Genomic DNA, 72,089 nt, shown 5'->3' on the forward strand with positions numbered 1-72,089 from the left:
TAAGAGCGACCATGGTCTTAAGCGACAGACAGCCTGCAGGCATATGATCCGAATACGAAATATCCTTGTGTTCGGCATTTAATAGCCCTAATTGGTTACTTCTTACCCAGGAAAAGTTACCGGCTGGTGGTGGTACTAGAGTTGGTTTAATTTAAACAGACGGCTTGACCTCACGCGCGACAATAAGCATGATTTGCACGCGTGGCGTATTCCAATGTTCAGGCAGCTACCACGTGACACAATTCAGCCAACCAGAGTACAGGAATCCGCAAAGTTAAAGTTGCAAACTTTTGATCGGCCCGAAAGGGGACTTATCTGGAGATTTTGAGATAACTCAACAATTACGTTGTTTTGAATTTTCCTCCTGGAGAGGTAACGTTATTTTTAAAAGAGGAACATGTTACAAAAAACCGGAAGTCTCCAACTCTTTTACTTTCAAAGTTAAGCCCCATCCGGTCAGGGTTCCTGGGTGCAGCTGGCTGCCGCCGAGTAGGGTGTTTTGGCCGTTCTAACTTAAGACTTTCAAGAATTAAAGCAGCCGTATTGATCTTCCAAACCTACAACTTTCAAGGGCTAGAATTCGCTGTATTTTGCCGTTAAAAACACAACTTGTACTGTTTAACTTCATGATTGGGCCAAAATTCAAAAGCAAATTGGCAAGAAGTGGTGCTCACGGTCTCACTTAACGTCACTTATCGCTCAGTTAAGAGCGACCATGGTCTTAAGCGACAGACAGCCTGCAGGCATATGATCCGAATACGAAATATCCTTGTGTTCGGCATTTAATAGCCCTAATTGGTTACTTCTTACCCAGGAAAAGTTACCGGCTGGTGGTGGTACTAGAGTTGGTTTAATTTAAACAGACGGCTTGACCTCACGCGCGACAATAAGCATGATTTGCACGCGTGGCGTATTCCAATGTTCAGGCAGCTACCACGTGACACAATTCAGCCAACCAGAGTACAGGAATCCGCAAAGTTAAAGTTGCAAACTTTTGATCGGCCCGAAAGGGGACTTATCTGGAGATTTTGAGATAACTCAACAATTACGTTGTTTTGAATTTTCCTCCTGGAGAGGTAACGTTATTTTTAAAAGAGGAACATGTTACAAAAAACCGGAAGTCTCCAACTCTTTTACTTTCAAAGTTAAGCCCCATCCGGTCAGGGTTCCTGGGTGCAGCTGGCTGCCGCCGAGTAGGGTGTTTTGGCCGTTCTAACTTAAGACTTTCAAGAATTAAAGCAGCCGTATTGATCTTCCAAACCTACAACTTTCAAGGGCTAGAATTCGCTGTATTTTGCCGTTAAAACACAACTTGTACTGTTTAACTTCATGATTGGGCCAAAATTCAAAAGCAAATTGGCAAGAAGTGGTGCTCACGGTCTCACTTAACGTCACTTATCGCTCAGTTAAGAGCGACCATGGTCTTAAGCGACAGACAGCCTGCAGGCATATGATCCGAATACGAAATATCCTTGTGTTCGGCATTTAATAGCCCTAATTGGTTACTTCTTACCCAGGAAAAGTTACCGGCTGGTGGTGGTACTAGAGTTGGTTTAATTTAAACAGACGGCTTGACCTCGCGCGCGACAATAAGCATGATTTGCACGCGTGGCGTATTCCAATGTTCAGGCAGCTACCACGTGACACAATTCAGCCAACCAGAGTACAGGAATCCGCAAAGTTAAAGTTGCAAACTTTTGATCGGCCCGAAAGGGGACTTATCTGGAGATTTTGAGATAACTCAACAATTACGTTGTTTTGAATTTTCCTCCTGGCTGGAGAGGTAACGTTATTTTTAAAAGAGGAACATGTTACAAAAAACCGGAAGTCTCCAACTCTTTTACTTTCAAAGTTAAGCCCCATCCGGTCAGGGTTCCTGGGTGCAGCTGGCTGCCGCCGAGTAGGGTGTTTTGGCCGTTCTAACTTAAGACTTTCAAGAATTAAAGCAGCCGTATTGATCTTCCAAACCTACAACTTTCAAGGGCTAGAATTCGCTGTATTTTGCCGTTTAAAACACAACTTGTACTGTTTAACTTCATGATTGGGCCAAAATTCAAAAGCAAATTGGCAAGAAGTGGTGCTCACGGTCTCACTTAACGTCACTTATCGCTCAGTTAAGAGCGACCATGGTCTTAAGCGACAGACAGCCTGCAGGCATATGATCCGAATACGAAATATCCTTGTGTTCGGCATTTAATAGCCCTAATTGGTTACTTCTTACCCAGGAAAAGTTACCGGCTGGTGGTGGGTACTAGAGTTGGTTTAATTTAAACAGACGGCTTGACCTCGCGCGCGACAATAAGCATGATTTGCACGCGTGGCGTATTCCAATGTTCAGGCAGCTACCACGTGACACAATTCAGCCAACCAGAGTACAGGAATCCGCAAAGTTAAAGTTGCAAACTTTTGATCGGCCCGAAAGGGGACTTATCTGGAGATTTTGAGATAACTCAACAATTACGTTGTTTTGAATTTTCCTCCTGGCTGGAGAGGTAACGTTATTTTTAAAAGAGGAACATGTTACAAAAAACCGGAAGTCTCCAACTCTTTTACTTTCAAAGTTAAGCCCCATCCGGTCAGGGTTCCTGGGAGCTGCCTAGCTTGTAGCCGCTAACATCAAAGCCGCCGCGCGCGCCTAGTGCTGGGGTGCATTCTCATTGAAAATTAAACTTGGTCAAAGATATTTATATACAATTCCTAAATTAAATCAATAATCATGTTAATATGAGTATTCAACACTACTCGACAACAAATATTTGTCGGCCCATCGACAATTCAGTCGCCGAAAAAAATCAAATGTTTGCTTTTTCGTTTCGGGAACTGTTTGAACTTAGTACTATATCCGACTAATCATACTTTGTAATGGTTAAAAAACAAAGTAAAAAGATTTTCCTCGATGGGCCGGCATTCGCAACCGCGAAACGTTTTGAGTATGACAAACGATGACACCACCACCAGCTCTTAATTGATAAGTCCATGGGTGACGGGATAAAGTTAAAGTAAGATATGTTATTTCATATTCAGATTTGGAGACTATACACGCATATGTGGGGTTCAAATTTGGTATTAGTAATTTTAGGGTTCGACCGAAAATGTTGGTCGGTTGGTTAATAGGGAGCAGTCACTGTCATTAGAATTATCAGATTAGGAGCAACAATTAGAATCAAATTGGACATACTGTGTATTGTGGCCCAGAATCAGTGAAACCTAGACGATGGCGGTAAAATGCTAGCGCCTTGTTATGCGCGCTAACATACTAGCTGCTGAAAATAAAGAAGTGTATCCATGATAATGTCGTTTGGCGGCAGCGCCTGCCGATACATGGATTATATTGTGTTTAACTTAGAATTCAGTGAAATTTTTGTCATTCCATTCAGCACCATACCTGTTTTGGGCATTCATCAATGACTTTTGTAATTTATTCTTAACAGAAGAACAAGAGGAATTAAAATTAAATGAGCCAATTTTACAAAACTCGTTAAACAAGGAACTGAAACCGAGGGGTTCCGTTCAGGCCCTTTACACTTTGTTTCTGTCTAGTTCTAATGTACTGTCACAATAGTGACTTTAAATATATGCAAATTATCTGGACACAGTACACGCGCCCAGTGGCGTAACGTTGCCTGTTGGCGCCCCCCTGCCGAAAAATGCGCCCCCCTGTTGGCGCCCCCTCCCCTTTTGGTGCCCCTCCCTAAAATTGAACAAATTAGGTGATTTTAAAGAATACGCCGGTAAAATCTCTAAAAAAGTGTGTATCTAGAGCAAAACGCGCAGTTTTGCTAGTACTTTTGTTAAGTTTTCGAAATTGTCCCACATTCAAACGACGATTTGGCGCCCCCCTAAGACGGCGCCCCCCTGCACAGCGGGGTCAGCAGGGCCTTTCGTTACGCCACTGCACGCGCCATTAGGTTTTTATCGTTATGTGTTTATATGTCATATAATAATTTGTTTAACTGTTGACGGATGTTACTTGGCTAAATTTCTTCGAAGTATAAGCGCGCTAATGCTACTTCTCGAAATGTTAGCCCGAGGTAATTGTGCTGTACGCAACGAAGCTCTGAATCGGCGAGAAACTAGTCACTTGTCATTTAATTTTTTTACAACAAAGTTTTAACTGTGCACAAACACAACAACTCTCTCTCTCTCTCTCTGTTCTGGTCAACGGTTTCTGGCATCTTACTAAAAGATGGAGGCCTTCTCACCGTGCCCACAGAATGCAACTCCTGCTAGCTGCACGCCAGGACTCCCAAAGTATATACGAAATCATAAAATAATAAATATCAATGCAACAGACCCCTGGAGTCTTGAAGCTGTCACTACCTGTCTCAGAGCAAACCCACTTCCGTTGTAGTACTTCTGCGGGCAGACAAAGGACTTCCGAGCAAGGTCAAAGCCTGGGAGATATGTCTCTATGCGGAGATGGGCCTAGGTTGAGTTCCTAGTATGGGATTTTAGTACAGTCAAATCCGTCTTTTTGTCGGACAAAATTCGCAACAAAGCGATTTTAACGGGATATGGTCGGGACAGGTCCCAGGAATCATTCCAGAAAAGTCCCAAAAAATCTGACTTGAGCAAAATCCACAATTACCACTTTTTTACCACCTTTTTACCACTTTGGTTTTCCGCAAATAAGTCACGTTCTGAATATCCTAGAAGATTCTAGTTTAAAGCAGTGTGTTTAGGAAACAAAGGAGAACAACTTTTTCTTTAACAACTTTTTCAAAAATAAATTATTTAATTAATTAATTAAATAATTAATAAATTTTCAAATATTTAAAAAATATATTTTCATAAAAAATGTTCTCAATTACATTACACGTACAATGAACTAATTTTCATAAAACTTTTGAAAATTTTCACTTTTTTTCAAATTTTCGAAATTTGTAAAGTGAAACAAATTTAAAATTTTATCCTTTATTTTACAATCATAATATAATAATATTTATAAGCCTCCGTTTTGAAAGTTTTAAATTTTAATACATTCACATTTCTATTTAAAATTCAATTTTATGTACAAGTCAATAACTGGCCGCCAAAGCCGCGCATTCTTGAAAACAGGATTAACTTGATTATAGTTAAAGAATAACCACTTTTTACCACATTGGATCTCCGCTAATAAAACGACTTCTGAATGTCGTAGAAGGTTGTAGATTGAACCGATGTGTCAATAACATAAGAGAGAACAACTTCTATTCGCCAACCTTTGGATTAGATAATTAATTAATCAGTTAATCAATTATTTAACAAATATTCGAAAATTATAAAAATTATTTTCGATCAAAATATTTTAAAATTGCATAACACGAATAATTAACAATTTTTCATTAAATTGATTGGGAAATCGAAGCAGCACTTTATATAACCAATATATACTAGATACTTATGAGTCCTCAGCTGGCACATTGGTGCAATTGTCCTGACATTTGAGGCAGGTTGATCCACAATGTATTCCTGCTTTTCTGCATGAACAAGCATTGCCACAACCTGACTTTAAACAGTTGCAACTGATGTTTTGAATGAACGTGGTCGTTAAATACCATTTAGAAATCAAAATATCCTCCAAGTTTAGGGGGGAGTGGGGGTGCCGTGAGTTAATACACATGAGTCTTGTAATCAACATAATCGTGTTTGCGAACATGCTGTTAACTGCACATTGCAATAGGCCATTACATTCGGAATATGATCTGAATTCTGAAAAGATATTGGCGCGAAACAGACTGAAAATGACGAAGTCATCAAGCAATTCGTTTATCTCGTTAGCGAAATTGATTGGGTAATCAATGATTACCTAATCGCTAATCATGCGACAGGGTGCTACGATACCGTAATTGGGCTTTGTGCACGATCCCTATAGTGGGAATCTAGTGCACTAAGCTACGGAGAAACAATACCCTAGCGTATGCACTCCTACTTAAGGCCCTTTATTATTACTTACTTACTTGGGTTGGGTTCCGAGCTAGAGTGCTACCAGGCCAAGAATGTCTTGCATATCCACCGCCAAGTAGTAGCGCGTCAGAGGCACGTGCCACCGGCCCACTCCAGCATTGAGTTCTTGTTCTGTCCAGTGTACCCAGGTGTTGAATGGTGGAGTGTCAGGGAATTCATTGAGGAAAGCATCAAGAGCAGGTTTGAAAGCTACGGAGAAACAATACCCTAGCGTATGCACTCCTACTAAAGGCCCTTTATTATTACTTACTTACTTGGGTTGGGTTCCGAGCTAGAGTGCTACCAGGCCAAGAATGTCTTGCATATCCACCGCCAAGTAGTAGCGCGTCAGAGGCACGTGCCACCGGCCCACTCCAGCATTGAGTTCTTGTTCTGTCCAGTGTACCCAGGTGTTGAATGGTGGAGTGTCAGGGAATTCATTGAGGAAAGCATCAAGAGCAGGTTTGAAAGCGGTCAAGGTTAGGAGGGACTTGATGCTAGGAGGGACCACGTTGTACAGTGCAGACTGCAGAGGCTCTAGAGGCAAAGGAGTTGACCTCAGGTTATTGACACTAGTGTACTTGGAGGACCCTAGTGGTCGTATACACGTAGTTCCGTATCGTGAGGTCTCGCGGAAGTTGATGTTCATACTGTTTGGAGTAAGATTGTTATAGATCTTCCAAACTAGGATGATAGTGTATCTCTCACGACGCCTTTGAAGGGAGTACATAGACAGGCGACGGAGGCGTTCCCAGTAGTTAAGATTTCCAAGACCCTGGATTTTAGCAGTGAAGGATCGTTGAACTGCTTCGAGTTTAATAATTTCGCACTGCATGTGAGGAGACCACAGAGGACAGCAGTATTCCAGATGAGATCGTACGTAGGACTTGTACAGGAGCATCATGGTCGCTACATCTTACGAATAAGTTCTCTTCTGGGCTTGGGAATGGAGGATTGTGATGACACTTGGATGTTTCTGCTGTGCGAGGGAGCGTGCTTAGAGCATATGAACGCTACCTTGTCTTCAAACAATGTCCAAGCTGTATCCTGATCGTTGCTTGGGTCAGTGATAGAAGCCCAGTCTACTTCTACCAGTTCTGCATTAATGGCATCCCAGTCTGCTGAGTTGAAGTTAATGTCATCAAGGAGGCAGGAGGGGGTGAAGACTGGCCGTTCCGGAGTCTGCGAGGGGAGGAGGAGTTCAGGATTGAGGAGAGTGCAGCTCACAATGTCATGATCTGATAACTCTGTCTTGATGAACTGTTGGAGGGTAGAGAGGCATTCATCAAACTTGTCAAAAGGAGCTGAAGGGGGCCGGTAAATGCCCGCTATCACGATGTTAGCTTCTTTACTGTAGATGGCGACAAGTTCACAGTAGGAGTTTGAGAAGGACTTTGTTTCTTCTGCTGTGATGGAGTTGTGGAGATAGGTAGCGGCTCCGCCACAAGCTCGACTGGTACGCTCCGCTCGGTAGCCGGTATAACCTGGGATGTGAACCTCCGCATCTAAGTGATACGACTTGAGGTGGGTTTCCGTCAAGGTGAAGAAAGGAGTGTGGATCGGGTTGGAGCTGATAGACTCTTGGAGGGCTTTCACTTTCCATCGCTGGTTGGTGATGCCAGGATTCATTCCTTAAATTAAATATTGAAGCTTACGCTTCCAAACGAACCAGTTTAACAATCTAGTTTAAAAGCACAACACTAAGTCGAGAGATGATGTGTAAATAGTTATTATCTATAATATAATATTAATAGTATCGTACAAATTTGGATATTTTACCGTTTATTCCATTTATCTGCATCTCTTTTTATCTGTTATCTAATCTATGTGACGGTGTTTGTTCTATTATTCAAGTAAATTCATTTTACGTTTTACGTCACGGCAAAGATTTTTGGTAAAAATTATATTTTTGAAATTTTTAAAAATTTACTTATCATCTAATTAATTAATCGATTAATTATCTAATCCAAAGGTTGGCGAATAAAAGTTGTTCTCTTTTATATTTTGAACACATCGGTTCAATCTAGAACCTTCTACGACATTCAGAAGTCGTTTTATTAGCGGAGATCCAATGTGGTAAAAAGTGGTAAATAGTGGTTTAGTTATTCTTTACAAATTTTACAAGTCCAAAATATTGAAAGTGAAAATTTTCAAATTTTTTATAAGAATTAGTTCAATATACGTGGAATTTAATTGTGAACATTTTTTATGAAAATATATTTTTTAAATATTTGAAAATTTATTAATTATTTAATTAATTAATTAAATAATTTATTTTTGAAAAAGTTGTTGAAGAAAAAGTTGTTCTCCTTTGTTTCCTAAACACACTGCTTTAAACTAGAATCTTCTAAGATATTCAGAACGTGACTTATTTGCGGAAAACCAAAGTGGTAAAAAGGTGGTAAAAAAGTGGTAATTGTGGATTTTGCTCAAGTCAGATTTTTTGGGACTTTTCTGGAATGATTCCTGGGACCTGTCCCGACCATATCCCGTTAAAATCGCTTTGTTGCGAATTTTGTCCGACAAAGGCTCAAATAAGGACGGATTTGACTGTACTATTTAGCGAAAGTTCCTAGTGAAGAATCCTAGGAGGTTACCCAAAAGGGTTTTTCCCTATCCAGTCTTGTCGACTGTTCCACAAATTTGAAGATATGATTGTAGTTTACTGTTTTTAAGGTAGAGTTTACCAATTATCCTCATTCTGAACGTCATGATCTGGATGCACTTGCAGAGGAGGTGCTGGGATGTTTCTGCTTCTCCTGAAAAGTGTTCACAATCTTGCGTCTCGAAGTTGACGTTGTTTGCCACGTTCTGAAAATAAACTAGTGGGCTGTGACCTATCCTGAAAGGGCCATGTAAGCCATCTGATGTGAGTTCCAGAAAAATTTTAGTTCCTGTATTTATATTTGTGGAGGAACATCTCAAGTGGAATGTTCCTTTGTCACTGAGTGTGGCCTAATTGGGAGGAAGGGTTCAGGTCCTATGGGGATGTTGTTGGATTGATCGTCCCTTGCGAATTCGTCCGCTAGAGCTTTACCGTATACTCCTTAATGTCCTGGAACGAAGTTCTACTCGATGAGAATACCTAGTGAGTTGAGTTGGTCTGAGATGTTCAAAACGAACCTGGAGTAAAAACTGGTGCTGTTAAGCGCTTTAAAAGCAGCCTGGGAATCTGAGATCCTAAGTTATCATTAGTCCAGATACTTGCCATTGTATAACGCAAATAGCGGGTACGATTTCCTCAATGAACCTGAAGAAGGAATATCTGTCCTGAAATGATACCATGTATCGTCGAGCTAAAAAATGAATCAAAAATTAGAGTAAATCGTTAAACGTTGTATGTCCTATTTGCATCCCCTAAGCATTGCATTGATGTTTATTCCTGGTCCGGTTAGCTTTGCGTCTCAGAACTAAAGAGGTCCACTATGCTTTAGTGAGCTATGCTGTCCACCAGGGTACTGTAGATCTAAGGGTTCCCCGTGTAATGGGGCAGGCTGTGAAAAAGCATCTCTGCAGGATGTCCGAGATGAACTGTTTTCGAGTGTTGAGAACTTCCGCTGTAGAACTGAATAGAACCAGTTGCAGTAGGGGTGTCAGTCAAACACTGCTGGCTACTAGATGATTGTAGAGCGTCCAGTCACACTTCAATGAATAGTGTGGCAAAGCTAACCCGGTCCCCTGAAAAGTGGTTACTGGAGGAAGAAGTGCCAGGAATTCTCGCTATCAGTGTGTCCTCGTAGTCAGAGTTGACATCCCTAACACTGTCTTATCACGAGCCTGTGTCTAGCGTGTGTCAGCCCTAACGCATTAGCTGTCTTAACTGGAAAGACCTGAAAAGTGGTTACTGGAGGGAGAAGTGCCAAGACTACTCATTATCAGTGTGTCCTTGTAGTCAGGATGAGCGTATTGGAATCCCTATCTCTGTGGTGGGTGACTTCGATGGGACCTGAAAGCTGAAAGAGAATTTCCTGGTGATTTAATAGCTCTTAGAGCTATGTATCTGTGTCTAACGTATCGTCGTTTGTGTGTGTACTATCTTGTAACCTGATATCTGAAAGAGAAATTTCCTGGTGCTTGGTAGCTGTTAGTGTTGACTTCCTGGTTCCTATGGGAACTTTGAGTTGGCAAGTCCCAACCTTTGTACTCAACAAGAGAGCACACCACCCGTTAGTGCCAACCAGGCCACACCACGTGGAGGTTCGGAGAGGATTTCGTGACCCAACACAACAACTCAAATTAAATAGGCCACAAAATAACTTAATAATACGATAGCGAAACAATTAGTTTTACAATGCAATGTATATCTTACTTATAATTCAGAGAATTCCCTTAGTACAATCTTTGTACGTACGACCACCCACGTGCAAATTAGCTAAAAAGCAAAAGGTTGCAAAATAACCATGGTAACGAGGGTTATTACACGCACGTGCAAAGATTGGCGAACGGCATTTTTATCAGTTTTGTTGATATTATGTATGAACCGCCCCCCCCCCCCCCCTATATTACGTAATCAAGGTTTGACCCCCCCCCCCCCGTAATCAAGACCCAACCCCCCTCCTATATTACGTAATCAAGATTAGACACCCAAAAAAAAGATTAGACACCCCCCCCCCCCCCCCCCCCATTTTTGAGTTAAATTTTGATGTAGAGATACACTTACTAAACGAAAATTGGTTTAAAAAACGAAAATTTTGATTACATAATTATTATTAACGAAAATTTCCAATTGGTATTTCGAAAATCGGTAAAAATTAAAATTTTTATCAACGACCAAACCCCCCCCCCCCCCCCCCCCCCCCCGAAATCAACCGTAAGCATTTGAACCCCCCCCCCCCTCGGCTGATTACGTAATATGTGAACGACCCCTTATATGTGTTAAACAATCCATGGCCTGTCTAAAATTCGATAATGAACTTCATATTAGTTACTCATATCTCTTGTACAGACTGTTTTACAAGGATATTGACAGATGATACTCACATTAGGCATTCATTATTGCATCTAAATTATTTCACTTGCATTAGGTTTAGAAATTTATTCTCTGGTTAACAGATTTCAAATGTTTAATTAATTGGTAGTAAGACAGTAAGGTATATAAGAAGTTATTTAATTTTGCTTGGGCTATTATATTGACTATTAAGGTTTATATTAATGATGATATGGAATTTGAATTTTATATAAATTTACACCATGAGGTTGGGGCATTTTGCATAGTAAATATGGTTACTACTCCTATATATCATATTATTTGATTGGTATTCGATTTCTGATTATTTCCCTAGGAATATGATTATTATATCTCAATTTGGCTTTAGGTAGGGTGCCCCGCTAAAAGAACTGGATTCTTCCAGGAAGCATCCCGTGCACAGAGCTTGGTCTACATATATATTAAATTATTAACCATTCATTCTGTATGCGCACGAAAATTTATTTCAATCAATCATATTATTAGTGGTGCTGCGTGCTGATAAATATTTTGGGAATCAATCCACCCAATCATGGCGATAACATATGTTTGTGCTCGGCCGGTTTTAGGTTTGAGTTTTTGCTCCAAAAGTGGTAAATCGGGTGCTAGTAAAGCTCCGACATGTCTTGGGTTGTACTGGACCTAACAAGTTTATTATCGGATGTCTACTTATATTTATTAGGGGTCGTTCACATATTACGTAATCAATATTTTACAATTTTTACCCCCCTCCCCCCCTTCCGTAATCAACCGTAATCAAGACCCAACCCCCCCCCCCCCCTCCTGACAGCAATATTACGTAATCATGGCCTGACCCCCCCCCCCCCCCCCCCCCCCTTGACTTTTTTCCTAGAAAACACTTTTCTCTACGTTTCATGCTACCCTGATCATGCTATCATGATGTTGGTAATGGTAGCTTCAATCTTGCCTCCACGTTCATGTCGCAGTCTGATTGCAAGGATACTCCCAGTGATGAGGACGTAAGTTTGATCAAACTCTCAACCAGCACCATTAACAAGATCTACAGACTAACCCTCAACTTCAAAGACAGTCTGAAAGCAGATAATTAGTTTCCTTTCTCAGTTTTCTATTTTTGTATTCTTTCTTCTTTTTTCCTCTCCCCCCTTTTTTCCTCCCAGCTTTGAATCTGTGATGGATGTGATGGAAGGCTTGCGTTTACTTTTATCCCTACATGGGCTCCCGGCTGTGCGTCCATGTAGGAGCTGTGGGGCCTTCCGAGTGATAGGGTTACAGTGACTGCTAGTAGAGAAAATATGAAGGTTCCACCAGTAGACATAAGTATCGAAAGCAGGGCATTGGCTCGACCTCCGAGGCGGGGTATCCGTGAGGACCCTGGTCGTAATCAGCTCTGCACTGTTTCAGTGTATCCTGATGCCTGAAATCTCGGACACTGCCTACGTACGGGGTAGACAGCCACGGATGATTTTGTCTGTGAGCTTTTCATCACTTCCTGACATGAGCCAGACCTCAGCTGGATCCTTCCTTTTCCTTTTTCTTTACTTCCCGTTCAGTCTACCTCTTCATCATCAGTTTGAGTTGCTTCGCATTGCATTCGAACTTTTCCTCCTCAGTTCACCACGGCACCTCTTTTGGATGCCTCCTACCGGGCAACACTAGCTTTCAGACACTGGCTAACTTACCGCGCACGGTTTAGTTTGTGTGTCTTTTCTGTGGCCGTGTATTCCGTTTTATGCCACCCTCTCTGCCGTTTTCGCGCTTGCGCTCACCCACTCCTCAGTGGGCTGTTCATTTGACAGAGTTACTGGCTGGCACTCCCATCATCTTCTCACTCACCATCACTGCCCAATCAAATTTATGCAATCAAAATCACTATACACCCATAATCATATGATCAAAACACAAAGCTTTGAAATATACTTTTTTCTGTTTGAGATTTGAATAACGTTACTGTAATGTTCCAAATTATATTTTAAATGTTCAAAAAAAAAAATGATGAGCCGAAATCATTGTTATGATATCCGGCCAAGCACCTTCTAAACTACTTACTATTATAGCCGGATATTCGATCAACTTCTAAATTTTATCATTATCAGAGTGAAATTGAGTGGAATTTGAATTAAAATATCGTCAAATTGTTATTATTCTAGAGGGAAAAAAATAAAATTTTGATTACGTAATCAACGACCGAACCCCCCCCCCCCCCCCCCCGTAATCAACCGTAAGCATTTGTAAACCCCCCCTTCCCCCCTCGGCTGCTTACGTGATATGTGAACGAGCCCTTATGATATCATTATTCATTGTAATGGCAATAAAATTTAAATTTTGTTTTACTTACGTTGTGTGTAGTGCGAGCAACATTTTAATCAGCTGTATCTTCGGTGGGGATGAATACTTTTTGACACGATTAAAACTGACTGCCAAAGAATACTATTAGGTTCCTCGCTGTGACCACGGGTTTTCTAGTCATATATAATATGGGCATATATATGTTTTTTTAAACAAAATTGTATTGTTATAGCACCATATTTAGTGCAAAAGATAAAGTAATATAAAGTAATATGAAGTAATTTTGTAACGATCTTCATTGATGGGACGATACCCTTTCAATAGTTTATTCAACGATGTAATGAAAGCTGGGAGCAACTCATTGGGCCACATCCAGAAATTTTTAAATTTCCTCGCAGATCAATGTTTCCCCCTAAAACTTTTCTTATGCCGTAGAAAAAAAAGGTCCTCTCAGATTATCTGCCTATCTGCCTATCTGCCATAATTCTGAATGTGTGCTCATTGGTAGGTTATAACTATACAAGAATTTACTGAAAGGTTAACAAATGAAGCATTCAGAAAGTTTGTGATGCGGGAAGAGTTGCCAGGATTGTATTTAATTTACATGTTTACTCATTCAAAGCAACAATGAACAAAAAGAACAATCTAGCGTTCAATCATGGTTTACCATGGTGGAACATGCCGTATACCTTAGTCCAAAAACTCCTGTACCCAGTCAACCTTAACAGAATCATTGTGGAGTGATATTCATTAACCAGGCCAACTCATCGATTTATCCACATTTGTTACATTATTCCTGAGGAGATTCGTTTGTAAAATTGGCACACATTTAAAATTTCTTGTCTTCTTGTTTTGCTTGTTATGATAGATGCAGTCTTTTGTTGTTTCTAGTCCATCTTGGCTGTGCATCCAAAGAACAACTGTCAGGACTTTCAAATTCAATTTACTTGAGCCTGCCAATGATACTCTTAGTTTCCTTATAGGGCAAATGTTCATGGGTCAGGTGAACAGACCTCATCAGTGGATTGTAATTTACAGTTAAGAAAGAGTGAAGATAATGATCAACACACAAGTCCTTCTTGTCATTGCTACATGGATTTGCACAGGTAATACTGCACATAGTAACTGAATATATTAGCATTCATTCATTTAAAATAAAGGGAGAATGATGCTATTTATTCATATTGGGAAATATGAAACAAATATTTTCCTTATTATATTTATCATCTTCATTCGCATTTTTGAATTGTGAACTGTTTCGTCATATTGTAATAATAAAACATTTCAGTTTTGTCAGAGGTTTCTGTTTTCTTACCTTACGGTAATCATGTTGGAATTGGACTATCCTTCCCTATGGTTATAACTGTGAAGCCTGATAATTGTGTCAGCTGTCCTTTGATAATTGAAGTGGTTCCACCCTACTTTACCAACTCACAGATAAACCAACCTATGCTCAACCTCGAGAATTGCATAGTTAGGTAAGATTCTGTTCTTACAAGTTTTATTATCGTGATTAAAGTTATAGATATTGAGCAACAGGATTTTTATTGAAGAATACACACAATCTTAACAGAAATTATATTGATTTTCAGGTATATTGGATCAAATGTAGTTAGTAAGTCTATCACTGCTGGTGACACAGTTGAATCAAATAACTTCATCAATATCATTGATGGTGTTCTGTCCATCAACTTTGGAAATGTCGATGTGCCAGCAGGTTTGATTTATATAAATTTACATAATCCTCAGATTTGTCCAAGAGACTGATTTACCATATTAATATAACAGAATAGTCGACCGATTGATTGTGGCAGATTGTGGAATGGATCTGTATATAATATGTATTGATATGAAAAGAATTGAATCTTTCAACTGTTATTTCAGGAAGCACTGACTCCGAGATAATAGTTTCGTTAGATCTCAGAGTGAGGAATATGTACACCATACAAAACTTCAATGTTCTCACTCTGCAAATCAAGGAGCAGCTTGGTGAGAGATTTTAACTTACCGTTTAGTTTTTGTATTTTTAATGGAATACGTCAGACCTATTTTTTTACTAAATACTTTTCAAATTTTACAGAGTACAGCAATCAGCAATAAATGAATATAAAATAGAATTGTTCAAAATATTAAATAGTCAACTTCAACCATGATAGTCAACTTCAACCAATGATATAACTTCCTTGTTTCAGCTTGTTTAATGTCGTCTTATTTCAGATAATCAGTTCAATTTCGTGAAGGAATCTCTGCAAGTTGTGAAACCCGAACTTCCTCGTATCCAGGTAATAAGAATTACTCTCCTATAGACTTGCATTTAATTTACTTTGATTAGTACTTATGATAAGCTCCTGCTAGTACTATTGCCTTATGTCTTATGAGTTATGAGTGGTCCCCTTTTCAGTTTATACATTGCTTTTATTTAAAACCTGTCTCCAGACATTTGAACCTGAAGATTCGAGAATGTTGTACCAGAGCAAAGACGAGCCAGCTATAATCTTCAGCGTCAAACTACCAGTGACATCAGCCACACCAGTCTACAACATCTCTATAACCTGCAGTGTTAGGGATGCTTCTCCTAACTTCCGAACTGCAACTACCAACCCCAACAGTGTCAGCATCGTTGTGGTAACTATTACATGATTTAAATTGAACTTCAAACCAACAATTTTATAGCTTTCGCTTTTCACCATTTAGAAAATCATTTTTTCACATTACAACCTTGATTTCGAGATTTGCCTTGCCCAATTTTACTGTAAACAATTTTTCGTATCACGATAATAAGTATCATTTCCAGCTCGTCCAGCTAACCGAACCCCTCCCAGGTGGAACAAGACGGAGTGGAACTGATACACTTCCAGCTAACCCAACCCCTCCCAGGTGGAACAAGACGGAGTGGAACTGATACACTTCCAGGCAGACGAGTTAAAACCAGGTCACGTGATAGTGGGCAGGTTTGGGGTGTATCTCCACAACACCCTTCCTCCAGATAAACTCAACATGGACATGAGTGTGGTGTCCTACAGTGCTCCCATTCAGAATAACGGCAGACAGCTGGATACTGTTCAGAGTAAATCATCATATTTAAATGGAGTTTGTCTGAGTTAAAAAAAGATATCAAAAACTATGTACATTGGCTTAATGTATAACGGATTAATGTATAATTACCCGGAATAATACTTTCTTTAGTTTCAACAACAAATTATGAAATAACTTTAAATGAATAAGTTTGTGTAAGACATGTGTCTACTCCCAAAACCTTCAGGTAATCTGATCGTACCAGTGAAGCTAAAGTACCCAGTGCTAACACTGGTAGATTACCCTGAAGCTAGTTTGGTTGGGGTCCCCTTCAATGTCACCCTGTCAGTGGAGCTTCCACCTCTTCTGGTTAACTATAAGGTAAGCAGTTTATCAATTATCAGGGGTAACACTAACATGATGCTTTTGCAGGTTGAATGCCTTGCTCCTCTTCTTTCTTAAATGTTATTTTTGTTCGGTAAACTAAAATCACGTTTCATACAGTTGAACTGTGCTTGAAACCCAAACCTAGATAGATATTGCATGCTAGTTGCTATGTCGAGTTAAATCACCATTCACCAACTGCAATAAAATTCTAGGTCGAGTTTTCTGCTGTTTTCGGAGTGAGTTCCTCGTTGACGTTTATCAGTGTGACAGAAGACAACAAAGCTATCGAAGGGAGTAAAACAATCACGGATAATATGGTTATCATAGAGGGGTAAGAAAAGCAAGAATATACTTTTTGTCCTTCAATAACAAAATTTAACTGCATTTAACGATTTGCCATTAATTTACTATAACATGATCAACTAGGCCCCCGATCTTACTTGCTCATCATCGATGAGATCATTCATGAGAAAGTTGTTAAGAAATTTTTTTAATAAAATGGATCACGTACGTAAATGTAAAATTACTCTGCAGTGAAGGGGTATTAGAAGAAGAAACAAGAGTTTTGTACACTATCACTGCACGTGTTAAACCTTCGTTACAAACTCGGAATAGCATCTTGATGATTGCCGGTAATAACCACTGTTCATTTCCTGTTCATTTCCTGTTCATTTCCTGTTCATTTCCTGTTCATGTCCTGTTCATTTCATGTTCATTTACTGTTCATTTACTGTTCATTTCATGTTTATTTCCCTTTCATTTCCTGTTCATTTCCTGTTCATTTCCCTTTCATTTCCTGTTCATTTCCCTTTCATTTCCTGTCCATTTCATGTTCATTTCCTGTTCATTTTATGTTCACTTCATGTTCATTTCCTGTTTTTTGTAAACAAATTTAGTATATTTTTCATGCCACTAAGGTATCTTGATTTGCCCTCAAAGTTCAAATGCATCAACAGCAGACGTTATTACCTACAATTGCTCGAAACTATAAATCCAAGATAGATTATACAGGGTGGCCCACAAGTGACTACCCACACGCAACCTCTTAATAACTCACGTAATTCGTCTCCAAATTGCACAAAAATTTCAGAGATTATAGATATGGGTCAAACTTAGATTTCCTGAAAGTTTCGTAAGCCACGCCCAATTACAGTGGGCGTGGCGTGACACTCCCTCTTTTTCACTATTGTCTTCATAAAATGAGAACGCTTTAAGCTAAGAACTCCAAATTTTTTGCACACATTTGGCTTGATAATTTAAAACCTTTCCCAAAGTTTCAAGTTCTTTGTTCAAAATTTGGCTGAGTTATGACCATTTCAAAATTCATCGGAAATGTGATCCGAGCACTCAGTCAGTGATCTCTGCACTCAATCAGTGATCTCCTCACCCAATCTGATCAAGAGTAAGGCGTTAGCTGTATTAATGAGGTTCATTAGGCTTTACCAAACATACTGAGGAGATGACGACCTGATCATGATTGATTGGATACCGATAATGACTTTGCTAGACAGGAAAACACCAAATTCTTCGTAAAAGTAAGGTCCTAGGATTCCACGAGAACTGATAGCGCACCAGATCGTGACCTTTTCAGAAAAATCAGGAATCACGGTCTAAAAGTTGGTGTTTCTTTGTGATCCGATAGGCCCGGTTAGAAAGATCTTGCTTTAGGATTCGTTGAAGGGATGTTCTGCTGAGGTCTAAGGCAGGAGCTCGTTTTCGGGTGCCAATTTTAGGTGTATCCATCACGTCACAAACAACCATGGTGATGTTTTCTTCAGTCCTCGCAGTTCGTCTTCTGCCGACTCTTCGCCGATCGTTCGCAGAAAAAGTGAACTTGATCTTGTGATGCATATCAAAGCAGCTTTTCCGGCAAGGGGATGGTCGGTTGAATTTCATTTGAAATTGTCGTTTAAGCTGAGGACAGAACTCCCCATTCTCTTTGTTCAGGTAGACAAACAATCGTTGTTCCGCAGTATAGGGAGGATAGTGAACCATTTTCGATAATTCAATGGATAGTTCATTCCTTTTTATCGATTGTAAGGAACGAACCTGTGACTAGCAGGGCTAACAAGCCCTGCAACCAATCAAGCGGTGCATGTGAGCCAAACAGGCCATTAACCAAGTGCAGAGATCACTGACTGAGTGCTCGGATCACGTTTCCGATGAATTTTGAAATGGTCATAACTCAGCCAAATTTTGAACATTGAACTTGAAACTTTGGGAAGGGTTTTAAATTATCAAGCAAAATGTGTGCAAAAAAATTGGAGTTCTTAGCTTAAAGCGTTCTCATTTTATGAAGACAATAGTGAAAAAGAGGGAGTGTCACGCCACGCCCACTGTAATTGGGCGTGGCTTACGAAACTTTCAGGAAATCTAAGTTTGACCCATATCTATAATCTCTGAAATTTTGGTGCAATTTGAAGACGAATTACGTGAGTTATTAAAAGGTTGCGTGTGGGTAGTCACTTTTGGGCCACCCTGTATTCAACACAGCCACAACTAACAGATAACCTCATCTTCCAGGTCTAACGTACAAAACAGACAGCAAGACGAAATCACTAGAAAAACTAGAAAAACAGATGGTAGTACAGCACCCGGCACTACAAGTGGAGATAACCTCAAGTGAAGCAGAGTACGTGACCCTGGGTGAGGCTGTGTCCTACCTCCTTACTGTCACACACCTGCCTGGCTCAGTAGCTGACGCCCATCAGATACTGCTCAATGTGGAGTTGTCTGTTCCGGGGATTTTGAACTGTGAGGAGCAGAGTTTGTCTGTTTCTCAGCTTTCTGGAAGGAAGGTTCAGGTGAGTTATTGGTGGGCCCTCGTGTGAGTACACGTGTGAGTACACGTGTGAGCCCTCGTGTGATTACACGTGTGAGTACACGTGTGAGCCCACGTGTGAGCCCACGTGTGAGTACACGTGTGAGCCCACGTGTGAGCCCACGTGTGAGTACACGTGTGAGTACACGTGTGAGCCCACGTGTGAGGCCACGTGTGAGGCCACGTGTGAGCACACATGTGAGTACACGTGTGAATACACGTGTGAGCCCACGTATGAGCCCACGTGTGAGCCCACGTGTGAGTACACGTGTGAGTACACGTGTGAGTACACGTGTGAGCACACATGTGAGTACACGTGTGAGTACACGTGTGAGCCCTCGTGTGAGTACACTTGTGAGCCCACGTGTGAGTACACGTGTGAGTACACGTGTGAGTACACGTGTGAGTACATATTGTGTGAGCCCTAGTGTGAGACTACTAAAGGTAGTTGCAATTATTCAGAAATATCTATACCCTCACAAAATGCTATCCAACAAGCTCATAAGATTAAATTCATTCTGGATCAACTTATCAGAAACAGATTTTATTTGTATTTCCCTCACAGATATCAGAAGATCACCTGGGAGTTGGAGAGGTTCTAAAAATACAGATATCAGCTACACCCACCTCAGATGACATGCTTCAAAACAAGATGAAACTTCTTGTCACTTACTCCTATCAAAGTTGTCCAGCCTCTTTCTGTCAAACGTAATTTCATATTCGAATCTTTCTTTTACCTAGCTTATAATAGTATTTTCAAGGAGATTTTCTGTACGGAATTGCTGGCAAATAATGTTTAAACGCCATTTCATAACCGTTCAATATTGCCAGGTATGGTTTGGTATCATCGAAGGAAAGCATTGGCTTGAAGATCCACTCAAGTGACATTGGTACCGAGTTCCTGCCGTCCTGTGCCGCTGTAAAACACCCCTTCTCCCTGAAGATAATCCCCGTAAGGGATGCTGACATCTGTGAATACAACGCCACAATTACCCTCCCCAGCACTGAGATAATATTTCAGTCTGTTGTGACATCTTCCCAATTGCCAATATCTGTTAAAACAGAAGGTCAGAAGGTCAGAATTCACTTCGATTCACCCAACCAAAAAGTCGAAAATTTGGAAGTTGTCTTTGATTCTGAGGTTGAAAACCCAGGGAGGATTCATACATTTGTACTGAGATCGTCTTTCAAGATGTGTGATTCTGACTTGATCATGGAAGAAACCACCAACCCTTCTATCGAGATAGCAGATGCAGATGTTGATATCACTATCACAGCTTCTACACCGACTGTTCAATGCAAAACAGAGTTCACCTACAAAATATCTCTTCAATTTGACAAGCCCATCCCTGTATACGGCCTGTCAGTCAGGGTTTTCAATGATTTCGTGAAATTTACCACCAGTGACAGTAGAATCACCCAAAATAACGACGGATTCACTCTTCTTGTGCCTCAACTGGACTCAGACACAACGTTCAATGTTTCTGGAACGGCTGAAGGGGTAACACTATCCACCGATACAACTGCCTCTTGGAGTTATCAATACTTTTCTGCTCGTGAAAATGGAAAGGTCTACTCAGGCTCATTCTCTCTACCCGAAACTAAGATAGACCAGCCTACGTTCACCTCATTCATTGAGAACAAAGTTGCCGGGAAGATCACTATTGGCGAAGAGTTCGTTTTTGGGATAGAGGTGATCACATCGGAGATGCTAACAGACTTTGTCATCAGATTACAACTGCCCGAGTGTAACGGTGATAAGTTATTTGAGGTTGTTGAAGTGCCGAGTCCGGTGGTAGGGGACGATGTTTTCCTAACAACCATTCCCAATCATCAAACCAGTAACCGGCTGTTGGAGATCTGGCTGCAGACTGACAACAGGGCTAATTCCTTCACGGATAAAGGAGATCTGTTGACTCAGAGAGTTACGTTTAGGTCGCTTTTCTCAATGTTACAATGTCAGAATACTAAATTTCCTCTGACTTACACTGTAGACTTTGGACTGGCTCCTAATTTTGAACGTTTCGATGATACTAAATATCTTAATCTCTCTGGTGAGTAATCATTGATGTTGTAAATTTATATTATTCATAGCAAATGTCGCAATTCTTTTCTCGAGATATAATGAAATTAGAATTATAAATAATCACAAATAAATAAGCAGATTTGCTATAACAATCTGCCTTCAGGACCTGATCTGAAGACAGAATTCAGCATCATTCCATCGTTGGAGAGGTCACGTGACGCAAAGGATCTAACACTGTTCGACCTCAAACTTTGGCACACTGCCCAATCATCTGCCCCTGCTTATAACATTACTGTGGAACTTGTAAGTTTCTCAGATATTTTGTATAAACATTGTGGTATTACCTTTGACTCGTATGTGACTTTGAAATTTTTGCTAAAAGTTAAATTAAGACAATCGACTATAATGTCTGAACGAATCGTTATAATCACACTGGACATTTTCTGTTCTCAAACTGTTACTTAAACAGGTGTGTGAAGAGTTGAACGTGCTGAGTTTCAATATAATGACGCCTCCTCCTCTTGGTTTGAAGCAGGGCGCTGTCTCTGTTAGGTTCGCAAGGCTCTCTGTTGGAGAGACCTTCACTGCCATCGTTAGGTTAGTTTGTTAATAATTTACTGGTTTTACAGCGTTAGGTTAGTTTGTTTATAATTTACTGGTTTTACATCATTAGGTTAGTTTGTTTATAATTTACTGGTTTTACATCGTTAGGTTAGTTTGTTTATAATTTACTGGTTTTTGTGTTGATTTAGGTTGTACATATTGTATTATCTGAGTTAGAATAGTGAGAAAACTGAACAAATTTAGTTGGGCATCTAATATTTATATTATTGCCATCTTTCAAATCAGACGACCTGAATACACCGCATGATACTTTGTGATAGAATAAAAATTCCCTCTAAAACGACCCGGGAATGTTAACCCAATGTTAATAAATTTGCCTCTTCAGGGCGGAATTGAAGCAAGATGTACTGGTGTCACGTGCTGTGACATGTGGAGGCAAGGTGGAGTACATGTCCAGTGATAATGAGCCCAGCCTCAACTACATTTACACAACCACATTCGAGTCTGATGAGATTCAGTTGGCTAAACCTGCTGTGTCTCTGTGGGATGTGGGCAGTCAGGGAAATATTTACGATTACAGGTAAGATAAGATATAAGGTGGATGCCACTTATATTATCAACCTCTTTTTAAACAATTTCTCCCATTTTTGCAAGTAACGTTAAGTGATCTTATGGAGCCATTGATAAATTTTTATCAAGGTGAGTACTGACTTACTGAGTAGTTTGTTGGTCACCTATCTCTTGTAAATGTACCTCTCTTAAAATGAACCGTTTACTCATTAATATGCTGATTATATATGGCATTAATAACTATCATAACTGTTGAATATGCAATATATTGGTATGTAATGTGGCATTATTATTAATGTTGAATAAGCTACAAATTGTTATATTGTGGCATTATCATAAATGTGGCATTTTCATTAATGTGGTATATTTCATATTATATAAATATCTCCGGGATTTCGACGCGGGATCATATTATCACTCAACCCGGCCCGCTGTTAGATAAACATCTCAAGGTGATATCATCCCGCCCCGCAAATTCGTATAAACCCGGCCCGCTTTTTAGTCGTAACTGATGTTTATCATTCAATTCTCCGACTTACAATAATCAATGATACTGCTGATTAGAACTCGATAATAGTAGAACAGTTAGACGCGCGATCACGTGGGCGCGTCACGTGCGTACCACGTGCCACCAATAGCATACGCCGAGTCTATACCACGTGACACGAAAGCGCACCACGTGATATGAAACATCGTAACCGTCCACTTCTTTTAAACGCAAATTCCTGGGAACGTTGCCAAAGCAGCTAATTCTTGGAATTTCTCCAACGCGTGGCGTGAGAAGTTGGCGACTAGCCAGCTACCCTTGTCCGTGCCCTAAAAATAGTATTGTTTTGCTTGCTCTCCTTCCAGCTCTTGTTCCTGCTAACGTTCAAGCTATTGCTCCACTATGACAGATCGGTTTGACATTCAGATTGATGAACTGCTTTCCAATCGTGTTCCGGACAGTACAGTTAGAGTCAACAACTGGGCTCTAAACAAATTTAATTCTTGGCTTCAGTCATCCAGATTTGCTCGTGACTTCAATGACTTTGACCAAATTCCTGTTGAACGACTCAACTACATTTTAGAGTGCTTTCTTGTTTCTGTTGGATTTGACTTGAAGATGAAGACTATGTATTCTGTCTTTACCGCTTTAAACCGAAGATTGAGGGATTGGGACGAAGATTTGGACCTTTTCACAACGAAACGGTTTGCTCATTTCCGTAATGTTCTCGATGGATACTGTAAAACAAAACAATCTGAGGAGGATACTACAGTGAAAAAAGCAGACATCATCACAGAATCGGATGAGAAGCTACTATGGAGAAAAGCTTTCGGTGTAGAGACAGGAAACAAACTGCTCTTCACTCTCATTTATCTAATGACCAAAACTTTCGCTATAAGAGGTGGAGATGAACTTTATCAGATGAGTAGCGACTCCATCACGATACAAACAACCAGTAACTCCCACAAGATTACCTACACAGAAAGGAGGAGTAAAAACAAGCAACCAGGACTCCAAAACATCAACAAGCAGAAAAAAATAGTCACACATTACGACCCTTTAGGAAAAACCAACACCCTGGCTTACTGTCTTCTGCTTTATCTCCGCTACTCTCACCCAGATGTCACATCAAAGAACTCAACCCTCCCGCTCTTCAATCACCCTCACAAATCTCCTATTATCCTTGGTGGACATCCAATCTGGTAAGTTACTGTGCTGTTAAGTCATGAATTTCAATGTTGAATAATAAATTTTTCCCAAGTATTAATATTAAATTTCTTAAAACTTATCGTGCTCCTAATTTTGAACGTTTCGATGATACTAAATATCTTAATCTCTCTGGTGAGTAATCATTGATGTTGTAAATTTATATTATTCATAGCAAATGTCGCAATTCTTTTCTCGAGATATAATGAAATTAGAATTATAAATAATCACAAATAAATAAGCAGATTTGCTATAACAATCTGCCTTCAGGACCTGATCTGAAGACAGAATTCAGCATCATTCCATCGTTGGAGAGGTCACGTGACGCAAAGGATCTAACACTGTTCGACCTCAAACTTTGGCACACTGCCCAATCATCTGCCCCTGCTTATAACATTACTGTGGAACTTGTAAGTTTCTCAGATATTTTGTATAAACATTGTGGTATTACCTTTGACTCGTATGTGACTTTGACATTTTTGCTAAAAGTTAAATTAAGACAATCGACTATAATGTCTGAACGAATCGTTATAATCACACTGGACATTTTCTGTTCTCAAACTGTTACTTAAACAGGTGTGTGAAGAGTTGAACGTGCTGAGTTTCAATATAATGACGCCTCCTCCTCTTGGTTTGAAGCAGGGCGCTGTCTCTGTTAGGTTCGCAAGGCTCTCTGTTGGAGAGACCTTCGCTGCCATCGTTAGGTTAGTTTGTTAATAATTTACTGGTTTTACATCATTAGGTTAGTTTGTTTATAATTTACTGGTTTTACATCGTTAGGTTAGTTTGTTTATAATTTACTGGTTTTTGTGTTGATTTAGGTTGTACATATTGTATTATCTGAGTTAGAATAGTGAGAAAACTGAACAAATTTAGTTGGGCATCTAATATTTATATATTGCCATCTTTCAAATCAGACGACCTGAATACACCGCATGATACTTTGTGATAGAATAAATATTCCCTCTAAAACGACCCGGGAATGTTAACCCAATGTTAATAAATTTGCCTCTTCAGGGCGGAATTGAAGCAAGATGTACTGGTGTCACGTGCTGTGACATGTGGAGGCAAGGTGGAGTACATGTCCAGTGATAATGAGCCCAGCCTCAACTACATTTACACAACCACATTCGAGTCTGATGAGATTCAGTTGGCTAAACCTGCTGTGTCTCTGTGGGATGTGGGCAGTCAGGGAAATATTTACGAGTACAGGTAAGATAAGATATAAGGTGGATGCCACTTATATTATCAACCTCTTTTTAAACAATTTCTCCCATTTTTGCAAGTAACGTTAAGTGATCTTATGGAGCCATTGATAAATTTTTATCAAGGTGAGTACTGACTTACTGAGTAGTTTGTTGGTCACCTATCTCTTGTAAATGTACCTCTCTTAAAATGAACCGTTTATTCATTAATATGCTGATTATATATGGCATTAATAACTATCATAACTGTTGAATATGCAATATATTGGTATGTAATGTGGCATTATTATTAATGTTGAATAAGCTACAAATTGTTATATTGTGGCATTATCATAAATGTGGCATTTTCATTAATGTGGTATATTTCATGTTATATAATTGGTATTTGGTATTTTCATTAATGTGGTAATACCACATTGGTATATTCTGCATAGTGATATTTATGTGGTATTTTCAAAGGAGTGGTACATGCAACATATTGGTTTGTGGTAGTTTTGTAAATTGTAAATTGAAATTCTTGTTGTTTCCAAATCGCACAATTTACTTGAGATGACAAGGCACAATCTGCTATAGGTAATGACTTAAGAATTTGACAGTTTTATAATGCTTCAATAGGAAATTTAGACAGGAAAAACAATAGAATTAATGATTAGAAGCAAATAAGTAAATCCAAACATACGAATCATGTTGTAAAATAATTCAATTTTTAATTTAAAATGTTCAATAATGGAAGAGCTTAGCATCACATAATCAATAATTTCAGTACAGGTCCTTCCAGTCACAGTCGTTTAGTCATCCTCTAGGAGATGCAAAACCAGACAGCAAGATGGTTTTCTGACCAAAGACATGTACATGACCATATCAATCAGGTTCTGATCCTCATTTCGATATCTCAGCATGTCGCTCCAAAGATCTCCAACTGAAGCATCAAGGGTATCACTGCACATAAGTTGCTCAATATTGTCGATAGTGCTGGCCATGTCAAACTGCCTTTTCGAGATTCTATCCAAATACCTTGTGGTGTGTCTTTTTCTTGTAGCTAGATGCATTGGACATCTGTCATCACAAATGTTTGATCTTTCGATGATATCAAAAACTTGTATTTTAATATCACGTCTGATGATGTATTCGAGAATCATGCACTCAAAATTTTCATTACCGCGTTGATATCGATGAGAGCAGAACAACGAAAAGATGGTATCCAGAATTTTTTTGGAAACATCTTCGCAACATACCATTAACCGCATGGAATGAAGGAGATTGGTGGAAATACATTTACGAATTTCATTCTTATCGTTCTCTTTCTTCCTTTGAAACCAGTCTTCATACGCTTTGACGTTCATGATATCTAATATTTTGGTATGGTCGTTTCTTTTGCTGCACATTTTCTCTGTCACGATCCTGAAAAGCTGATACAAAATTTAGGAAAATTATAAAAATCGCTTTTGGTTCCCCAGTTCATTCAATTTTGGAACATCCACGGTAGCATTTCTGCTGGAAAGTAACAGTGTAAATTATCAGCAGTTTGCACTGTACCTGGTTGATGACAAAGTAGTCTTCTTCTTCGCTGTGAATGGTGATTCCCCAGTCCTGATTTCCCGAGCAAAGATACATCTTGACCATTTTTGATGCAAATGAAAGGTCCACAGTCTTGTCTTTTCTATCAGCATATCTGTAATGGGACTTTGTATATGTCTACAGATTGTCGCCGATTATGGTTTTCCTGCTGAGCCAATTTATTGCTTTTCTTATTTTCAAGCAAATCACTGAACTGTAGAATAGTATTGATTGATAAATAGTACGATTTTAAATCACTTACTTGATTGATGTTATTACTGTGAACCCAGAGAAAAACAAAATCACAAATACTAATTTAAAGTTAGACATCAAATGTTTTGTTGATCAGAAAGTTAGGTATGTAAGGACTATGTAGGGACAATGCAGCTGAAAGCAGGGAGGCGAATAAAACAAAGTTAGGCTAATGGTATGTGGTGCACTGGTCCATTGGTACCCAGATAATACAAATATCATTAAACTGAAGAGCTAACGGGTAATTATCCAGCACACCTGGTATTCAGGTTAGTTGCTGGAAAGAATCAGCTGTTGAAAGTTTAAAATAGATTTCAAGGCTGAAACAATGTAAGAATCGAAAGGATGGTCTAATAAATAATAGTCTAAGTCTATATTAAGAGGTATTAAAACTCGGGCAGTGTCTAGATAGCCCGACCCCTGTTCGCGAACAGTTGTTCGCCGAACAGGTGTTCGTGTTACCAGATCATATGACTGCTTAATTTTTAAAAAACCCCTAATTCGCTTTCTGATTCCTGACAATGTATTTTGTCGAGAGTATCCTAAATCTACAGTTGAAAGAGGTAAGCTGACACATTGTTTTTTCAGAGTGGAAGTGGAAGTACCAGAAGGAAAGCTCTCATCACTGATAATAACCCTGAATGTGGGAATGGGTATCTTAATAAAGGAGTGTCAGATTGATCATCTCTCCCTGACTTCCACTCATCAAAACGCTGTAATTATAAGTAACGCCGCTGCTGAAGTTAACTTGGGGGAAGTCTATAATAGACCTGATAATTTGTGAGTTTCTTGTTCCTATGATTTCTAACTTCTAAAAGATTACTTGATTTTCGTTGAAACTTAATTGGACATTTCTTTTGTAAACAAAATAGTATTTCTCATGCATCGTAGAATGTCACCGCATTATTTTTACGCCCTCAGAAAAACCGAGAAGGATAAAGTTTCCCTAAAGATAAAGTTAGAAAAAAGCCCATTTCCATTCGCTGACCTCAGCCTTGTATACACCACCCTGGACGGTGAAAGAACTAAAACTTTTGCTGTTTCCTGGAAGGATGAGTGCAATTTGCTGGTTAGTGCTAACCATCCGTCAATTCCCGGCAGCCTTTGATCCACTTTCTCAAGTGAAAAACACAACTCTATTTTAAACTCCTTTTGTAAAAAGATTACAATTCTCTGTAAATATCGTCTCTGATTATTTGATCACATTTAGTCGGCTCGTTCAGTTCCATATCAGTGATGATCTAGCCCCGTTCCACCCTCAGTCCCATCAAACAGCACTGCAATTTCTATATCTCTTCCTTTTATCACAGCACTGTACTTGTTACTGTGCTTTAAAACCTGTTGCACAATAAGATATAGAAATGCAGCTGACCGAAAAAAGAGAATATCAGCAAGCAAATTCACAAGCAAGTAGAGTGTAACAGGTTTAAAATAAGCGCCGGCTGTGTAGTTAAATGGTGTTTTTACTGATCGTACATCACTCATAATGTAGCATGTGTCATTGTACATCTTTTTATCGGAAGTTTAACAAGGGAAATTGTGCATGATTTTGATCCGTGACGGTAAGGGAAAAGTATTTCTATTGATTCATAGAAATTGAATTATTGAGAATTCTAGATCAAAAAATTTTAACAATAAAAGGTCAGCGAATAAACATTATGCAACAAACGAGTTTGTTATCTAAAGTGAAAACCACAAATGCCACGAAACTCAATTTTCATTCCACTAAGCACAACAATAAAAACTATATATTTTCAAAAAGAGAGAAAGGAACCCTTAAAAATAAAATCTCACCCAAACTCACACTCTTCAGTTGAATCTGGTTAGAAGAGACGAGACGGAGTTTGTGGAAGGAGGAGACGAGATCAGGTACGATGTGGTGGTTTCACACGATATCAGATCTCAAGTTAACTGTGTTAACGGCAGAATATTCCTTCTTCTCGACTACTGTAAGTTGATTCTGGACCAATGTTTTCCTCTTTGCATGTGCAGTTTGCATTAATTTTATAGATTTAAAAAAAGGTGTTCGGTCCTCTCGAAAATGTCAAGATTTAGTTATTTATCGGGGTTATCGAAACATTTGCTTGAATCATAAATTTATGTCATAAGTTAAATTCGGTTCAGGTGACATCCAGATGCCAGAACAATTGGAAATCAGAAGTAAAAAGGGCATTCGTAAGATGGTTTATATCGAGAAAAGCGAGGAATCTGCAATATTTGCATTGGACTCTATCGAATTAGGTATAACTTATAAGAAATCGGTTTACAAATTTACAGATTGTCAGCTTTCACTGTTTACTATAAACTTATTTCATGATCATCATCGTTGATTATATCGAATAATTCTCCTCAGGAGACGAATACACAGTTCCGATAACAGTCCACATCTCGGACACCATCCACCCCGGCACCAAGATCTCCCTCCAATCCTACATCATGTACAGGTCGGACTCTCCGGGTGCTCTCCAGAGGAGAAGCAAGACCAGCTACCCTGACAGTGTGTTGAGCAGTGTGCCTCAGACTACTGCTATTCTGGTGACACAGCACAACAGTGACGCTGTCTCTATTGGGGAGACGGTGCAAATATCGTGTCTGATATCTATACCTAGGGGTATGCTTGATCTGTCGGTCCATGCTTCTGGCGATGGAACTGATTCAGTTCTCATGACGGGGATCTCAAGTAATATGACTTCTCTGACTTATGAGAACCTGCAGATAACTAAAGGTTTAAACCATGGGTTGATGAGCTACACAAAGCTTTACAATCCTCCTGAAGATCCTGTCCGTAATGTGCTCTTCACAATCGCACCTCAGATTTATGACTCCGATGTGAATGTGGACGGGAGAAAGCTTTCGTTGAGACTTGTCATAGGATATTCTCTTACAGAGAGGGATATGATTGAGGATGTCATCTTGTTTACACTGAAGATTGTCGAACCGGTTCTGGAGGTAATGTCTTCGGTGACACCGTCTCTGGAAGCAGAGCTTGTCTACATTACCTTGCACTACTCGCATAGTACTCCGCCATACCTGAAAACTTCCAGTGCTAACGCTTATAGTGTTAATTCTACCATATCTCCCGCCTTTTCTTGTACAAGTGACCACGCTGAGGTGTCTGTGTCCAGCAACACTGTTGTCATCGACGTTTTGGAACTCGGCCAAGAGCTTAAAATCCAGTTGTCATGTCAATCTTCTCCATCTATGGAACTCGGAAAACGCTCCGAGATTGTAATCGACTCAACTTACTCCAGCAACTCATTAAACGGACGCTCCGCACATCATCGAGTTAAAACTGGATTTGTCTACAAAAGCCAAGACCCTGTCCTAGACCTAAGCATCTCTGGCCTGGACGGCGAGAACAAGATCAAGCTGAATGAGAATGTCGCTGTTGAACTTTCCATCAGATTGCCAGTTGGTGTTTTTCCAGGTTCTAAAATGAACTGGAGGTCCTCTGAAAACTTATTGTTCGTGGTATACGAGTGTTTGTTTGAAGGAGCTGATGTCATTACCAAGATCTCCATGAATAGTCTCGGTCAAGTAGCAGAGATGGGACCGTTAGTGAATGATGAAAGTGGACGGACTATCGTGTGTGTTGGAGATCTGACCACAGTTGGAGAACTCATGACAATGCCTGGAGGGGTGACAGTTGCAGTGAACTACGGTATCAACACTGCCATCATCTCACGAGCCATCCAGATAACAGTTCCCAGACTTCAAGTTGATTTTGAAGTAGCTGATGGTAGGGAGGTATCCGGGAATGAAATTATCACAACAAAGTTTACTATATCCCATATGGGGGAGTCGTCGGGTGATGCGTTTAACTTTTGGTTGAACTCTACTACAGACGGTGCTAGTATTGGTGGTAGTAATGAACTTAACACTCCTCTTGGACAGGTGAGATAACAAGTAAAGTTTGGTCAAATTTTAAAGATAATGATTTTTAACTGCAGCTGTACATCAAACTATTATTTGTTTTCTACATTAAAATAATCTGAAAAACTAATCTACATTCTTCCAGGTGACACTCTCCGATACCCGGTCCCTCAGTTTCACCCTAACAGTGAACCCTAATCTCCTCCCTCTCTCCCCGGTGTCCCTCACCACCAGATTCAGTTACTCGACTAGTCCTACTAGTGGGGCTTACTACACTCTCCCTGAGTTACAATTTAACGAGCTGAGGATCAGGGATATCAAGCTGGATGTCACTACTTGTCAGAACCAAAATAAGGTAAAGGGTACATTGTTATTATGTTTGTTTTGTATGGTAGTAAATAATGGCTGCTGGTTATTTTTCATAATTGTGTGATCTTTATAACTTTATAAAGGTTCATCGACCAACAGATGTTCTGTGCTGATATTTAACTGTTTAGTCAATAGGTATCGGTTGGAGGTCTTGGTTTCATCTGCATCACTATAACCCTACCTGTGTGCCGAACTGATCTTGATATCAACGTGAAACATCCCCTGTTAAACGATAGGGAACTGGCTGAGGTGGTTGATGGTGCAAAGGTTTTTACTTGTTACTTGTAGGATTTTCGTTTCTGTTATCAGCTATAGGCATGATCAATAATTCTGTAAATTTGATAAATGAAACATTTTCTTCTCCACAGGTCTCATCGGGCAACCCCATCTCCACATCCTTCAAACAGAGGGCAGTCCGGCACCTCATAACCAGAACAGACCTCAGTATCCAGGATATCACCAACACTGGCTCGGAGCCAGATACTCTGTCCTTACAATTGCCCATCCTCGTGTTTGCTGACGAGGAAGTTTACGATAATGATCTGGTGAAATTTACTCTGGTGATAAATCACAAAGTTTTTGGCGGGAAGAAGGAAACCAACGCGGAGGTATCTTTTACAGTCACAGAACCCAAGTTGAGTTTAAAGGTGACCATCTCAGATTCAAGTGACGAAAAATACCAAAAAGATGATACGATAACAATCAGCTACACCATCCGCCATACCCCAACTTCCTCAACTCCCGCCTACAAGTTAAAGTTAAAATCTAACAGCACCATGTTCCGTGAGTTATCCGCTGGTGTGATTGCCTCTAAACTGGAGAGTGGAGAGGAGAAGGAAGGGAGTGTCTCCCTAGTTCTTGGAGAGTTGCCAGAATTTGGGGCGGTTGAGGAAGTGAGGTTGGTGTTGGAGTATTGTAGTACTCCTACTGATGTGGGGAGGAAGTATTATCTGGTGGAGACGGCGGGTAGCATTGGTATCAGCGGTGTTTCAGGTAAATTTTATTATAAACTGCGGGATGTTCTCACTTTTCCACATTTTTGATGACATTTTCTTGATTTTTTGTGAATAGCTATTAAATAGCTGTCCATAATTCACTGACGATTTTTGAATTGCAGCATCCATTAACCTCTCCCACGAACGAATTCCTATTGGACAAACCTTCACAATTTTCGTAAATACCGACATGCCGAAAGGAAAAGGAGATGTGAACATAACCGTGAACTGTGAGGATCACTGTCAGTTCCTAACAGAGTTGAAACTGTTGACAGAGTTGAATTCAGCAGTTGTGAAAGGAAACACGTTGTTATTGTCTGACATGACCGGAGGTTGGTGTTGTACCTAGAAATCAGAATTGTGCCTCAAATCGGCGATCAATGTATTTATTTTTCTCTGCAATGAATTTCTCTTGAACTCAAGCCAGGCTTTTCTAATTTCTTCATTTTAGGTCGGGAGCTCAAAATGGAAATTAACGGATATTTGACTGATGAAAGCATGAAAAACGCTAACATAACAGTTGATATCAACGGCAAGGTTGTGACACATCATCTGATACGTGTTGCTGAGATTTCTCTTAAGTTTGAGAATCTTAAAGGTGATAGAAAGGTACCACTGCGACGTATTTTATTAGATTTGGATTGAAAATAATATTTGTATTGATTTATAGAAAATGTGCTGTAAATTGTTGTTTCCATTAAACAAAATTAAATTATCACTAAATTTTGTACAATGCGTTAATTAAGATATTCACATAATCTGGTTTAATTTTCAGATGGTGGACGCAGGTAATAACGTTGAGAAATCCTTCGACCTGGTCTTCAACGGTACCGTGTACGATATCAGAACCAGTCTCTCATGCAACTACACACATTCCACCGACTTATCTTGTCAAGATAACAATTGCACTATCACTGCAACTATCAGCAATAATATCCCAGATGCTACACCAGTCACCTGTGATCTGACTGTTACAGCTAAATCTCACCCTCTTTACGGGAGAGGCTATGAGTTTGTGGAGACTATTGAAATTGGTCACTCTCCGTCTGTAGAAGTTTCGTTGGAGCCAGTGGATAGTTCTCTATCTGTTGGGAACTCTCTTGAAAGTTTACTGAGGATAAATGTGTCTGAAGTGGTAGCATTTGTAGAGGTTGAGGTTCTGTGTGGAAATGACGAGGACTTTATTTTGACTGAGGTTGAGTTAGTTAGATCTCTTGAAAGCGTCATCGTGGTTGAGGGTAAACGAGAACTGGAGTCCTCGTGTGCCAAGATCAGCTTGTCATTCTCTCCATCGGTTCCTACTGACCAGCTGAAATATCAGATTGTTACCCTAAAGAGCAGCCTTATTCTCACCAAAATGAACAATAACCTGGCAGTAATGAACTACAAAATCATTGTCGGATCTGAAGCATCAGACCTATTAACACAGAAAATATCAACCTGTACTCCAAGTGTTACCATAGATTCTTCTCTCGTATCTTCTGGGTCACCGTACATCAAATCAGAAGAAGAGATATCCTACAAAATCCTTGTCTCCAATACAGCCAGCTGCTCTTTCTTCATTAAAACTTTGGAATACCTCATCAAGCCCACTGATGCTAGCAACATTGAAAAGAGAAATGTTAATATTCAGTCTGAGGAGACGCTAGAATTCCAATTTGATATCAAGATGTTTCCGGAGAAGCTCATGATGCTTGAACCTGTGTTGACGGTTCTTGTTGGAACTTCACTGCTCTCTGAGTTTTCTCTCGACATCAGCCGGTATACATATTTCTTAATCGTTTGAGTAGTGTTAAATAAATTTTGTAAAATGAACGACAATTAATCCCTTGACGTGATCATTGAGCTCGTGAGATGAATTTAGCTGAGACATACGTACATTTAACATATAATTTTCAGCGATATGGTGCTGCCCCGAGCGTACCTTATCTCACCGGTGGTTATCCTAACTCCTCCTCAATTCTCTCTCCTGCCCCATGAGGTCCTGAAGGTTACACTAGACCTATCTATTCCTTATCTTGTTGGAGGTACTGGACAGATTGATGTTACTAGTTCAACTATTGGGTGTGTCCTCCTGTTCTCGAGTATACGTTTTACAGGTGGGTACCGTGGGTTTTTTCATTCAAGCAAATCGAGGATGTTCAAAGGGTGCAGGATGTTCAGCGCGACAAAATACCGGTAGACATTATTTCGTAGGCCCTAAAGTTGCTCCTCCAGATCCAGTCTTACCCTTCAATTGGATATAACTCAATAGCTGAAGTAGCTCTGTAAGACTGGCCTCCAGCTCGCCATTTTTTCCTTTTCACCCTTTTGAAAAAAGGCACTAGTGAAAGGTTACGAATGGAGGTTTTTGCAGAAAAACGTGGATTTTGGAGAACGAGATAGGTTTTTTTTTGGAAAACGAAATTAGATATATACAGAATAGTATTACAGGTTATATATTATGAAAATCATCATTGCAAAAATAAAACCCAGTCCATGGGACTGGAAAAATTAGTTGACTTTCGATTCGAAAGAGTTAAATTCTAAATCATCCATGTTAGATAATTCGTAAGTTTTGTTTGAGGTATTTCTTGATCCTCTAATACACAATAAAATTAATTTCCTAATTAAAAATGATAATTTACACCGATAATAATTTATAATATCGTTGTAATTCTGCTTCTTCTTATAAGCAAGTTTGTTGCAAAGCAGTTTCTCAAATGTCCTGGCTTGAGGTCCCATGCCACCCGTTACTGAATATATTAATGGAGCGAATGACCCGTGCTCTACATAAAGTATTCTCTCGTTGTAGCATCGTGTTTTCTGTCTCTCGGCGTTCTCCATTGTCTTCTTTGTCGAATGTTGAAGGTAGGAATTAGAATTAGGATTAATTACCTTAACATCGAAAAAAGCCACTTGGAGAACGAGATAGGTGGGTTTAAATATGTCGTGTGTTCGTTCGTTACCATGCAACGAAAAAGTTGGGCGCGCGCGAGGATTGCTTGCGGAGATGTGATGTATAGATAGCCTGTGATCTATGAATGCGCGGCGCGACTGTGTATATGATGCATGTAATGTATAATATTACTATTAGGTAATACACCCAATTTGTACGTGGCACGCGTAGTGTATTGGTGTGTACACGAGTATAGTTTACCTTTGCTGATAATTTCTTGAATTACAGATACAAGTTAAGTTCTACGGCAATTGAACTGAATTTCAAGTGTTTTCCGTATTTGATGCATAATTGATCAATATTATTATCATGAAGATTGAAGTGAGCTGATTGGAACTTATAGTAATACTTAAATTTATAGTAAATGTGAAATGGAAATCTAGCGTCCGCCAAAACGAAACAACGGGCGCAATTCTTGTTGAGTTTCAACTTTTCACTTGCAGGTTATTGTGTGTACCTGGATACATATTTGCTTTATTATCAACCAATCGTTATAAATGCCTGAAGGGGGCGGAGGTTTCGTTTCCTTTAAATAATAAATTTGTATCATGGAATTATTAAATATAAATTTTCAGGTTCAGATCTATCAGTTTCCCAGCTATCATCCCGTGCTATCCAGATCCAATCCTTCTCCGTCTCCAAACGTAGCCAAGACTCATACCTCCTCACGTCTACCTCCCTCCTATCCCTGATATACACTCTGGAGGTGCCAGAAGAGCGGGATCAGTACGAGATGAGTCTCACTACCACTCTGGGAGAGTCGGAGGTGGCGATCAGTAGGACGGTGTGTAACATTCTATCATTCAGTAGTAATGTTTGATTAGTTGTTAAGTTAAACTGTTTTAAGCTAGTGAATTATTTAATAAATATCATGTGATCGAAAAAATCATACATATTAGATAATATATTATCTGGTATTTCTTTGGAAAACGTAATTTTTGTACAATGTTGGAATGTGTTACAATCTGCAACGAGTTGAATAACTCAGTTTATCTGACAGGTTGAAGTAAGGACACCTCGTCTGGTGGTGAAGATGGAGAGTGGAGACCGAGGTGTTGGGTACATTCCTGGAGACATTGTCTTGCTCTCACTCACTGTGTCGGTCAGTAATCTGCATGACTTTCAGGGGACCGTAGGAAGTTATTTATCTTAACTATCTGTATTATATTTTACTTTGTCAGTTAACCGTCACGTGATCATATCAAATATTTCCAACATTTCTCTAGAGATATAACATATATAAGAAAAAGAGTTATAAACAACAGTACAGGTTCTTGCTCACAATCCACTATCCTCAGCACAGTGAAGATTCGCGGAGTGACGCTGAACATCCCGTATTATTGGTTAACACTCCCCACATTTGTGAAGACAGCACTGTTCTTACTGGACTAGTTCAGGTACTGTTCCATTCTTAAAGTTAGTGCAACACTTAGTGTAACACTTAGTGTAACACTTAGTTTAACACTTAGTTTAACACTTAATGTAACACTCAGTGTAACAGTTTAATGCAACACTTAGTGTAACACTTAGTGTAACACTCCCCACATATGTGAAGACAGCACTGTTCTTACTGGACTAGTTCAGGTACTGTTCCATTCTTAAAGTTAGTGCAACACTTAGTTTAACACTTAGTGTAACCCTTAGTGTAACACTTAGTGTAACACTTAGTTTAACAGTTAGTGTAACCCTTAGTGTAACACTCCCCACATATGTGAAGATAGCACTGCTCTTACTGGACTAGTTCAGGTACTGTTCCACTCTTAAAGTTAGTGTGCAGAGCCAGTCAAGTTTTAAAACAAGCTGTTACTTTGAATGGTTGTTAATTATTCTGCGGTCAAAGTAGATCTACAGAAAAATTGATGACAGAATTAATTTAAAATCTAATTCTTGATTTATGTTTCGATCCAGCGTAAGACTGCTACAATATTGCCTCACTAAAGTTACTATATCAAACAAGCTAAATTTATACCATCTATGTTTCATAAAATGTATACCATCTATGTTTCATAAAATTTATTGCTCGGTAACATTCTAACACATTCAGGTTAAAACTATAAACAGCACGACACAATCAGTTTCATTACCAGACATCTCACTTGAAGAGGAGATACTTATCTCGATACAATGTGAGATACCAGACACGACTGATACGGAGGGAAAGAGTTACACCTACAACGTCCTTCTTAATTACATGTTGGTCCATTTTTAATGTTCTACATATGTGTTAAAATGTCATTTTGTTGAAGGGCCCGGGTTCAGGTTCTTACCTATTTCGCAAACTAAACGAGAAAAAATGTTTTTATGAATGACCATGTAAACTCCATATTAATTATCAAACCAATTTCAGGAGTCCAAGTTTTGATTCATCCGAAGAGGGTTGGAATTATAGTAAAGCTTTCCAAACAAACTTACAGCTTGGAGAGCCGGAGATAAGTTTCAACATAACAACAGTCCCTACACCGGAAACATTACAATCTATCAGATGCAAGGTTCGCATTGATTCGTCTTTATTCGTCTTTATTCTTTTTTATATGTCTTTATTCGTCTTTATTCGTCTTTATTTGTCTTTATTCGTCTTTATTCGTCTTCATTCGTCTTTATTCGTCTTCAAGAGTCATTCTGACTCTTAGTATTTGCATTTCATCTCCTAATTTATTAACCTGATTAAACTATATATATATATTAAACTATTTCAGGTTCTCTTAAGAAAAGGAAGCTCTGATCTGACAGTTTACCTGGAGCTCTCAGAGGATCTGTCAATACAAAAACTAAGTCTTGTGGAGGTGGGGGCATTCCTGTCTTTTGAAGATGATGACGTGTATGATGTGAGTCTTGATGATGGAACGTTCGTGGAGGCAACTGAAGATGGGCTTACTCTGTCCTTAGGTATGGTTACAGGTTTAAAAGTTTTAAAATGTGACACGCTGAAAGCTGCCATTAAACCTTGCCATAGTGAATATTGATCTACCCGAAATTGTGCTGCACGCGCAGCTCGCAGTGGGGAAAACCAATGTGCATTAAAATGCGATTTGTATTTCGGATTAAAGACCACAGTATTAATGCGAAACTGTGCACCTCGGTAGTTGATAGCACGAGTCACGACCCCAGGCCATGACCACAAGGCCACACTAAGTTATCATCAGTGTGCTAATGTTCATTCCCTCTACCACTCACGCAGTCCAGTGCTGCACTAAGTTCATACCGGCATGTTAATGTTCATTCCCTCTCCCAATCACTCATTCGGGCAGTGCAGCACTATACTGGCTACCGATTAGATAAGCTCAAAGCTCATTAATCTCCTGCTTCACTTGGCGAGGAGGATTGTTTGTTGGTATATTATCGCAAACAATACTTGATATCGCTGATTTGATGATAAACATCCAGGGAGGGCCCTAAAATACTTCTCGCATGAACTCCACCACTTTGCCACCAGCACTTTCCGCTTGGTTACTGTATCTGGCACTCTATGTCGCGTGTGGAGGTGATATCTGAAGATGAGACGAGAAGAGGAGAAGGTATGGAGTGTTTGGAATCAGACCGGACTGTCTCCAGTTCATGGCGACTCCAAACAGATTTTTGGGTGTTTTCACTATGTGTACCTTCTTTATCACCTTCACTCTGTCCATGAACTCGATTGTGTTGGACAGTATTGAGAGGAACTTCAACTTGTCAAGTGTGAAGTCGAGCACTTTAGTGGCAGTCACTGATCTCTCTGGAGTTATCAGTGCTATCTTTGTCAGTCAGCTCTGTGATAAGTTCAAAGTGAGGTGGTTATCAGTGGGAAAGTTGTTGTTTATTGTTGGTGTCATCATCCTGTTGGGTTGTCAGAGGATGGTCGATATTGAGACTATATTCGAGAATAGTCTCAACTTCACTGGAACAACCTCTTTGCCAGAAATATGTGCCAAGGACACGTGCAGTTCCCAGCCCGCCAACTCTTTCGGAACTGTTTACTATATCCTGCTCATATCGTACATCCTGCAAGGTATCGGCATCACCCCTCAGGGAATACTAGGCGTTACCTACATTGACGAGCTCTACCACCCAACTAAAGTGGCTTTTATCCTGGCTATCCAGGGTGGTATCTCTCTTATAGGGTACCCTGTATCCATCTTGGTGGGAGGATGGCTCCTGAGACGGTGGGTAACATTGGGACCTCCTCCTCCCGTACTCAATCCTAGATCTCCAGCCTGGATTGGTGCGTGGTGGCTCGGTTTCCTTCTCGGACTGATCCCACTGATCCTGTTGACCATACCTTTGGTGGGGTTTCCCAGACAAATGCCCGCTGCTTTGAAAATTAGTCGTGCCAAAGAAGAGATGGGAATAAGGTATTCCTTCAACCAAACGGACGAGGAGACCAGAACCTCGGTTAGCATGGACGTTAAGAAGTTTTTAAAGCGACTATTTGGGAATAAATCTTTGCTTTTTCTTCTTCTCGGGGATATTGTTCAGTTTCTCCAGGTAGCTGCTTTTATCCTCTTCACCCCAAAGTTCATGGCTCATGCTTTTAACCTGGATAGCACTTCTGTGGGTCTCTACATCTGCATCATCTATGGTATATCCTTTCCCCTTGGATCAATTATTGGGGGAATATTCACGAAACTTTTCAAGATGACTGGAAAAGGAGCAGCGCTTTTCATGGCAATCACAACACTTATCAGTTCTCCATTTCTACTGGGAAACTTGTTTTATTGTCAACAAGTACCTTTTGCTGGAGTGACCCATCCTTACGCTGGAAATAGCAGTGTAAGTGGTGGATTTGGCGCATCCAAATCTGGTATTCAAGACAGCCAGTCCGGTTTGAAAAGCCACTGTAACGAGGAATGTGAGTGTACAACCATGCTCTATAATCCAGTATGTGGGACTGACAACCTAACATACTTCTCCCCTTGTTTCGCTGGGTGTCAGGGCAGTCCCTCTCTGCGCGGCGGTGTACTGCTCTATACTAACTGCACGTGCGTTGTAAACACGGAGACGCCATCAGACGGAGGGACCGCGCGAGCAGGACGATGCCCGACAGAGGACTGTAACGGTAAACTGATCGTGTACCTTATCTGTGCCTTCCTGTACATGTTACTGAGGTTTATAGCGTACCCACCTCACCAGCTAGTCTACCTGAGGATAGTCGCGGAAGAGGACAGGGCTGCAGCACAGGGTCTCCGGACCATCACCACCAAACTATTCGGCCAGATCCCCGGTCCCATCCTCATCGGGTACCTTGTTGATAATTACTGCTACGTGTGGAAGACGAGCTGCGAGGATGACTCCAACTGCTGGTTCTACAACATGGACGGGCTTACCAAGATTCTGGGAGCTGTTTACTTCGTGTTTATTTTCGTAGCTTCAATATTTTTCCTGTTGTGTTGGTATACTTTCCCAGAGAGGGGTTTTACTTCTGGACAGAGAAGGGGGAGTAAATGTGGGGTTAACTCAGTCCAACCTGCTTCACTTGATATTGAGGACAATGCGAGTGATCTCAATACTAAAACACAATCTTTTGTGTGAAAACCAAAACTCGAAGAGAGTCACGTGATTATAAAACAACAGCGTTTTGTGTGAACTCATGAGCTAAATAGTAAACAACTATAACGACTGTTGGATATATATATATTATACATATGCGTAGTGGCCTGCTTGTTCATACGTATAAAATTCAGGATGATAAATATATTATCTGATCCCATCAAATATTTTTGTTGTATGTATTGAAATATCTTAATAATAAGAATCTCTATGTCTAATCGTTATACAGTTACAATTATTTGACAAACGAATTTACTTTCAATTCTACGGTTGAAGTTAACGTGAAATAGTTACAACAAGCTAAAATTAAATCAGAGTGTTCAACTGCGGGAATGTTTAACTGTACCTCGCAGGAGAGGTGATATGTAGCAACGAAACGAAGGACAGAAGAGCTAACTCGTTTGTACTGGAGCTCTCTGTGTTCATCAACACCTCCCACAAAACGGATCAGTACGTGACTGGAAGTGTCCGGTTTGGCAGGTGGGTCACGTGATAGTTTACAAGATTAACTACTCATAAATAACTCATATATTGTCTTAAACTATGGGGTCAATAAATTAGTTAGCATCGATTCAGTCTGTCCATCATGGGTCTCATTTTTGAATGAAGAGTCCTTGAAGAGTCCCAATACTAAACAAAAAACCGCTCAAACTTCAGTCGGTGACCACTCACTAAGTCCAAGCTCAATATATTTTAAGTGGACCCTCATGGTGACTATGGAATGTGAATCGCAACTGAAAATGGGCGTTAACTCTAACAACACGGCTAACTCTGTGAATGCCTTCACAAAATCCAACACAAATTAGAGCACTGAATAGTCTGACCTCCCCGCTGCTCCATGACCACAATCTGACGCCATCAGAAGGGCATAGCTTGCCCGTCATGCTGATACGTGAAACGTGGATATCGATCGTCAGATTATCAAAATCATTGTTTGAGAGAAACATCCCTTAGTCCTTACGATCTATTTACGTTTGATTCTAATTCATTGACTTTTTAAAAAAGTCTGTCGAATGTTAAACAAGTCAATTGTTTTACATGTTATGCATGCATCGCACTCACATTTACATCATTCACAATCACAACATGTATATAATATACTGGCACCATGGTTCTACACGGGAGTCTTATGCATAATGAGTGTGTTAAAAGCCGGATTTGTGAGCTCACAGACTAGTAAACCGATAAGTCAATACTGGTATAAAAACTGAGTACTCACCAGATCTTCGTTAGAATTTTTACTTTGCGATCTTTTATCTTCGGGGGAGCTGTTTTATCTTGTATTGAACGGAAATGGCACTTTATTTGATGATTATCACTTTTATCTTGGGCTATGTTATCAATTGCACAAGGTAAAGACGGAAAGATATTGTTTAAGATTTAAGGAAATTCTATAGAATAATAATTGCATGATGAAAAGGGGGCTCCGGTTTGCTATAAATATTGACATATGTATCAATACGATTTAGTGCATGGAAAACGTTCCAGATCTTGATTTTGGTCCACATTTTATCCAAGTACCTCAGCTACAATTATTATCATTGCAGAGGAGAAGACACGGCCACTCTACCGGTAAAAGTTCAGATCCCAGAGCTGGACGTGAATATCCAGTGTGAGGTTGACGGTGCTGATTGTGGTGACGTTATTGAAGTGAACTCTAAATCTCTTGTAACTTACATCGTGACTATTTACCACACGTGAGTTTGTTTGCGTGTTTGTTTGTGTGTTTGTTTGTGTGTTTGTTTGTGTGTTTGTTTGTGTGTTTGTTTGTTTGTGATTTTGTTTGTGAGGTTTCTGTAATAATAAAGGCAACGGGGCTTGGGATGACTGATGAGGTTCACAATCATTAGAACACAATTTAAGGAATGTGCTGCATATCAAGTGCTGGTACAGAACTCTACCATAGAATACATGATGATCAATAGTCTCATGAGTCATTTGAAAGAGTGACAGATAGATTATAGATTATAGAACTAGATAATCATTTGGGTAATCTAAGTGCTGAGTTAGAGGGTAAGATAAGTGCTGGGTTAGAGGGTAAGATAAGTGCTGGGTTAGAGGGTAAGATAAGTGCTGGGTTAAAGGGTAAGATAAGTGCTGGGTTAGAGGGTAAGATAAGTGCTGGGTTAGAGGGCAAGATAAGTGCTGGGTTAGAGGGTAAGATAAGTGCTGAGTTAGAGGGTAAGATAAGTGCTGAGTTAGAGGGTAAGATAAGTGCTGAGTTAGAGGGTAAGATAAGTGCTGGGTTAGAGGATAAGATAAGTGCTGAGTTAGAGGGTAAGATAAGTGCTGGGTTAGAGGGTAAGATAAGTGCTCAGTTAGAGGGTAAGATAAGCGCTGGGTTAGAGGGTAAGATAAGTGCTGGGTTAGAGGGTAAGATAAGTGCTGGGTTAGAGGGTAAGATAAGTGCTGGGTTAGAGGGTAAGATAAGTGCTGGGTTAGAGGGTAAGATAAGTGCTGGGTTAGAGGGTAAGATAAGTGCTGGGTTAGAGGGTAAGATAAGTGCTGGGTTAGAGGGTAAGATAAGTGCTGGGTTAGCGGGTAAGATAAGTGCTGGGTTAGATGGTAAGATAAGTGCTGGGTTAGAGGGTAAGATAAGTGCTGGGTTAGAGGGTAAGATAAGTGCTGGGTTAGAGGGTAAGATAAGTGCTGGGTTAGAGGGTAAGATAAGTGCTGTAGTAGGAGATTAGTAGGAGTACATATAGTATATATAGTATAGAGGGAGGTTAGTGCCAGGTTTAATCAACAAATATCTGATTTCAGAGTAAACTCAACCGGACCAGCCTACAATGTCATGCTGCAACTGTACGTTTCTCTCTTCGACCTGGAAGTTATCTCTACAGATGCTCCAACCGGTTAGTGAGATATTATAGGGTGTCTCGGGATATTTATTATAATAAAGTGCATCTGCTGGTAGAAAGTCCGAAATGAGTGGAAAAAGGTTTTAACGAAACAGGATCTCTCCATCTCGGTATCTCGTCTCATTTTGACTTTTACAAACATTATTTCTTGCCCAGGAACAGTAGAAAGGTCAGGGCTGGGAGTGAAACTATCTAAAAGGGAGCTTCTGACGACGCAAACCATTGTGTGGCAAACTGTTCTGTCAGTCAAAAACTACAAATCATTCAGTGACTGCTCAACTGCCATTGTATCGTAAGTCTATTTACTTACATATTTGTATAAGTAAATAGTGGGCATACTTTCGTGATCCAGCAAGCTTTAGTAACTTTAGTTACTTAATACGGCAACATCATCCTGTAAATAAGATACTTTGGATCTTCAAATTTCTTAGGGCCCGAACGCACTATGACTTTTTGTCAACTTTTGTCATCTTTTGTAATGATAACTTTTGCCACGAGGAGTATAGGCACGACCACACGAACACACTGTGCCATTTGTCACGAATTTTAGCTAGGCACGACTTTTTGAAAGACGTGACGACGTGCATGGGAGGTTGTCACTTGTCATGTACATTGTACCCTTGTCACGACCGCTAAACACACTACGTGACTCGATTCTAGGTCTCTGATCCACAGATGCTTTGGTCCACGTCATCGGGCTCGGATAGCATGCTCTGTCAGCTCATGTTAAGAGTAATACAGTACACGTACGGGTCACATCACTCAGTCCAGTTAGTCCAAGCGACCTAAAGTGGACTGTTGGCCTAAAATCTGTTCTAAATTAGGATCAGGCCATCCGTCCGTTTTTTTCAGTATACTTGGTAGGCCATCAGTCCAGTTAGGCCAAGCGTCCTGTTAGGCCAACAGACCGGGTACTCTGGCGACTCTGGTGACTTGTGGCACAACCTCTGAACACATGACAACACACGTGACAACACACGTGACAACACACGTGACAACACACGTGACAACACATGTGACAAAAGTCACAGTGTGTCTGGGCCCTTAAACTCATCATATTAACGCAATGAAACTAGGAAGATATTTTGGGACCTTGCTAATATTATATTGATGAGCTTTAGCCTTTAACGCCCCCCTTTAATGAAAAAAAAACAGAAGTTTCCTCATTGATTTTTGTGTGATAATTCTCAAGAAGCACCAATATATTATATCGGTTTAAACTTTAAAGGATGTTTCGTCTGATTTTAAGATAAATGGACAATCCACTCCATGTTTGAGGCGAAGTTTATTTCTATAAATCAGGATGCGTTAGAAGGGTTAATTACAGCATGATGATATCTCTGATACCACTTCCGCGCTCGATTTGTGTCTGGTGAACAGCTTATCGACCACCGTGCTCATAGACCGTATCTACATTTTTCACATTAAACATTCCGATGTATGATGTATCCTTACTGCTGTGACAATAACTTGGTTTCAGATTGTACGATAATTCGGAAACAGACAACAATGGACCAAAAATGTTGCCCATCATAATCAACAACTTTACTCCGAAACACGAAGAAACCTTCCCGTCACCAGGTAAGCAGCGTTTTTGACTGCTTAAAATTGCTGGTGAGAGCGCACGCGAATACAATTCTTGTAATAGTCAATGCGCCATACCGCTGATTGAGCCGCGCGTTTTAACCACATGGCCGCGCGCCCGGATGGTGTTATCGAATTGATGTGGATGGCGGAGGATACTGAATAACATTACATCGCTTCAAGAAGAGGCAGACAAATTTCTTATATTGTTGATGGAATCAGGAGTGTTTCCAAGCATACTGCAGCGTCGAAAATGCTGATCCAGCCACAAATTAATTCTTCAGAACGCAATGTAGCAAAGCAAAACACCGTTTTAGATATCTTCTTACCCCTTGCCATATTAAATCATCATCGTTGGGTTGGTGGACGTTTGAGGTACTCTCAGTAATTTCTTTAATTATTTCTTCTATCTGAAGGTCGGTCGTCCACAGACCTTAACTTTTAACTATGTATCCGTGATCTGACATGTTCTTAGAGAATATTGCTAGACATGGCTTGGAATTTTCCTCTTTTTAGAATCGTTTCCACCAAATCATTCGCCGAGGAGGGCCCAGAGAATTAAAAAGTAGCTTCATTCGATGTATTTCTTTACGCTAAAAAACTGTTTTGGTCACGTGACAGGCTAGTAAAACACGAATTCGATTGTTTATGGTAAGGGTTAAGGTTAGAGTTGTGGTTATGTATATAGTAAGCTTTGAGATAATGGTTAGGATTCGAATTGGGGTTAGGGTAAATTGAATTGGTAAAAGCCTTTTAAAATTAGGTTGAATGTAAATTTTTTTCATAACCATCGTCATCACCTGGCTGATCCTGATTTGGAAAGAGGTATTTGAACTGAGAGTATCATGAGTGCATTCTTTAAAACGTTTAATTTTTCGCCTAAGAACTAGTCATGTCAAAGTTTGACACGCTTACCTTATGCTATATTGCAACTATTAAGTTTCAATAAAGCAACCTATTAATAATAGTTTAATCGTGATTCGTGTCCTCCACGTAGCTGTAAGTTTCAAGTATAAGATGATTTATAAATGGTACTTATATAAATATAAGCACCAAACCACTCAGTTGGTCTTGGTAGACACGTCTTACTTGTGGCCACTGCATTCATTCAGTACAGAAATAGTTTCTTAAGGGTCATTAATGTCATCATTGTGGCAGTCCCCAAACCCCTGAGACAGGAAGTTGAGGGCGGATTCTGAAGAAACCATCCTAAACCAATGGGGACACTCCGGTTACCGATTGACGTGTTTCGGATGATACCTTGAACATTGAACCTCGATGATATATTTATATCGAGAAGATTCCGAGGGCAGCAAATAATGGCGAGACCAAATCAGTTAGCACAACCATGTAAATCATCTTGACTAACGTATGAAGCCGTAAATCATCACTAAATGTCTGTCACGATATCGTATGGTGGATAAGCACCACGTCCCATAAACTTGTTTAAATAGCTTTTGCAAACGCGTTCAACACTATGAATTGACGATCTACCGGCTTGACTGGAAGTAGAAGTCGAATCAGGTTGAAGCAAGTTTTCTGGTACATCTTGCATAATTTCGCGTGAACAGCATACCGTTTAAATCCAATATAAGGGATAATATTGTAAAGACATATTTACTCAATTTATCTTCAGAAATCAATTCCCAAAGTTTAAGCCAACTCTTCTGGTTCGCTAAATGGTCGTTTTACTGCGGGTTTGAGCTGCATTCACGTGACACTCCCACCAGACAATGTTAGAGTTCTGGTGAAATGGGTGAACCAATTAAAATATAGGTTCTTCTGCGTAATTGGTGCGTCACCAGCACTCTCAATATGTTCGAAGAAGAACTAATTAATTATGTCTCTCTGAGATATTATAAATCATTCTTGAACAATTATAAAGCTTTCTGGAACAGTACGCTAAGTGAGGTTTTATCCCAGGGGAGGTTAACTGGATCTGATTAATTAATTAAATATGTTATATAAATGAGATAAGTAAGTAAAGTAGTGTGTAGTGTGTAGTTTCGTTACGCGTTCATTATTGAACGCTCTTATCTCAGCTCTTATCTCAGCTCTTATCTCAGCTCTTATCTCAGCTCTTATCTCAGCTCTTATCTCAGCTCTTATCTGAGCTCTTATCTCAGCTCTTATCTCAGCTCTTATCTCAGCTCTTATCTCAGCTCTTATCGCTACAATTGAACTACGACTCAGCTGCTGCCTGCTACTGTGTTTGATGTTTATACAACTCACAGTACATTATTGGAAATGTGGACTTTGACTCTACGGTGTAATCATTTGTCGATCAAGTGAATATTTGGACATGTTTGTTAATGCTGCTAATGATCTTGGTACTTGGGCTGAGAAAGTTATGACGACAATAAACTTTGATGACGATAGTGATATCACATTAGACAAGTTCAAGAAACCAGGACGTTTTAGTAGAGCACCTTTTTGATGCGTTTCAGGATACTGTCCTATATAAGCATATGATGAGCGTATGTACCTATCAGCGAATAAAAATATAGAGGAAATGAATATTGGCTGCTGATACTAGCGGGATATAAATGCTATATTTCATTTCATTTCAAAGATGTAGATAATTCAAGGACTCATATTAAGATATAACAGAATAGTCTACAATAATAATTGTAATAGGTTATTGAATGCAATGGCGAGCTCAATTGCTAAATAAAGAACTAGACATTTAACTACAAGAAAGTAACATCGCGGTATTCGTGTGATTTTAAAGACGCTAGATAGCCGAAATTCTACTTAAAGTAACATTTTATTTGCTTAGTCCATCACTCGGGAGTCCGGGAAATAATTATTTTAGCGCTAGCTCCACCATACTTAATTTCAGAAATGTACGGTAAAGGGATTCTGGGATCACGTGATCATGACACGCTGTACATTTGCAACACTTCCTGCTCTGCTGTACTGGGGGGAGGCGTGCTGGTGAAACTCAACTCTGCTATTCACAGCCTCATTGGTATGATATCCTTTTTATATTTAATCATATAATATATCTATTTAACTATATAAATATCATATTTAACTATATTCATTATTTAACTATATTATATATAATATATTTAACTATATCTACCTTGTTTTAGTTAAGTTGTTACCTTTTGGTTCATCCATCAATTTGAACTTTGAAGTCGTTTTAATGCCAACAATCAAGTCAACAAAAAAACTGTGTTTATCAATGTCCCAAAAATTCAGCGTTCAGTTTTTTGCTCCATTTCCCCTGGGAATGTCAGATTTGCATTTTGTTATAATCTAATAAATAAACTGGATAATGTTTTTGTAAACTTTGTTTTATAGCCAAAAAATCTTACCTCCTATGCGATACAGTTTGAGCGCCATCAAGATTTTGACCTTCGCTGCATATCTGTATGACACTTAAAACAATTCCTATATGTCCGAACCTAATTTTTGACACCAATTATTCTGTGAAATTAGTACCACAACCCTGACAGCCGACCTTTAGACATATCCCCCAAATGTCACCCTCAGTATTTATCTCTAACTCACCTTCACCGCTTATCCCCCTAAAATCTCCTCCCTCTCCTCCCTCCCGCCCCCACTGTCTCCCCGTCTACATGACAGTGCGCGTGACACGTGACACGTGCACGTGACAGTACGACCTTCAGGGCCTACAAATGAGACTTGTATGTTTAGTGCGTGTCACCTTGTCACCCCTGTGTTGTGGGAGTTGGTCATCTCTCTCTCTATTCGTACTTTAAAGTTAGGAATTATTGACTGTCAATAATTCTAATGGCAGAGACAAAACGGTTGCTTTGCAGAATTAAAGTGAAAGTAAAACTGTGCCTAACCTGCTATTAACCTGTATAATTGAGATGATACTATAAGTGAGATTGATTGGAATTGGTTAAAAGTTGAAAGTGGAAAAGAAGCCTTTTTAGGTGAGCCTGTATTTTAGTGATTCAACAGTAAAAAAGTTAAACTTTGTCGAGTGGAGGATCAAAATGGTTGTATCACATGTTTTAATACGGTAAAATGGAACGCAGTTATAGCACTCTCACTGCTTTATTAGTTAACATGTTGATCCCTTAACTTGCAATTTTAACGAAGTAAAACTAGACACCATTACCTTTCAAACCTAAAACAGTCTAATTGCTAATGTTGAGGCCGTGAAATCAGTCCTATATTAAAGTAATAAAACCCCAAATTCTCAAAGGTTAAGTGGTCCTCCAGCTCGTGAGGTTAGTGAAAATGACAGTGCTATCCCACGTGACCAACTACCATGACAACCAACAAATATAATATAGTATTTCATACTGCAAACTTTGAGAAGCTTCTCTCGCCTTGTGACCCGGAGTTTGTGGCATACTAATGCAATTCCATTCAATTAGATGCGGACAATGTAGCATGGCTCATAAGTAGCTCTTTATCTGGGTAAACAGTTACGAGTCATCACACGTGACTTGAACACTGCTTGCTGATTGGCCGAGAGGTGGTGCTCGGCGTTTCTATTGGCTGATGTTGGTGGTTGGTTGGTGGTTTCCAAGAGTTAAGTTGGTGGAAGCGTGGGAAGCTAAGTGGGAGCTTGGTTGTAAGATAGATAACAGTGCGGGAGATATTACGACACATTTAGCTTTACGATCAACACCAATTTACTTATAATAAGAGGACCTTTATCTTCCAATCATATATATTATATATATCAATACATTAGTATATTATAGTCAATAAATAGTTTTATATATGTACATAAACTAATGTTATTTTAGACTTTAATCAATACCACTATTGTTGTTATCATGGCGATGCCATATTTACCAACCCAGCAAAAGTTCCAATAATGCTCGATAATGGTAGCAGTACTAACTAGTAAGTCTCCATCCTACTATATCTTGCTGTCTGCATGATAAACAGTTGTGTCGTATCTTAACAGTAACCTGCTGTAACAGCTAAATATCTTAAATAGAAGCCGCGTGGTTTCAGCGGAACGACACGGCGATCAGGTACCAATATGTAAATACTGGGAATCACGAATTTACTCAGAAATTAAGAAATTGCACTGACCGATCTGGGCGGTTAAGTAATGGTTTTAAATAAACGTCATTCTGGTAAATATTAGTAAAGGATGTTCTCAAAACATATGAGTCGATAATAATACCGTTTAAACATAGAAAACTGCTACTAAACTAAAAAAAAGGTTATTTAGTTATACCCTAGTTATGAATCATTGGTTAAATTAGGATGCAGTGCAACTATCGGCTACGATGAATGGGACTTGCCACCCCATGGCAACATTAAACACTTGGCAGTCTTCAAGAAACCTGATGGCGAGTAACAGGTGAAGTTCAATCACCCTCCCTCACCCCACACTCCCACAGGTCTAACAGTAACTAGGACTCAGTACATGCTATATGGGATCTCACAGAGTGGGGCCTATGTTATGTCTACTTCGTTGGACAACTGGATCTCGGTACCTCCTCAAATCTGGACAGGTTAGGATGTCATAGTCGTGATGTTTTGTTTGGTAATGTTTGTGTCGTGAAGTTTTCGTGGAATTGGCTTTTTAAACTTTAGAATTGGACGTTACTAGATATATTTGTGCAGGACATTCATTTTCCAAAAATTTAAGTTATCTACGACTACGGTAGTTCGTGTGTGATAAATTGGCATTAAACTGTTTTTACCCTCGTTCTAAATTGTTTTTACCCTCGCTCTTAATGGGTATTTAAAAGGGGTTGTAAATACTTGGGATATTAACCATGTATCGACAGACATGTATATAATTAATAAGTGGCTACTGACTTGATAACTTTTTAACACCAATAAAATTTAATATCGCTGTGAAATATAAATAAATTAAAAATTTTAATCCCCTTTCAAATTTTAAAAGCTATGTTGTTAAACCATTAAATAATAAAATAAAGTATCGATCTTTAGCTTAACCATACCCTGTAAATATGGAGTGAAGCACTTACTCATTTCTCTACCAGTTATTTCATTGAAATAACTGGAGCTTTTTCCGAAATCCTAATATCTTGTACTAAAGTTGCGCTTTTGTGATTTTCAGTACGTTGTGTCGGCGTCATTTTATATGTCTCATAATTTCTCCTTATCTGTTCACTCAACGATTCTTTGTAATTTACTGATTGGAACATTATTGTCGTATTTAAAAACTGGTGCTCAAAACTTCAGATCACCATGTTTTCATAACAAGGAGAAAAATAATATTATTATTTGCTCTCCTTCTTTAAATAAAAGTTCTGACAAATTAGCCTTGTAGAAGCTGGAGACAAGGCTGGAGACAAGGTTACACCAAGGACTGGACCCTGGCCTCAAACAGTGGACACTTCAACGGGGATACGATACACAGCTACAGAAGAAGGAGTCAGTGATGGAGATGCTCTTATATTTGTGTGGTAGTCAAGTTCGAGCATGTTCCACGTGCGCGCGCGTGCCACGTGGTATGCGAGTTAGAATGCACTTTTGGACTGACTAAACTTACTGAGGCGAACATGCTCAAAACTACGTATCGTTTTCAACGATTTGGATCCAGCGTTTGATGATAGGAATGAAATTGAAAACTCATATAAGAACAATCCAAGCTGAACACTTATTAAGCCCGTTTTGATCCGGGATAATTGGTTTTACCTGTTTAATCAAGGATATTTAAAAACTTTTCGTTTACTTTTTAGCAAGCTAGCTATCATAATCGAAGACAGGGTATCGAATATGTTCGCCAGTAATCATAAGATGAATAAGTGTTCTGTGTGAATTGAGAAACTGCACTGCAGTGACAGTGCTTCCCATTTAATGAAGAAATAAAGTGCTTGTTGAGTATGCTAGCCCAATATGTACTATCAAAAAACTTAAACAAGTTTTAAGAGTGAGGAAAGATCTTTTTGAGTAATTTTTATGATTATTGTTAGTTTTTAATTGACGAAGCTGTGATATGTGCGGCAGAGTGTAGCGATTTAGCGTTTTAGGTTGACGGACGAGTCTTTCTGAAGACTCGACAAATTTTTAACAGTAGCTAAGACAGTTAGAATCGGTGATCAATTAGAATCAGCGATCAGTAGATTTTGATGATTATATCAAGAGAGTGTTCTACAAAACAATTATTCAGTGTATGAGATCCGCTCATATTTGTCTGGGAGTTAAGCGGAAATTAATAATTTTAATATTTTAATCTGAGTTTTGTCATCATGTTGATTCTACTTTATACACAAGTTTAACACAATAGGAAACACACTTATATCATCATTTTTTGCACGATTTACCTCGCGATGAGTAAGAGTATGTTTGAGGTGTCAAGATCTTTAAATTGTGTAACTGATTATCGACAGAAATGTCCATTATATATAAGAGTTTTAAAAGTTTTCACGCGAAATCTCTGTCAAAGTTGAAGTTCTACCTTCGTCTAGCCGTTCTGTAATTAGAATTCAAGAGTTCTGCCAGCAACTGGAACACTGGAACAGTGGAATCGCTTCAAACATTTGGTCCGTTTTAGCGCATCCTCAATTATTGCAAATCAAAATTTAAGTACAAATTTCTTTCCCAATCACATTGTTTCCTAAAGACTCGCATCACAGCCTCTACAAATAAAAAATCCGTTCTGTGCTGTTGTCATTAAAACTGATAGAAGAACCCCCTCTCTCTCTCTCTCTCTCTCTCTCTCTCTCCCTCCCACGACCCACTCTCTCTCCCTCTGGTTATCGGACGGCTGCGATCACTGCTCTAAATGGTTGAGAGTCGCGACAAGTGCCCGGTCTAGACACAGTCAACTCCCTCCGCACGCAACCAACCTGTTTTGTAGAGATGTTGCTTTGTGAGGACCACAAAATCTCAAAGTACAGTATATAAATATAGTCAAGCGATCACGCGCCACTTTCCTGGCGATACACTTCCCGTTTAACATTAACAGTCGTAGAGACTAATTAAGGTTGATATATATATAATTATATATATATACATAATATATACTTCTTGGTCGAAACAGAATGATGGTGTTGAAAATGGCAAAGATGGCAAGGAAATGATTATTACCAATGATATGACAGCTTGTTGAAGCACGATAAATATATGGCTGTTATGTAGCAGATTTATAATCTCAAATTGATCGTTTTTCAATTCAGGATAGATGTTGATCAAATATTCGGTCGGTTCTAGCAAGGCAAATATCCAATGAAATTATATTATTTCTATACCTATTTAACTCTGATACTACAAACAGTTGCATGGCCACCAATTAAAGGAGACAGAAGGATTATACTCGAAAAGGGACTGTTAGGGAAGTGTGTGGACCGTTGAGGTTATAACCGTTCGATCCAAACAAAAACCGTAAACTATAAATAACGATATCGACAGTTCTGCTAATATCAGTATAATATCAGTATCACTACTCCATTATGTATTCTAGTTAGATCAAGTCAATAGTCACTCCATTTACTTTAAGCCTATTGCATTGAACTAACCTCATAAAATATGCAATTTATGCAATTTATGCAATTTATGCAATTTTGCAATTATGCAATTTATGCAATTTATGCAATTTAATACTTAATATGCAATTTAAATGAGTTTGCATCGGACGTGACAGAATACTGCGAAAGGTTACATGGCTTGGTTATTCCTAGTTAAAATATTATCATGGCACTAATTGTCTCCATATGCAATAGATCCTGAATATAACTTGCGTTACAAAAAACACACTATCACAAGTCAGTCGATATATTAATATTATATTTATATATAAATATTATCTTATATTATGAATATTATATATTTATATTATAAATATTATATTACTAGTGTAACCCGTGCCTACGGCCGGAACTTCATTATCGCAGTTAAATTGTAAAAGTATAAACAGTGCAAAAGTTAAAACGGCGATCAGTCGAAACCGGCTGCATTATTAGTATAGATATATTTATATGTCGAACCTTTTAAGTTTTGAATTGTACAGAAAATTGTGCAACTTTTTTGTCCTATCATTTTTCAAAATTTCGAGTTCTGACGTCTGTTATTTGTATATTTTAGTTGTCCGTAATATGGGTGTTCAAAACTAATCTAAAAACATTTGCCGGAATGTTACTGGGCGGCGGTCGGTCCCCAGGTAACCGGAATGCCGTGAAGCAGATTGTCAGACATGTCGAACTGACCTGCTTAAAAGGAATAGTATCAGATAATGTTTATATAGCTGGTTCCTAATTGGATGATATCGTCGTCTGTACTTAAATCACAATGGCCAGCTATTATTTTATGTGCTGTATCTCATAAATTATAAGCGGTCTGGTTTCATCGATCACATAACCACAGGCCTTATAAGGCTTTCAGTACCCCAGTTTTAGGCTTAAAGGATATGTCATGTGACCAACGCGACCAAATATAACACTTATGTATTTGAGCATAGTCAGGATCAGAGGTCGGGGGAAATTATCTCGTAGAGTTGATACTGGACAAACTTGGGCAAACTGGGAAATGGTATAAGGATGAGTTAGTTTTCTGAGCTTTTGCTTCAGATTGTAAATTATGCATGATACTGAAAAGAGGCTGTAAAGATATTACAAAAGTAGTAAGTACCCACTACTTAGTTCAGTGACAAACTCTTCTGAGAAAGTAATGTTCCCAACGTTATGTGTTAAAAGGTATATAGTGGTCAGATCACTTAGATCCCCCACGTCTGTCAGCTTTCGAAATCACATACGTCGTCACTCGTCTGTACTGAATCATATCAGAGTGACCAACATGCCCATGGGGCCCCTCGTTGGGCCTCATGCTCCTCTTTTGGAGGGGCATCAGTATTTCTCCCTCTGAAGCAAGTAAAACTGTAATCAGCTAATTTCCCCACGAATTTCTGTCGGTGGCACTGGGATAACTTTAAAATTCAACTGTTGGCACTATTATTTGAGTTTTATAATTGCGTATTGAGTAATTATAAGTTATCTCACTTTTAAAAATAGAATAAATATCTAGCTCCTCTTACCTCACTACATAATGGGCAGGTTTTCGAAAATTGGGATTTTATGGCGCCACAAGCCCAACCCAGCCATTAGCGTTTTATTGTTTATTTCAGTTTTGCCCATTGAATTGTACTATATACTTTTCGTTCCTCTTGACTTCTAGCTTCCCCGGCCCTACACCGCAGACCGCCGACAATATCATCTTTCTTCAAATCCCCATACACTACCCTTTTCACAAGTTTCTGTTTACCCAAGTTTCAACCCCAAGTTTCTTTTTCTGGGGGATGACAAAATGGATACAAAAGCATCTCAAGGGTGGAATGTAAATGCAACTGAAGCTAATTAAGCTTCATTTAGGGCTAGACGCCCCTCTAAATTCCCCTCTTTTAGGTCAAAATGTATGCCCCTCCAAGATATTTTTCTCTGTTGGTCAGTATGAATCATATTGTATGATAGGTTAGTAGGTACTGGTAGCAAATCTGGTGTTGGTGACCAGTTGAAATCTATTGTAAACGTTTGTAGAGTTGTTAAAAGTATCTTATGAGGCCTCTAAGCTGCTAAATGTATTGGGGACCCCATCTAATGAGTAAACACTGATAAGCCTTAAAGTACCTTATCGGACCTTATTTGGACGGACATTACTTGAACGCTGGAGGCACTAGCGTTCACGTTAATGTCCGTTCAAATAAAGTCCGTTCAATTAATGTCCGTCCAAGTTAAAGTCCGTTGAATTTTTTTCAAAAATTTTTCCATTTCGAACTTTTTGTCCAGAATATGACAACTTTTTAATTTCAGTCAATTTCAATTGCTATCATTAGACTAAAATATATCGTTGAATCAATAAAAACAAGGTATCATAAAATTTTAACAATCTGAATAGTAAATATCACATTATTGCATGATCACTATCTTGAAGTTGAACTTCGGCTTCTTCTACCTCATTTTGTTTTACAAATGGTTGTCTGTCCAACTCGTAGTCGTACCAGGCAATGAACGATCCCAACTGCTCGACTAAAGAGATACTTGAATGCCTAAAATACAGCTTAAGCTTTATCTCTAGCTTCCCACTTTATATAGGCGACCTTCGGTGGCTTATGTCAGCTACGATACCTTCTACCATAACACCCATCTCGATAAAGTAGAAGACAAACCGGGATATCTCCCTGCACGAAAACCCATTTGATGAAGATGATATGTGATATTAGATAATGATCATGTACACATATTTTAACATTTTTACTTATTATAGACTGCTTTTCTTGCTTAGTGTATGAAAAAAGGATTTAAAAATCATTTGCTAAAATTAAAAAAACGTCAAAAAAAGTTGAAAAAAATTCGGATTTTTGATGGTTTTGATTGCCTTCTAGCGTTCATATTTATGTCCGTTCATAATTATGTCCGTTCAAATAATGTCCGTCCAAATAAGGTCCGATAAGGTAGTTGGAAAATCCGTAAGATTTTAAGTTCAACCAATCAAACAAAGAATTATCGCTGACTAAATTTCCTGCGGTTAATCAGTTATAATTAACTTTCTGTTTTCTCATTTCGACTTTCTAAAATAGAATTCTCTTGAATTTTCTTGAGTTGAAGAAATGAATTTAAAGCGTATTGTTAGGAGTATAATCAAAGATTTGATTAAGATCTCGATAATCATGGTGGACTAACGTAAGTGGCTAAAGCTATTTGTAGACGGAGCGTATAGATAATGCCTGTCTAGGTAGTGGCCAATTGGTATAATTGATATAATCGGTATAATTGATAATTGGTATAATTGATAATGTACAATATTGAGGGTAATTTTCTCCCTTATTAAACTGATATTGCAAGTATATAACTGCCTTTTTTAAAGAAAAAACTATAGAACTATCTGAATACTATTCGTTTATTTAAACCTATTTATCATCATACGACAATAGATTGTAGAGTTAAGGGAGATGTTTTAAAAGGGGAATAAACTTGGCATTACTCCCACTCAACCTTTTATCCATTTGGATGCTAACCATGATAACCTCTGTTGATTCATTATTTTATAATAGGTGTTTACTTCCCCCTTTTATTACCATCATTATCACAGCATTTAAGACATCATAATTTAAGAAGGTTTTTAAAGCCCATATACAACTTTGTTAAACTCTTTACTCCGAAACTGTTTAATGAGCCATACACCCCATTCTCTCTCTCCCCCTCACTAGTCACTAGCACACTCTCTCTCTATCTCTCTCTCTCTCTCTCTCTCTCTCTCTCTCTCTCTCTTGCTGACAAAACACATAACCCATACTTGTGGTGGAGGTAGCGCACCAAACCGTCCTCACAATCAACTCCCTCAAAAACCATCACGTGACAGTAGGATGCGGCTCTGCTTTGGTTCCCGCCCCCTATTGGCTGCCTCGCTGCATCCCCGTTCCCTATTGGTCAAGCAACCCACGTTAACCAGGCGCGGTTTTATTGGATTTTAAGGTAGATCACGTGAATCATCTGTCATTTCTGCATGTAAAGTAACGTTCTCGGAGAGCGAAGCGAGAGAGAGAGCAGAGAGAGAGAGAGAGAGAGAGAGAGAGAGAGAGAGAGGGGTATCACAGCTCTCAGGCGACCGACCGGCTCTCGGCACAGAAATTTCTAGTTTGTCTTGCTCGATTTAAACCGTTTTAGTTAAGTACGCAGACACTGGTTATACCGATAACAAAATCTGACATCGGTTCAAACTTGAAGCAGCATCCAGTGTTCCAGAGGAAACCGCTACAATGCAGGAGGACCAGCACAGAGTTGCTTCCTCCTCTTCGCAGTTCTCCATTGAGATGATACTGCCGTCAGCTGCTGCACAGAAGAGCAAAGTATGTAGTTTATAGTATGTATTTTATGATATGTAGTTTTTCCCAATGGTTTAGTTTGATGGTGCTTGCAATTGTTAAGTCCAGTCAGGACCCATATTTTGTCTAATTCTCTTTAAAGTAACAACTGCGTTCGAGCACAGCTGTACCGCTTTCGTTGTTCAATAACCCTCAATATGTACAAAAGTTGAAATGATAGATCCCAAGTTATACTTATTATAGGTAAGGAGCAGTGCCACTATTCCGGGAGAACAGTATTACCCCACCATAATGTTCTGAGTTGTTACGTTTTATTCTCTAAGAAGTTACGTTATGTAAATGAACACGGTTTATTGCGAACCCTTGCCAGGGCTGAGGTTAAGGGTTCTACTATATTGGGGATAAACTGGCTTCATGCAACCTCTGTCACTGCTTGTATGGGAAAATGTCAGGTTTATTTATCAAGTATTGGAGATTATTATTATTGCATCATTCAACTAAAATGCTGGAAATGGCCTATTAATGGCCTATGTTAAGATTTGGCGATCCTGTGATATAAAAGGTTGTATCGTACTCTGTTACTTTGTTACTTTGTTACTTTTTGTGCTCTTTAGATCACCGTGTTGTTTTGTCCTGCTCTGTTTTCAGTGGTGGAATGATCTACACCTTGTCGCAACTTTCCGATTCTCCTGTGCTACTTTGCTACAATACTGGTCAGAAGGGAGCTCAGATGTGAGACTCTTGGGGACGGACAGGAAATGACAGTAAATAACCACTCACCTGCACACTGCACAGGATTGATGGAAGATGTCAACTATCTTAAATACTGGTGAAAGCTACTCTGCCATCTGGGCATACTCTGCCAAATATTTACTGTGGTGATCACTTTTCCTGCTACTTTAACCTCCATTCGGATAATTCTACCTGGATCAGGCTTTCTTGATCCATTCGGGTATACATATCCCTGATAACATTTAGGATATGCGACATCATAATTGCTGTTTTTGATTGTTGTCATGTGATTTTATAAGTAATGGAATAAGAAACACCTTTTTAGTCATAATCACCTTTGTAGTAATGGTATACGAATCTACGACTTGCTTAAGAGGTTGAGGTACTGAAGAGGTTAAGGTACTGAAGAGGTTAAGGTACTGAAGAGGTTAAGGTACTGAAGAGGTGAAGGTACTTAAGAGGTTGAGGTACTGAAGAGGTTAAGGTACTGAAGAGGTTAAAGTACTGAAGAGGTTAAGGTACTGAAGAGGTTAAGGCACTATTACCTGGTTAAAGCACCATGACGGATAATGGAATCGCGGATCTGTTTAGGAGACAGGATCCTTCGGTACTTAGTCGCTGTTAACCAGTTTAAATTAACCTGATAGCTGGGTGTTAAATAAAACTTATTATTTAACATTTGGCTTTTGCCCGAGTAGTTGATAAAGACTCTCTTGTTGAAGGGTTTTACTAATTTACTGGCCAACGCGCTGTCACGTGACTTGGGATTTTACCGTGTTGTAACTGAAAGAATTGGTCTCATCGAAGCCCTAACCCAAACCATAAGCCCGAAGCTAACCCAAGTCCTCGACAATCGAGTTCGTATTTACCTTATCACGTGACCAAAACAATTTGTTCGCATAAATACTCAGGGAAGCGTTTTAACCCAATGTCATGAGGGTATTTCGAAATCAGCATCGAAAAATGCATATAATGATGTTACTTTCACATGATCACATGGCCCTTGTGTAAAAAAATTAAAAATTCTTGGCGAGTGATTTATTGGAACTGTTCGTCAAATTTCAAGGATTTATAACGTTGGCTCGCTATTTAAGCATTTTAAGGGTATTTCATTCTTTGTACCAAGAAAAATTATGACCTGAGAAAATACACTTTGTTATTGACGCCAAAAGAAGCGATCGTGAATAAAAGAACTCGTTTTTGTAGTTTTGTAATTTGTTAATGATTTTTGATAGTATTTTAATTTGATTCGCCAAAGCAACATGTTTATCCGTTACTATTATATACGTCGCATTCTTTCACCTTTAAAAGAATCATCATTCTCCTTAAAGTATGATGTTTTCAATGGCTTAGTTGGAACATCATGATCTCAGATCACTTCTTCCGCCAGGAAACTAGATCCGGATTCGTCATGTCTCCCACGGGATATCTCAAAAACAGAAGTCCACTAACATTGTGTCCTAAATAGTCAACCACTGCATCATCTTTTTAATGATGTCTCTTGTTGGTCTGCCTTTAACTGAGAGACCCTGTGATTTGACCCTTTGTAAATCGAAAATCTCCCCGTGCATTGGAACCCATCTCCAGCAGTTGTCTGCAGCATCTATTAAATTGTTATTATTGCAGTCTCGTCGGGTTTGAATTTAAATCAAATACTTTTTGTGACTGGTTTCATTAAGCATTGGTTTTACCCTAGATGAGATTTGATTAAGGATTTTGAAGTTGCATCATTTTTTCCCACGTAACTAATGCACATTTGGGGCCGGGCTCACGGACCTGCTTCATTCAAAACACGAGCAAGGGAGGCTTTTAAACGTCCTAAATGAAGAGCTGATCGATTGGGTAATTTCAAAATGATGACGGCCAATTAAGGGGGATTTGAACAGTAGTTCAAGAGGGGACACGGAGGGTCCTGATATCAGAGTAGCCGATAATTAGAGCGAATCTGCTGCTGTCATGCTGTTAGGTGACATGGTTTAATGGTTGGAGCTAGCCGTCATGTCACTTCCTCCAGATGTGAAGTAGTTATGTATGATCATGTTTCAAATGGGGGATATGTTATAGTGACGCAATAGTTATTAAGTGGTTGCGTTATGTTGTTTGGGTATTATTCTTGGTCGCAATGGATAATGGCTCATACCCATTAAATTTAGATGCAGTTCATGTGTGAAGTGAAACATCGAGTTAACAACAAAGCATGATGTCAAATATGATGCGATGCATGCGTCAATTGCCATACCACAGCTTTAGTGAACGTACAGTACCCAGACATCATACCGCAAAAAATATAACTTTTGAAAATTGAAGAGTTAAAGCCTTAACCAAAGAAATACTGTCACCAACCATCATTCTCTGCTGGAATAAAAATTGGAAAAGGCAAGGTTGTACAAATTTAAATATTGGACGACATAAGCGATATGGCTGTTCAAAAGAAATCCCTGCCAAGGCCTTTCTCAACTCGATCAAATCTACTCTATTTCCCGTGTCCAATTCCCATCGGAGCTCCATTTCCGTTTTTGCTCTCATGGTTCGTTTAGCCTGCGGGTCTGGCGACTAAACATCCCTGCTTGTTGAGTTTAATGTGCCCTAACTTCAAACGGCCTGTTTGAGCTGTGTTGCAGGACGGAGCCGCGGTATCTCCAAATGGAAGAGGATCGAGTAATCAACGTGCTTGAGATGACGACCAATCAGTGGTATTGTTTAGGTCACGTGACTATGTGTAGTAGTCTCGTGACCCCCAACAGGAACCAGCGTAAAACAGTTAACATGCACTATCCGAGAGTCGTCATGGCACCCAATGAGATCCCAGCTTGCAAACACGTGTTCTCGGAGAACCAATCAGGGGTCAGCTACAAACATGTGACCTCAGGGGGCCAATGAGGAGGGTGTTGTTAATTCGGAGCTCAATGAATGGCCGCTGCTTCGTCACACCACCTCATTCGACCCTCTTATTTGATTCGAGTCCTCTTTAAAGACACATATTGCTTCTTCCTCAGCAGACTATTTACCCATTTACCCACAAGTTAAATCACTGATTTACCGGCTTTTTGTCCTTACAGTTTGATATAGCTTCATTCCTTAGTTTTACAGTGATTTTCGGAATTGTTCATACTTAGCACTTAAAGTCAATGGTGGTGTACGAGGAACGGGCGGCTGATAGCTACAGTTACACGGTATGCAATAATGTTGATTCTCGTCACAGTTTAGAAATAAGTTTTAGTTTTTTCTTTCTTTTCCTCACTCGCCATCGAACTGAGCCTGGAATACCATACAAAGAGAAAACTGCTCCAGCTTGACATTGCACAGTTGGCACCGAGCACAGGTGGCACAGAGCTCAGAATTTAATTTGATCGACCTAAATTCTAGCTGCCTTGACGCTTGTCGATCTCAAAATGTTTTTGCTGTGTAGTAATAATAGTAAACCCGCGATGAGCTGGCATGGGCCTTAATGATAATAGGACATTACATGCATTTTTCTTAAGATTATCGACAATTTTTGATCATTTATTAGAATTTAGATGAGTATAATGCGACAGGTGAAAATTTAAGGTAACACAAATACGATGATACAATCTTATTGCCAACAAAAGTTGACCAATATTGTTCAACAAGGTATATTTTGATACAGTAACGCCTCGATTTGTCACGCCTTAATATACTGCAAACCTATATTAAATATTTACTGCAAACACCGATTTACTACAAACCGATTTCCCGCGGCTATTTTCTTCCCAAAACGAGGCCAGTAAGAAAATGTATTCCGTAACTTTTTCACTCAAAGCTTCGCTACACAATGGGATGGCAGCTACTCAATATTCAATAAGCATTAATCAAAGTCGAGTAAATTGTGAACAAAGCCGACCGCCGAATCGGTCGGGGACAGTGGTGCGTAGGCCCAACACAGGCCTAAAGTACAGCCGCGGAAAGCTTCCCTTACCCTCAATATTTTGAGTTTTTAGTGGCCTGCTCTCCGCGACCTTGCCATTATCTTTGACAGTGCTTCGGTTCGGACCCGCTACCTATCGAATGAAATATAATATCTAGTCTCTACACTTCTATGAGTTGTCCGGGACCTGGTTTGACTTTAGCCAAATATTGACCTGTTCCTGTCCAGCCAGGTTTATTCACGCAAACAGGGGCTACATCACGTCTTCAACCCAGGGGGGGCAAGGGGGCGAAGCCCCCTGCGGGGTCCAGAGGCGGAGCCCCTGGTGGGGGGTAGGGGGGCGAAGCCCCCCCAATAACAGGGGTCCGGGGGCGCAGCCCCCAGTGGGGTCAAGGGGCGGAGCCCCTTGTCGGGGGGATAGGGGGGCGAAGCCCCCCGGAAAATTTTTAAGGAAATTAGACAATTTTGACGCATTTTCCAGTACTTGAGTACTGGCATGGTATTTAAAAATAACACAATGTAGGGGGGAGGGGGGGCTACAGTGCAGTGGGGCTACAGAGCAGTGGGTGCGAAAACAAAACTGTATACCATAGCCGTCTGGTTTAATGTTATGTTGAAGAATAAATGTTCATGTTTTTGTAAACTTGTCCCCCAAATCCCAGGGGGGGGGGCAGCTGCCCCCCCTGCCCCCCCCCCCCCCCCCCCGGTGATGTAGCCCATGGCAAATCTGCTGGTCGCTGGATGTGAATTCAACAAAATCATAAGTTAAGGGTTACAACTCTTCATCATTTAGATAACCTTATAGTGATGGGGACTGTTTTTATAACTCTTGAATCTTGATGATGGATCGTTTGTATCTCTGACTCAGAAGATTGATACCAAATGAGTAATAATCGATTGTTACTTGAGTAATTATGTATTAGTTTCACTTGTAGTTACGCTCATTGCTTATACTCTTATAGTCACTTACGTAACAACTTTCGGAAGATTTCTTGGGCTGATTCCAATTTTATGTACTTAAGTGAAGATCAGGTAAAGCAAAGATCCTAGTGATGTTGGACTAAATTCTTTCATCAACTCTTAATTACAAATGATTTTTTATTCAATTGTTTCGCCTGGATGTTTTGAAAGAGACTTGACCAGACTATCTTGACATATTTATCATTTACAAATGTGTTCAAAATAAGGTCATGGTTGCAACCTGCAACCTGTAATTTCCATTTTTTAAAACCTGTTTTTAGTGAGCTGGATTGGCTAAAATTTGCTTGTAATACATAAGATGATTCTTGTATATAAGATGATTCTGAATAGGTCCAAAATAAAGCTGCATTTAGCTGACTTTGTATGAATTATGAACAAACACAAAATGCCTACACGGAAGCCCCTTACTATTCAATAAAATGGCCTAAAGATTGAGCTAACGTAAATCAGAGGCAGCATATAACTTCTAGCTGGCTCCCGCACATATTCGCACTTTCAGCTGTTTTCCGCATATATTCGCACTAACAGTCGTTTTCGCACAATTGCAATTTGAAACTTCCCTCACAATTTGTCACAATTTAGGTGTAAAAACCATCAATCTTTCGTAAAGTTTGGAGTTCGAAGGAAAATAGGGACGAGTTCAGTTAAAATCATTACTAAATAGAGTCATCAAAGTAAGCAAAGAGTTATCATCAATCGTCCAATCCCTTGTACTTATAGTCTTCTAGTTAGAGTATATAGTAGAGAGTCTTTGACTAGTGTAGGAACCGAATAGACACAGTAATCTCCATTCTTTTGTCTTTACTACAGTAAACAATGAGATCTAACCAGTTCTTGTTACCACGTGACCATAATACCATATTCACCGTAATTTGATCTGCCCGTAAATTAAACTTAAAGGTCTGCTTTCACACTAATTGATTGCTAATTAATAATCATGGGTCGTTTTTTCGCCACCGTCCGATCTTAGCAGTACTTCACCGGCTCCTAAAAAGCCAAAATATTCCGCTAAACAAGAAGATATTTCGGTGGCATTTAGAGCTCAGGGATTTATTTCTTCCCTAAATGAAAGGTGAGGAAATTTGTTCTGTAAACCGTTCTGCAATTACCCATTCGTTCTTATAGAAAGAATCATTAAACTAATCCCATGAAGTAATTTTTAGCAGCTTTCCAACACAAAAAGACCTACTTACCGCACGTTTACCACACATCTCGAAAATATTCGCTGCACTCGAGCCGCACTATTCACCAAATTTGCCGCACATTATATTAAGCAATTTTGAGCAAGTGCGCGATTTTTCGCAAAGTTTTCTGACGTTAATCTTATAACCATTGGTCTGAATTTTCGAATAGGTGCAAAACTATCACAATGAGAATTTGTTATATTTCTTGTGAACAGAAATATAACATAAATCGATCAATTTTAAGGAACATTCTAAAATAGTTTAAATCAACATATAAGTAATAAATGCTTCTGGAATCCGGATAGTTGCGTGATCACCAAATTGATAAAGTCTATAAATGGTCTCTGAAACAATTGTTTTGCCTAAAACCTATATTTTACAAGAAAAATCTCAAAACTGTTCAGCAAATGCTAGAAGTTTATTTACTCTTCCTATAGGAATATATTTGAAACTTCCGGATGGATGAAAAGTAATCTCGTAAACGTAAATGAAGCATTGAACCTTAACTTTTGAAGAAAAATGTTAAGTCGTTTTTCTTAGGTGAAACTATGATTTTACTACCTATGAACATATTACACACGTCTGGAATCTGTATAGGCACAAAATCACTGTGCACATTTATAAATGACTTTCTAACAAAAACTTTACTTTTTAAGAAAAAGTCTGAAAATCATTTCCATCAGTTGGGACTGAGGTTAATTTCATTCAGAAATAGTTAAAACTTCTTGATAGAGCAGAATTGGAAATAACCGCAATGAGGACATCTATACAAGACTCTGGACAAACATGCATCCCTCTATTTGTCCGAAAGATGCCAAACATTGTATCAGATCATACTTATATAAAAAATAACCATTGAAGATCATTCACTGCGATTCGAGTATCAGTAAATGTTATCCATTATTCGCTTTTATTGTGAAATTTGTCTCGTCATGTTATAAGGTAGGGAAACACTGAATATGAGGATGCATTTTCTAGGCATTTGATTGATGGATCCAGAAATTTATAGCAATGGCACGATCACCTTGAAACGTGATAGTTCAAAAAATGTATCACAATGATATAGTCGCAAATAACTAAAAGGGGTCTTAAGTCGTCGCATCCCTCTCTCGTCAGATTTTAAACGCGGCATCATTAAGTTTAAAATCCAGTCCACGATAATATGCATATAAAGGACGTCGTCGCATCTCCTGAAGTGACATGAATTCTTATTCGTGCTATCTGTTGGACGTGTCTTCTCACCATCACAACCCCTCCAAGAGGCGAAGAAAATAATTTGATTTATCGTATTAGGTATTTATTATCTTCCATGATACAAATCTTACCGAAAAACACGAGTTCGCAGTTGATTTTTACTTAAATTTAGGTGTTGGCGCTGGTATGAGAAAATATCGAACTTAGATTCTCAGATAGAACATGATCTTGTTGCAGATATAGTGCAAATCATAATGCGATAGAAGATAAATCATTGCCCGACTGGTGACCAATCAGATTGCTCAAATTGGAGATTTTTGGTTGCTTTTATACTTTATTGATAGACAAGGTAGTATTTAAAGCCATTGTGTGTGTTGCTCACCTCCGATTTTTCCCCCAAACTTTTTTTTCGTTCGAGCTGTGAGCTCTCAGCCTTTGTTTTTATCGCAAGCCTTTCTTTCGAAATGCACTTCAGCAGCTGTGCTTTTCAATGCCAGGTAAGGGACCCTTTTTCAGCGAAAACCTTCATGTACACCAACAATTTGTGGGATACTTTCCTACTGGTCATTGCGGAGAATTAAAGCAAACAGTACTTTTTGGATTACTAAAATCATGATTCATCATCATAAACGAATCATATTTTTTGCTATTTCGTGACCCTCTGGCACTCATCCATACTTTATAATAACAGCCTCATTATCAAAAGGACTCTGACAAGTTAGTTGGCACTGTCCCTCGTGTACTCGTGTCTCCTTGTTACCTCCAGTTTCACGGCTGTGTATCAGCTTACTTACAGCTTACTTGCTATAAATAGTCAGAGTCACTGGGTCAAACAGTATGACTTATCAGCACGTTTTTCTAGGGACGTTGTAATCTTGTTTCTCTAGAGACGTTGACCGTAATCTTGCACTTCATGGTCTTGCAAAGACTGTTGGTCATGAAGAGATGTACTTACTATGATTCTACACCGAAAATAGATTTAGTTTATAAAGATGATCTAACCTTTTGCGACAATAGTTTAAAGAAGGGCTAAGTAGTTTTACCGACTAAATATCAGCGGAGACTTTGTGTTTCAACTCCATGAAGTTGAACTCGATGCGACCGGTTTCCTGTCAATTTAAATTCCTTATAAAGTGATTATTTAAAACCCGGATAAATCAACCACTCAGCCTTGGGTATATTTTATAAAGGTTCTAACGCTCAATACTCGAGATAATATATGTGAGAGTTAATGGAGCATGAAATTTTGACATCTCAAATATTCCAAAAAAATAACATTATTTTCTGAGCATTGCTGTATATAATATGGCGAGACAGATAACGACTCTACCTCTATCTCGTGATCACTGTTTCTGTCTCAGTGGGGGGGGGGGACTCCTGAACCTCCGATATTATAATTAATGTGCAGATCTGATCCTCTGTTTTACGACTGAAGTGTCCAGTCCAACAGCAACATAAATAGACCCTAAAACATAAAAATCTTACAGCCCACAACAATCCTAACCCGCCCCTCCTTTCAGATATCAAAAGTTGAGGATGATCATCCGAGTGTTCCGGCCAGTGTCCGTCAAGTCCCAGAAGTATCCGAGTCCTACAGACCCTGTCTGATGGTGGCAGATACCAGTGATCAGAGCCAGGATTGTGGAGCTAGCAAGAAAGTGAGACGACCCCGGACCTGTTTCTCTGATGAACAACTTAAGGAACTAGAGAGACGCTTCAGGATTAATAAGTAAGTGATTAGTAGGTGATTAGTGAGAAATTAGTTGGTAATTAGTCAGTCAGTTGGTTGGATTGGGAGAGAATTCAAGAAATATTGGTGGAGTAGTAAGACTGTTTTAACCAATCAAACCATAATGTGTACTGGGCCATAAGCATCGTCGTTATTTTCGACTTCAGACCCATTTCTAACAATGCCGACAGTGATTGAATCATACAAATCCAAATTTTTGGATAATAAATTATAATGAATTATCGAATAAGTACCCAATCATTTAATTAATTAATTAACAAATCATTTAATTATTTTATTAACCTAACAGGTACGTGAGTGTAGCTGATAGGACGCTTCTTTGTTCAGAACTCGGACTCACGGACTCCCAGATCAAAACATGGTTTCAAAACAGGTGCGTGTTTGTTTCTATCTTCCGAGGTTGACGGTAAAACTATGATGTGACAGGATAACTGCGATGGTGGATTATCGCAATTTTCTCCATCCTCTTTATGAAGCTCGCGAGATAAATGTTGAAAATTTTATCACCATTTTTAAAATTAATGACCTTCTCGCCGACCATAAAATTAGCAAAAACGGCGAAATTATAAGTGAATGGCAAAAGTGTTAATCGTTGATTTGACATATAATCTGAGGTTTTAAAAATAATATCTAAATATGGTACTGTAAGCTCTGTTGAAAGTTACTAATCTATTGAGTCGATCTGACTTATCTGTATTTTATTGCACCAATAATGGAACCAGTTGTAATTTTCACTTTATCCACTCTTTAACTCTGATCCGTTGCTATTGGCTATTGGCTATTACATTTCTGACATGTTTAAAGTGGCGGTCGGTGAAAACGTTTTTGCAGACATGTTGCAAACATAGAGAGAGCGAGTCAATTTGTCGCCGTTCATCGCACGAACCCCGACGGCCCACGTTGTTTGATAATAATCGGTAAAAGGGCCTGTCGCCGAGACACTGATTCTTTGAGCTTTTTATCTATATTGCTCTTCTTATCATTGGCTGTGGAGCCTCGAATAAGCAATGTCACTGCTACCTGACAAATAACTGACAAAACAGCTTCGTTTAATGAAATTGAGGAAGCTTTTGCTTAAAAGGCTATTTTACCATTTTTGCAACAAAGGGGTCATAAAGGCAAAGCTGGACGTGACTTCTAAAATATGTCAAATGAAGTTCAATTTAAGAGGGGAATTTAACTTCGGTGTATTGGAGAGTTTAATTGAGAATTCTTTTAACTTGGTCTTGAAGTAGGCGTTTTGACACAGTGGAAGGAACAATTGTATTAAACACGTACCAGATTCGTCGAATCTATTTCCTAAATACCCCAATACCAGGAGCATGACCGTCATTCGATCCGAGCAATATACTTTCATTCGCACTCGTAATGGCACTGGCAACTGGTACTGGAACTGGTATTTTCATACTAATACCGGTACTTTTCAGACGGACTAAGTGGAAGAGGCTGAACGAAGCGAGATACAATCTTCTTAGCGATGGTGTGGACAGTAGATTATTAAGGAAGGATTCCACCTACTACGCTCATCCTGGCGTCACTATACCTTCCTTTCAGACTAAGGTAAATGGTTGACCTCACACTTTGTTAAATTCAAAGAACTTGATCATCCAGAGCACTTATCGATATAACAGTTGATTATCAGCCTAATATGGTATTAAAAACCGGGCCACTTGCACTCTTATTTCTTTGTTCTAAACATCAAATTCACCTTGCAGGGAAGTGACCCAGACATCACCAGCAGCTTCACGTCCCCCCACAACATCTACAGCTCCTTCTCCAACTCCTTTCACTCCTTTCCCAACTACATGTGGTCAGCTACCGGAGGTTACTCGCCCGTCTATAACCCAGCCCTCCAGAACCCTACCCCGACTCTGCCAGCCACCTCGACTCAACTAACCCCACTAACCGTGCTAACTCCACTCCAGAGCTCCTCCCAGGTTCATCCTGCTACCAGTGCTCTGTCGTCGGGGCTTTCTAATGAAGATGGTGGGTTTGGGAATGTACGTGTGTTAGTCTGTGTGTGCGTGTATTTTACTTTATTCTCGTTAAAAGTTTTTTTGTATTTCTACGTCGACTACGTTTAGATCGTTTGACTGGAAGAAATGAAAGTGAGCGTCAATGCTTAAAATCGAGCCTGAATCGTGGGCTCACGGCGATTTGCCATAATATGTGATATATTGCTGTATATTGCATATCACAAGCTTTTATTATATTTCAATTTACGTTTAGCCATTTAGCTGACGTCAATCTCTTCAGAAAGCAGCGCCCAGTCCCAGTTCCACAGTCTCTATCCGTCGTCCAAATTAGGTGCCGCCGCTGCTGCTTATCAGACATCCAAAGCTGCTGTTGCCGCCGCTGAGCCGCCGTACTCTACCAAAGAGGGAAGCATTTGTGTGGCACCTTACTCCTCACCTTACTACAGCCCTTGCGTGGACAAATCTATCAGATCACAGTATCAGACTGCTCTAACTTAATGTCCTGAGTGTTTTTTAACACTCGATCAAAACGAGGACTGTATTACAATCAATGTTGGACCATTTATTGAGGTTACAATCGTACAATTTGAAGACAGAATTCCGTCCGGAGCCACGTGCGCACCTCACTACTACTAGTAGTAGTAGGAACTAGCGAAGAGAAATGAGAATTGAAGAATATAAACATAATTTATTGAATTATGACAACTGATATATTTATAGATTGTTGATAAAACTATAGTATTTTAACACGCTGTTCGTCAATGTTGGCTTTGTCGGGTTAGCAATAGCTTTTGTATTTTTAGTCAATTGCATTAATTGCAGTGCAAATTTTAGCTATAAACTGAAATTTGCATAGGATTTTTGTTTCGCCCGTTATTTTGAAATGGAGTTAGCGCCCTTTAAATTTAATTTTCTGCAACGTTTTTGACTTGCCGAACATTTGACTAACAATATGAGTCTTACATCATCGCAAGTGCCTAATATAGAAACACGAAGAAACTGAAAGTGACTGAATGTGTCAAGCAAAACGTTCATTTTGTGAAATCTTGGCTCATAGTCATAACCATTACAGTTAATCCACGGCTTTTGATTTACATGATTCAAACTTGTCAAATTCTTGCTCATAATACTTGAATAAACCTGTTTCGTTTCAGATTTAATCTAAATCAAACAAAATGCACTATTACATGTCAACTGCTTTTGTGTGACAAAACGGTGCCTAGTCAAGTTAAGTGTACTGAAGAAGTAATTTCGTCACAATTTTTCAAACAACATTCAAACTTAATACATTTCAAATTTAAAATTGTTCTCTTCAAAGATATATTTAATTGTGATTGCCGTTGTTGAAGCTGCCAATGCCAATGCAATATCAAACTCTCGTTTTTAATATGATTTCTGTTTTGATGAAATGGTTATTTTACTTGTTTGTGTTCCCAGAAAACCTTACTGGCCAGGGCCTTATAACTTCGAAAGTAAAAGAGATAGCGACTTCCGGTTTTTTGCAACATGTTCGTCTTGTAAAAGTAACATTTCCCCCAGGGGAAATTCAAGACAACATAGATTTTGAGGTATCTTCAAATCTCCAAAAAAGTGTCATTTTGGGCCGATCAAAAGTTTGCAACTTTAACTGTGCAGATTTCTGTACTACTATTCTGATTGGCTGAATTGTGTCACGTGCTAGCTGCTTGAACATTGCACATTGGAATGCGCCAGTACGCGTGTTGTAGGTTTATAACCTACCACCAGGACGCGCGCCGAGTTGGACTCGTTTGGAACAAATATTTTACGAGTATCACCCGTTAACACGCGTGCAAATCATGCTTAATGTTGCGCGCGCGAGCTCAAGCCGTCTGTTTAAATTAAACCACCTCTAGTAACACCGTCAGGGCGTCAGCCAGTAAGTTTAGCTGGGTTGTTGCGAGTTGGTAAATTGTAAATTAAAATATTAAAACACACTCGCATGTCGCGTGATATGAGTTAGTTGTTGAAAAATGCTACATAGCAGGACTAAGACTAAAAGCCAGGATGTCCCGAATTACCAAAAATTTAAAATTTAAAATTTTAACACCAATTCTTTGTAGGTTGAAGGTTTAATTTTGATAACCTACCGTACCAAGACGCGCGCCGAGTTTGAAATTCAAATTTGGGACAAATAATAAAATATTATACGAGTCGGAGTATCAAATTTACTGGGTGGCGCTCAGCCTGTCATTTCGCCTAATCTCTATTCGATGATTATGAACATAAATATAATAGCC

The 72,089-nt window shown here is 39.3% G+C and overlaps 3 protein-coding genes across 6 annotated transcripts; all 3 read left to right on the forward strand.

Annotated features, from left to right (window-relative positions):
* Positions 1 to 14,140: 14,140 nt before the first annotated feature.
* LOC134818698 (uncharacterized) lies at positions 14,141 to 52,757 on the forward strand. The gene is made up of 46 exons (XM_063828338.1): positions 14,141 to 14,265; positions 14,448 to 14,637; positions 14,752 to 14,876; positions 15,044 to 15,148; positions 15,377 to 15,441; positions 15,596 to 15,784; positions 16,037 to 16,226; positions 16,422 to 16,555; positions 16,774 to 16,892; positions 17,096 to 17,193; positions 19,085 to 19,365; positions 19,948 to 20,090; positions 20,214 to 21,436; positions 21,572 to 21,711; positions 21,878 to 22,005; positions 22,358 to 22,552; positions 23,551 to 24,215; positions 24,506 to 24,645; positions 24,812 to 24,939; positions 25,253 to 25,447; positions 27,838 to 28,029; positions 28,171 to 28,318; positions 29,063 to 29,198; positions 29,374 to 29,490; positions 29,603 to 31,143; positions 31,268 to 31,477; positions 31,627 to 31,758; positions 31,860 to 32,484; positions 32,609 to 32,818; positions 32,938 to 33,095; positions 33,262 to 34,247; positions 34,386 to 34,585; positions 36,000 to 36,208; positions 36,425 to 36,526; positions 36,723 to 36,821; positions 37,469 to 37,617; positions 37,772 to 37,913; positions 38,121 to 38,310; positions 41,301 to 41,427; positions 42,495 to 42,644; positions 43,711 to 43,802; positions 43,965 to 44,100; positions 45,289 to 45,389; positions 48,235 to 48,363; positions 50,741 to 50,854; positions 51,643 to 52,757. Exons 1-46 carry the CDS (start codon positions 14,217 to 14,219, stop codon positions 51,780 to 51,782), a joined length of 11,037 nt encoding a protein of 3,678 aa, XP_063684408.1. The 5' UTR covers positions 14,141 to 14,216; the 3' UTR covers positions 51,783 to 52,757.
* Positions 38,428 to 40,929, forward strand: LOC134818007 (solute carrier organic anion transporter family member 4A1-like). Its single transcript, XM_063827414.1, has one exon. It carries the CDS (start codon positions 38,980 to 38,982, stop codon positions 40,927 to 40,929), a length of 1,950 nt encoding a protein of 649 aa, XP_063683484.1. The 5' UTR covers positions 38,428 to 38,979.
* A 5,041-nt stretch (positions 52,758 to 57,798) lies between the features above and the next one.
* LOC134817862 (homeobox protein ceh-30-like) lies at positions 57,799 to 70,409 on the forward strand. 4 transcript variants are annotated; one of them, XM_063827211.1, is made up of 6 exons: positions 57,799 to 58,152; positions 67,626 to 67,834; positions 68,145 to 68,228; positions 69,283 to 69,415; positions 69,571 to 69,841; positions 70,112 to 70,409. In XM_063827211.1, exons 1-6 carry the CDS (start codon positions 58,063 to 58,065, stop codon positions 70,327 to 70,329), a joined length of 1,005 nt encoding a protein of 334 aa, XP_063683281.1. In that variant the 5' UTR covers positions 57,799 to 58,062; the 3' UTR covers positions 70,330 to 70,409. The 4 variants fall into 4 exon arrangements, with proteins under 4 accessions (XP_063683281.1, XP_063683283.1, XP_063683282.1 ...); XM_063827213.1 differs by having other exon boundaries at positions 69,571 to 69,855; positions 70,112 to 70,401; XM_063827212.1 differs by lacking the exon at positions 57,799 to 58,152 and adding an exon at positions 61,788 to 62,033.
* Positions 70,410 to 72,089: the final 1,680 nt, after the last annotated feature.

Source organism: Bolinopsis microptera, chromosome 7, assembly GCF_026151205.1.
Source record: "Bolinopsis microptera isolate Bmic1 chromosome 7, MBARI_Bmic_1.0, whole genome shotgun sequence".
Taxonomy (NCBI): domain Eukaryota; kingdom Metazoa; phylum Ctenophora; class Tentaculata; order Lobata; family Bolinopsidae; genus Bolinopsis; species Bolinopsis microptera.

Bases quoted from the DNA above. Each gene is read 5' to 3' on its own strand.
- LOC134818698 (XM_063828338.1), top strand. From the start codon at position 14,217: ATGATCAACACACAAGTCCTTCTTGTCATTGCTACATGGATTTGCACA. The intron at 24,940-25,252 runs GTTAGTTTGTTA...TTGCCTCTTCAG, and splicing joins ACCTTCGCTGCCATCGTTAG to GGCGGAATTGAAGCAAGATG. The intron at 42,645-43,710 runs GTGAGTTTGTTT...ATCTGATTTCAG, and splicing joins ATCGTGACTATTTACCACAC to AGTAAACTCAACCGGACCAG.
- LOC134818007 (XM_063827414.1), top strand. From the start codon at position 38,980: ATGGCGACTCCAAACAGATTTTTGGGTGTTTTCACTATGTGTACCTTC.
- LOC134817862 (XM_063827211.1), top strand. From the start codon at position 58,063: ATGCAGGAGGACCAGCACAGAGTTGCTTCCTCCTCTTCGCAGTTCTCC. The intron at 67,835-68,144 runs GTAAGTGATTAG...TTAACCTAACAG, and splicing joins AGACGCTTCAGGATTAATAA to GTACGTGAGTGTAGCTGATA. The intron at 69,842-70,111 runs GTGGGTTTGGGA...CAATCTCTTCAG, and splicing joins GGGGCTTTCTAATGAAGATG to AAAGCAGCGCCCAGTCCCAG.